This window comes from Salmo salar, chromosome ssa18 (assembly GCF_905237065.1).
Source record: "Salmo salar chromosome ssa18, Ssal_v3.1, whole genome shotgun sequence".
NCBI classification, from domain to species: Eukaryota; Metazoa; Chordata; class Actinopteri; order Salmoniformes; family Salmonidae; genus Salmo; species Salmo salar.
The window spans coordinates 27854898-27926986 of record NC_059459.1 but is presented as its reverse complement, the minus strand read 5'-3'; the positions used below and the strand labels follow the sequence as shown (position 1 = coordinate 27926986).

Genomic DNA, 72089 nt, shown 5'->3' with positions numbered 1-72089 from the left:
GCATTCTTCCTCAGTGGATTCTCTCTTATCCTCAGCTCACTGTTTCTGGCTACTGTCATGCTGATCCAACGATGCTGGGGACCACAAACATTCTCCACCAGCGATGCCGATTCAACGTTCGCCTCCTTGAAGAATGGCCAAATGGATCTACCGACGTACAAGGCAGTACATGATGAACCAAAGCTAGCAGGGACTGTCCCTGCATGTTGAGACATTTTTGTAAGCATTTTTTATTGAGTGAGTGGATGTTACTGTAATACCAAAGTGTGTTGTTCCTTAATGGAAACATCAAAATGCAGTTATTCCTGTCAACGTGAACTTGTGAAAATCCTATAACACCATCACAAATTCTGTGTTGATTACCAGTCAGGAAAAGTTACTCTATTTGTTCAAAAAAGAAAGAAAAGTTTATTAAGAATTGGTGGCTCTGTAGAATAACACTTCACTTAGTACCAGTGTTTGTTTGTTTATTATTTTGAAGATTATGTCTACATTAAACATGCAATGTAACACCAAAGTTATGCAATAATAACATATACATTTGTGTATAACATTAAATAGATTGCACTAAAATTCACTGAAGACAAGCTATTTGTACTGGGCATTTCCATGTAAAAGGACCCATGAGCACCAACATGTGAAGTGCATAGGAGCATGTCAAATGAAAGCTAAGAGTCTATATTTTTGAGAAAGTAAGGCATATTTACGTTTTCAACCATTTTCCATTCTAAAAATCAGCAAAGGCTTTGATTTCTGGTCAGATGGAAAAAGCCTTAAAAGGTCTTAGAAATACTGTGCATCAAAACACAACATTTGAACCAATCATAGACATCTATGTTTCACAAGCTAGGATAGCACAGTACAGTACACAGTACAGTGAAGCACAGTAGAGTACAGTACAGAAGAGTATCGTTCAGTACAGTAGAGTACACTATAGTCTATTCTAGGACACTAAAATAAGGATATTGCATAATTCTACCTTTGTGTACCTATTCAGGATACATCACCATGAAGAGAATGACACTCATATCCATAATTATGCATTTCTGTGTAGTACAGATCATGGACCCATGCTGTAAACACATTACCATAATTACATTACCAGATGTAAATTCACTTCACTTATTGTAGTTCAATAACCACATTTTCCCCCCCCCAAGCTCAAGGTGTCATGTCAGAGATATTTAACAGTTTTGGGAAAACTGAGGGAGATTTTTAAACTTTAAAATCAATGGTTTTTCTTTGGCATACATTCTAACGCAAAAAAATCTGAGTCAAAGCGTAATTCCGTTATCGTGGAATTGCTCTACTGTGACTGAACGCATCACTTTGTAGTGTTGTTCACAAAGTGCGTTATAAACCTACACTGTGAAATATGGACTTGTGTTTCACATACCGGTATACTAATACTAAGATGTCATTCAAGACCAAACAGAGCCATGGATGTTCAAAAGGTGCCCCCCCCCCCAAAAAAAAAAACAAGTGATCAATGATTCCTTCACCTGCTGCTGTGTTTGAAAATATGAGTTGAGATGTATCCATATTTTGAAAGAGGAGAATGTGTTTTATTTTTTTTTGCACATTAATGCCTACAGGGACAAAAATACCATGAATGCCTACATTTCCTATGTGTTTATCTTCACCTTTTCTAATTACATATATTTATCAATTGATAAACATGAATATGATGCCTTGTTGGGTTGCCGTCAAGCAGCACAGTCAATATTTGTACTATCGTAGAGAGTTATAATGACAGTCTTGAGTCTTCCTCTGAAAGTTCAGAACTCTTTTCTAGTTTTAAATTGTTTAAACATGTTATTATGTTGAACATCCATCTATTGGTTCCTTGTCGGATGATGTGGTGTTGAGATAAAGCAAATTGATGTTCATTCGGGGAACTGTCTCATTTGTCATGTGTCCTGTTTCTAATAATAATCCCACTCTAGTACAGACTTGAAGACCATTATTTAGTGATTATTTGACCTGCAACCATCGTCTGTACACCTAGTAGCCCTTCAGGACCTGAGTTATGAGGTCAAACGCAAACAGATTGGATAACGTTCCTGGGGAAATACATCTCTGTGCATTAGGCCTATTTCTATAGGGTCACGTACTCAGGAAGCAGCAAATGATAACCGCAGAATTCCAATATGTGAAACAACACTTACCCAATCAGATTGTTCTTTTTTATGTTGTTCCCCTCTGGAATCAAATTCCAGAAAATGTTTAATGTGTGCCTGGTATTAATGAATGAATAGTGGAAGTGAAAAAACACAGAGAATATAACCACTAATGCACGTGACTGCAAGCGAAAGCGTGATGGTGCAATGCATCTGACTGTTGATGATTCACTGTGTCAATATTTTCAATGTATCTGTCACAAAAAAATAAATACATTATTATTAGTACTGTAGTTTAATTTCTCAGAACCAAGAGATACAGCCATGCAGTCATGAACATTCACTCTGCATTTCCTTCACTCCCTGTCACGCCCTGATCTTAGAGTTCCTTTTTATGTCTCTATTTTGGTTTGGTCAGGGCGTGAGTAGGGGTGGGCATTCTATGTTCCCTATCTATGTTTTGTATTTCTGTGTTTTGGCCTGGTATGGCTCTCAATCAGGGACAGCTGTACATATTTGTCGCTGATTGGGAGCCATACTTAGGTATCCCTTTTTCCACCTGTCTGGTGTGGGAAGTTGTTTTTGCATTGCTGTGAGTAGCCTGCAAAACGGTTCGTTAAATGTGTTGCTTCTTGTTTAGTTTTTTTCTGGTTCACCGTTTATATTAAAGTATGATGAACCCAACCCACACTGCGCCTTGGTCTCATTCCAACAACGAACGTTACACTCTCCTGAAAGAAAGTAGAGTTAATATTCATGACTAGCTTTATCTCTTGATCCAGAGAAATTCAAACTAAAGCTTTAGTACTCTATATATACAAAAGTATGTGGACACCCATTTAAATTTGTGGATTCGGCTATTTCAGCCACACCCGTTGCTAACAGGTGTATAAAATCGAGCACACAGCCATGTAATCTCCATAGACAAACATTGGCAGTAGAAGGGGCCATACTGAAGAGCTCAGTGACTTTCAACATGGCACCGTCATAGGATGCCACCTTTCCAACAAGTCAGTTCGTCAAATTTCTGCCCTGTTAGAGCTGCCCCGGTCAACTATAAGTGCTATTATTGTGAAGGGGAAACGTCTAGGAGCAACAACAGCTCAACCCTGAAGTGGTAGGCCACACAAGCTCACAGAACGGGGCTGCCGAGTGCTGAAGCGCATAGCACGTAAAAATCGTCTTTCCTTGGTTGCAACACTCACTACCGAGTTCCAAACTGCCTCTGGAAGCAACATCCACACAAGAACTGTTCATTGGGAGCTTCATGAAATGGGTTTCCATGACCGAGCAGCCGCACACAAGCCTAAGATCACCATGCGCAATGCCAAGCGTCGGCTGGAGTGGTGTAAAGCTCACCGCATTGGACTCTGGAGCAGTGGAAACGCGTTCTCTGGAGTGATGAATCACTCTTCACCATCTGGCAGTCCGACGGACTAATCTGGGTTTGGCGGATGCAGGAGAATGCTACCTGCCCGAATGCATAGTGTCAACTGTTGAGTTTGGTGGAGGAGGAATAATGGTCTGGGGCTGTTTTTCATGGTTCGGGCTAGGCCCCTTAGTTCCAGTGAAGGGAAATCTTAACGCTACAGTATACAATAACATTCTAGTCAATTCTGTGCTACCACCTTCGTGGCAACAGTTTGGGGAAGGCCCTTTCCTGTTTCAGCATGACAATGCCCCCGTGCGCAAAGCGAAGTCCATACAGAAATGGTTTGTCGAGATCGGTGTGGAAGAAATTGACTGGCCTGCACAGAGCCCTGACCTCAACCTCATCGAACACCTTTGGGATTAATTGGAACGTGGACTGTGAGCCAGGCCTAATCGTCCAACATTAGTGCCCAACCTCACTAATGCTCTTGTGGCTGAATGGAAGCAAGTCCCCGCAGCAATGTTCCAACATCTAGTGGAAAGCATTCCAAGAAGAGCAGAGGCTGTTATAGAAGCAAAGGGGGGACCAACTCCATATTAATGCCCATGATTTTGAAATGAGATGCTCGACAAGCAGGTGTACACATACTTTTGGTCATGTAGTGTATTATTACTTAGATTTTCACATCCTACCTTTTGAAATCCTCCATAAAACTGAACAGTCTGGAACTGCTGAGAAAGACAAGCTTTAACAAGAAATAAAGTTACTGTATAGAAAACAAGATGTGTTATATTCAAAAGCAGTACCTGGATTACAATTCGGGTTGCAAAGGAAGGGTATATTACTGGAAACATTAAAAGTTCACCAGTGAATTACCAGAATTTTAGTAACATTCAATCTTTATTTGGAATTTTATCAGGTGACATCTAGTGGCCTTTTTGGGTACCTAAGATTGTCACAGGTGTCTGTAATTATATCTGTCCATCTGTGTGGCCTTGTCACATATATAATATCTAAAATAAGAGATAAAGCATCAACTTAGTGATACCATTCTTGTTTCATACTGTACTGTATGTGGGTTTCAGGATGAAATATAGTTTTTATATATTGTTAGACACTTTTATGTATTTTACTATGTCAGTATGTCTTTGTTGTAAATGTTTTGGCGCCAAACTGGTGGCAGTTGTGAAAAAAGTGAATAGTTTGAAGAGTTGCAGATTTAATTGAAAATTATGCCATTGTTTCTACCTTTATTTAACTACACAGGTCAGTTAAGAACAAATTATTATTTTCAATGACAGCATAGGACCAGTGGGTTAATGGCCTTGTTCAGAACGACAGATTTTTACCTTGTCAGCTCGGGGATTTGATCTTGCAACCTTTCGGTTACTAGTCCAACACGCTAACCACTAAGCTACCTACTGCCCCATTGATTAGATGCCTTTTTTCATTAATTAGGCTATATTCTCTTGAACTATATGGTCTATCCACTAGAAACTCATAGACAATATGGACATAGATATAACAAATGTATACTATATATTAATAAAATACAAATCAAGTATAAATGACTAAAGTTACCATAGATTACCGGTTAATTACCAACATTTCTGAAGATTCCGGTAACTTAGGTAAATTAACAGTAGCTTTGCAACCATAGTTACCATATAAACAACAAACATAGACATACCCAGCTGGCCATTTATAAAAGTAACTGCCTTTATGGGCATGCCTCTGTCAGAAAGATATGGAAACAGTCCACCAAGAAACAGGTTTTGTCTTGAAATGGTTCCCAGGGAGTGTTGTTTAAAGACATGTTCGCTATGTATTCAACACAATACAACTCCATTATCCTCAGATTACAGGCTCGGTTCTCTTTTGTAGAGATATTTGTCTACTGTACTATACTGTACTACACACACACACACACACACACACACACACTTGGTGAGAAAATATTCCCTTTTTCATATTATTTATTGAGTATCGGTATGGAATTATCATCCTATATGAATATAGCGGTAAAAGGCCAATATTGTCCAATAATATTTGTGAAACTATATATCGGTCGGACTCTAAGTTTGTAGTTCATCTATTGGTTGTTCAAACCACCTAAAAGCAACTTATTCTCAATGATGGTAATAGTTAAAGCATGCTGTAACATCCTCTAGCTCCAAAATTCAAATAATAGTTTTTTTTACTGTTTTCCGTGCTAAGGGTACCGCACTGCGTTTTGTGCCCAAGAAAAAACTGTAATGAAAATACAGTAGATCTGTTGAGAATATAGGTGATTCTGTTGGAACTTGCAATGCCACTCCTCTGACTATTGTTGTTATGATGCCAAGAATCATAATCACCTGTATTCAAAATAAGCCATGGATTATTTCACAAATCAAATCACAGCCGAATACAACTGGTGTAGACTTGTGAAATGCTTGCTTACGAGCCCTTCCCAACAATGCAGTTTAAAAATAATAATACAAATAAAATAGTAACACAAAAGGAATAAAATAAAATACACAAGACGGGATTTTTATACAGGGAATAGTCTACCAGTACCAGATCAATGTGGAGCTATATACAGGGAGTAGTCTACCAGTACCAGATCAATGTGGAGCTATATACAGGGAGTAGTCTACCAGTACCAGAACAATGTGGAGCTATATACAGGGAGTAGTCTACCAGTACCAGATCAATGTGGAGCTATATACAGGGAGTAGTCTACCAGTACCAGATCAATGTGGAGCTATATACAGGGAGTAGTCTACCAGTACCAGATCAATGTGGAGCTATATACAGGGAGCAGTCTACCAGTACCAGATCAATGTGGAGCTATATACAGGGAGTAGTCTTCCAGTACCAGATCAATGTGGAGCTATATACAGGGAGTAGTCTACCAGTACCAGATCAATGTGCATAGGTACGAGATATTTGAGGTAGATACTGTGCATTCGGAAAGTATTCAGTCCCCTCGACCTTTTCCACATTTTGTTAGGTTACAGCCTTATTCTGAAATTGATTAAATCATTCCCCCCCCATTCATCAATCTACTATCTATTTATTTAAAAAAAAGACATTTACATAAGTATTCAGACACTTTACTCAGTCATTTGTTGAAGCACCTTTGGCAGCGATTACAGCATCGTATCTTCTTGGGTACGACACTACAAGCTTGGCACTCCTGTATTTGGGGAGTTTCTCCCATTCTACACTGCAGATCCTCTCAAGCTCTGTCAGGTTGGATGGCCAGTGTTGCTGCACAGCTATTTTCAGGTGTCTCCAGAGATGTTAGATTGGGTTCAAGTCCGGGCTCTGGCTGGGCCACTCAAGGACATCCAGAGACTTGTCCCGAAGCCCCTCCTGTGTTGTCTTGGCTGTGTGCTTAGGGTCGTTGTCCTGTTGGAAGGTGAACCTCCAGTCTGAGGTCCTGAGTGCTCTGGATCTCTCGGTACTTTTCTCCGTTCATCTTTACCTCGATCCTCCCGGTCCCTGCCGCTGATAAACATCCCCACAGCATGATGCTGCCACATCCATGCGTCACCGTAAGGATGGTGCCAGGTTTCCTCCGGACGTGACGCTTGGCATTCAGGACAAAGATTTCAATCTTGGTTTCATTCGACCAGAGAATCTTCTTTCTCATGTTCTGAGAGTCTTTAGGTGCCTTTTGGCAAACTCCAAGTGTGCTGTCATGTGCCTTTTACTGAGGAGTGGCTTCCATCTGGTCACTCAACCATAAAGGCCTGATTTGTGAAGTGCTGCAGAGATGGTTGTCCTTCTGGAAGGTTCTTCTATCTCCACAGAGGAACTCTGGAGCTCTGTCAGAGTGGCCATCGGATTCTTGGTCACCTCCCTAACCAAGGCTTTTCTCCCCGGATTTCTCAGTTCGGCCAGGCGGCCAGCTCTAGGGAGAGTCTTGGTGGTTCCAAACTTCTTCCATTTCAGAATGATGGAGGCCACTGTGTTCTTGGGGACCTTCAATGCTGCAGAAATGTTTTGGTATCCTTCCCCAGATCTGTGCCTCAACGTAATCCTGTCTCGGAGCTCTACGGACAATTCCTTCGACCTAAATGGCTTGGTTGCAAGACATACATTGTCAACTGTGGGACCTTGCATTGACAGGTGTGTACCTTTCCAAATCATGTCCAATCAATCGAATTTACCTCAGTTGGACTCCAATCAAGTTGTAGAAACATCTCAAGGATGATCAATGGAAACAGGATGCACCTGAGCTCAATTTCGAGTCTCATAGCAAAGGGTCTGAATACTTACTGTATGTAATAAGGTATTTCTTTTTTGAAATATTTTTTTATACATTTGTAAAATTCTAAAAACCTGTTTTCGCTTTGTCATTAGGGGGTGTTGTGTGTAGATTGACGAGGAAAATGTTTGATTTAATCCATTTTAGAATAAGACTGTAACGTAACAAAATGTGGAAAAACTGAAGGTGTCTGAATACTTTCTGAATGCACAGTATGTACAAGAAGACAGGGTAAAGTGACTTGCCATCAGGATAGATAATAATAAGAATCAAATAAAGAACAGAGTATCAGCAGCAAAGTATGAGCGTAAAAGTGTGTTTGTGTGCGTGTGTAATGTGTATGTGTGTTTGTGTTGGTATGCGTGTGTGTTGTGTATGTGCATATGTAGTGTATGTGAATTTGTGTGGGTTTTGTATGGGAGTGTCAATGTAGTGTGTGTGGGTGAGTGTGCATACGGTGTGTATGTAAAGTCTAGTGAGTGTGTAGGGTCAGTGCAGATAGTTTGGGTAGCATTAATTTACTATTTAGGAGTCTTGAGGGTAGAATCTTTCTCTGAGCCTGTTGGTCTTATGGAGAAAAAACTATTTTTGTTTTTCCGGAGGTGATGGCATAGGTAATGGCATAACAGAATGCATATGCATCCATCCACACCTAGGAACACCTCATGATTGAACACACATGAACACACGCACACACCCAAACCCACACAAAGATTCAGACAACATGCACACAAACATGCACACACAGTCAAATAATAACCCCTGAGGTTACCAGAAGATAGTGGGAAGGCGCTTTCTCAACAAATATCTCACAGACCTAGCCTGGTTCCAATTTTGCAAATAACGTCCGATATGCAAATTTGGAACCAGGCTAGGTCTGTGAGAGGTTTTGTTGAGAAAGCGACTTCCTGCAATCCTGTGGTAACCTCGTGTTTGAGCCTTCTAACCGTAATGATAAAGTTGAGAAAAAAAAGAACATATTTGCATTTTATTTACCTATTTATCGATAATCGGTGGAATGAATTATCGTCCGATATCGATATATCGGTAAAAGACCAATATCGGCCGATAATACCGGAAACAATATATCGGTTGGGCTCTAGCTATGACATAGCCATTTGTTATTGGACAGCTTTGTATTTCAAAAGCTTTGTATTTTCCCGTCTCAAAAGTCAACATTCTCTGATGACTGGACTTCCAACCATCTTTATGATACCATTGGAAAGTTGAATTCACATTTTAGTACATTTATCAACAAAAACAAGACAGCCACCCTGTATTCGAGAACATGTCTAATCTGATGGAGGGCACAACACAAAAACCTCAGATGATGTAAAATAGGGTCTAAGTTACCACATATGTGAATGTGAAAATATGTATTTTTCAAGAAATTATAAAATATACTGCTCAAAAAAATAAAGGGAACACTTAAACAAAACATCCTAGATCTGAATGAAAGAAATAATCTTATTAAATACTTTTTTCTTTACATAGTTAAATGTGCTGACAACAAAATCACACAAAAAGAATCAATGGAAATCCAATTTATCAACCCATGGAGGTCTGGATTTGGAGTCACACTCAAAATTAAAGTGGAAAACCACACTACAGGCTGATCCAACTTTGATGTAATGTCCTTAAAACAAGTCAAAATGAAGCTCAGTAGTGTGTGTGGCCTCCACGTGCCTGTATGACCTCCCTACAACACCTGGGCATGCTCCTGATGAGGTGGCGGATGGTCTCCTGAGGGATCTCCTCCCAGACCTGGTCTGGGGAACGGGCGGCCAGTCCATAGCATCAATGCCTTCCTCTTGCAGGAACTGCTGACACACTCCAGCCATATGAGGTCTAGCATTGTCTTGCATTAGGAGGAACCCAGGGCCAACCGCACCAGCATATGGTCTCACAAGGGGTCTGAGGATCTCATCTCGGTACCTAATGGCAGTCAGGCTACCTCTGGCGAGCACATGGAGGGCTGTGCGGCCCCCCAAAGAAATGCTACCCCACACCATGACTGACCCACCGCCAAACCGGTCATGCTGGAGGATGTTGCAGGCAGCAGAACGTTCTCCACGGCGTCTCCAGATTCTGTCACGTCTGTCACGTGCTCAGTGTGAACCTGCTTTCATCTGTGAAGAGCACAGGGCGCCAGTGGCGAATTTGCCAATCTTGGTGTTCTCTGGCAAATGCCAAACGTCCTGCACGGTGTTGGGCTGTAAGCACAACCCCCACCTGTGGACGTCGGGCCCTCATACCACCCTCATGGAGTCTGTTTCTGACCGTTTGAGCAGACACATGCACATTTGTGGCCTGCTGGAGGTCATTTTGCAGGGCTCTGGCAGTGCTCCTCCTTGCACAAAGGCGGAGGTAGCGGTCCTGCTGCTGGGTTGTTGCCCTCCTACGACCTCCTCCACGTCTCCTGATGTACTGGCCTGTCTCCTGGTAGCGCCTCCATGTTCTGGACACTACGCTGATAGACACAGCAAACCTTCTTGCCACAGCTCGCACTGATGTGCCATCCTGGATGAGCTGCACTACCTGAGCCACTTGTGTGGGTTGTAGACTCCGTCTCATGCTACCACTAGAGTGAAAGCACCGCCAGCATTCAAAAGTGACCAAAACATCAGCCAGGAAGCATAGGAACTGAGAAGTGGTCTGTGGTCAACACCTGAAGAACCACTCCTTTATTGGGGGTGTCTTGCTAATTGCCTATAATTTCCACCTGTTGTCTATTCCATTTGCACAACAGCATGTGAAATTTATTGTCAATCAGTGTTGCTTCCTAAGTGGACAGTTTGATTTCACAGAAGTGTGATTGACTTGGAGTTACATTGTGTTGTTTAAGTGTTCCCTTTATTTTTTTGAGCAGTGTAGTTTGACAACCCTGTTTGTAAGCTTTTCAATTATATGAATCTCAACTGATTATCTTTTGAGTGATGAAGACATGGATGTCACATGGATGGTGGGGTATGCAAAATGGGTCAACTTTGAGCACTTTTTATCTCTGGAATGTTTTGGCATTCAGGTCCAAAAAGTGACTTTTTTAGCACTTCTACAATGAGCAAATATACAGAATATGGAAGGTTTCATTCAAGTCAAAAGGGGTGGTGTCAAAAAGTGATTGAATACAAATGGATGGCAATATTTAAATTATTGAATCCATTGAAATATTAATTGTATTAACACATTTTAATGTAAGACTATTGCATCGATATTTTACATTCTTATTTGAGAAATAATAAAATATTTACTTAGACTACAGTGTGCACACAGTGTGTATATTTCAAATACTTCAATATTACATTTCAAGACATACTGGAGAGGCAACGATTATATTGCATTCTACTGTATTCTATTGTATTCTATTCTGTTATATTATGTTCTACTGTATTCTATTATATTATACTCTATTCTATTGTGTTCTACTGTATTATATTATATTCTACTGTGTTCTATTACATTCTACTGTATTCTATTCTACTGTGTTCAACTGTATTCTATTATATACTACTCTATTGTGTTCTCCTGAAATCTATTCTATTCTATTCTATTCTATTGTGTTCTACTGTATTCTATTCTACTCTATTGTGTTCTACTGTATTCTATTCTACTCTATTCTATTGTGTTCTACTGTATTATATTATATTTTACTGTATTCTAATGTGTTCTACTGTATTGTACAGTATTATATTGTTTTATGTTGCATTATTTTCACTTATGAATGAGACGCAGTAGAAGTAGGCTACAGGTCTGATGTTATTGGTCAGGGTGGCAAAGAAACTTGTGGAATGTTGCCTGCCCAACATTCTCTCTAAAAGTAGTTTATTATCCTAGTTCAGTGACTGAGTTCATAGGTTTAATTCTTCTTTAGCCTACTCTTACCGTTTGTCTGGCTTTTCAGGTACGTTACACATTCACGGTTTATTTGGGGTAAATTTGAGGAGGACCCAGATGAGACAGGTACTGAGTTTACTGATAAACTTTCTCTTTGTGTTAACAAATGTAGACTATGAACAGGATGACAGCAATCATCAACACAGACAGTAAGAGACCAGGCTGGATTTACAGACAAAATGGCTTTGTTTTCACAGGCAGACAAATTCTGATCTATTTCCACTAATTGTCTTTTGAACAATCACATCAGATCTTTTCTAATCAGACATTTTTCAGAGGTAAACTGATTGGTCAAAAGACCAATTAGTGGAAAAAAAATCTGAATTGGGCTTCCTGTGTAAACACATACATGAAACACACATACACACACACACAAACACTTTGAGACTGGAAGTAAACTATTTTTCCTGAAGAAATTGTAACTCTTATGTAGGCTTATTGTCAAGCTATTAAGAAGAGAACCCGATTTGCTTATGCTACTTGTATCTTATCTGTACCATCCCATGTAAGAGCCAACAGCTGACCATTTACACAAAAACTTTGACCTGTCATTCATTATTTTCTTAATTAATTAAACAATGTAAAATGTAATTCCATAGCTAATGCATTAGAGTCATTTCAGTGGGAATTATTCCTATCTGTTTAGCAGCAGCAGCAGCACGTGTTTCACGACAGAAAGTACAGGCCTTACCATAGTGGGAAACAGTTCTTACTCAAAATTCATCCCTTACATCACCAAGCAGTGGGGAAGTCCAGTTTTTAGACGTTAACCCCCCTCTCCATATTAAAATCTAATATGGATGTCAATGTCATGAATTGTCTAGTTTGGACAATCTGTAGGCTGCTCACTGTGCCTTCTATTTCTGTATGGGATGAATCTATCTTACCTGTTTATTATACTTTGTCTTGTGTTCTCCTTCTGTATATTTCTAATGTTTTAATAATCACACTTTACTAGCCTACACACCAGTAGAGGTGCGTGGGTAAAATCACTGGGGAATCCAATCCAATCCAGTTAAACAAATCCATATAACAACCTATGTTATGATAATTGCGTTGTTTGCTATATAACCCATTTGTTCATACGCCACCGTGAAATACAATAAGCCCGAGACAGCAGAAAGATCACAGTCACACAGTGGGGGAATAAATTCAACTACACATTCCTTTGTTTCACCACAAAACCGGAGAGCATAATCTGTCCTGTGAAATCCTCAATATGTAACAAACAGTTACATGACCTACAGCATTGTCCAGCAAGTAAATGTTTTCTACAGTTTACTAAACAACTACTGATTTAGAACCACGAGTTAGCACAAAGACAACAGGAGCTCCTCTATTCCAGCACCATTCCAACTTAAATATGGAAACATCAACAAATCAACTAGGCTATAAAACAGTGAAAATAAACTTAAAGATATATATTTTTAAATGTGTCCAATCAATGTTGCTAAAGATCATGCGGCTGTCCATGGTACTGATTTCTGTCTGTGTGTGCGTCCAAGTCAACTCACCCTACAATATATGTATTTATGGTTAGATCAGAATTGGCCTGTACAGAAATTGGTCTGTACAGTCATTGGCCTGTACAGAAAATGAAGTCAAAACCACAAGTACTAAATAAACTTAAGTAAAAAAAAAGTGACAATAAAATAACAATAATGAGGCTATATACAGGAGTACCGGTACCGAGTCAATGTATGGGGGTACAGGTTAGTCGAGTGTCATGATGTGCCCTGGGGGGAGGATCATAGCCCCCCCTCTCTCAATTCAATTCAAGGGCATTTATTGGCATGGGAAACATAAGTTAACATTTCCAAAGCAAGTAAAGTAGATAATATACAAAAGTGAAATAAACAATTAAAAAATGAACAGTAAACATTACACTCACAGAAGTTCCAAAAGAATAAAGACATTACAAATGTCATATTATGTATATATACAGTGTTGTAACGATGTATAAATGGTTAAAGTACAAAAGGGAAAATAAATAAGCATAAATATGGGTTGTATTTACAATGGTGTTTGTTCTTCACTGGTTGACCTTTTATTGTGGCAACAGGTCACAAATCTTGCTGCTGTGATGGCACACTGTTGTATTTCACCCAGTAGATATGGGAGTTTATCAAAATCGGGTTTGTTTTCGAATTCTTTGTGGATCTGTGTAATCTGAGGGAAATATGTATCTCTAATATGGTCATACATTGGGCAGGAGGTTAGGAAGTGCAGCTCAGACACCTAAGACAGCGCAACAGGGAGACAAGACGGACAGCTGATCGTCCTCGCAGTGGCAGACCACGTGTAACAACACCTGCACAGGATCGGTACATCGGAACATCACACATGCGGGACAGGTACAGGATGGCAACAACAACTGCCTGAGTTACACCAGGAACGCACAATCCCTCCATCAGCGCTCAGACTGTCCGCAATAGGCTGAGAGAGGCTAGACTGAGGGCTTGTAGGCCTGCTGTAAGGCAGGTCCTCACCAGACATCACCGGCAACAACATCGCCTATGGGCACAAACCCACCGTTGCTGGACCAGACAGGACTGGCAAAAAGTGCTCTTCACTGATGAGTCACGGTTCTGTCTCACCAGGGGTGATGGTCGGATTCACATTTTTTGTTGAAGGAATGAGCGTTACACCGAGTCCTGTACTCTGGAGCGGGATCGATTTGGAGGTGGAGGGTCCGTCATAGTCTGGGGCGGTGTGTCACAGCATCATTGGACTGAGCTTGTTGTCATTGCAGGCAATCTCAATGCTGTGCGTTACAGGGAAGACATCCTCCTCCCTCATGTGGTACCCTTCCTGCAGGCTCATCCTGACATGACCCTCCAGCATGACAATGCCACCAGCCATACTGCTCGTTCTGTGCGTGATTTCCTGCAAGACAAGAATGTCAGTGTTCTGCCATGGCCAGCGACGAGCCTGGATCTCAATCCCATTGAGCACGTCTGGGACCTGTTGGATTGAAGGGTGAGGGCTAGGGCCATTCCCACCAGAAATGTCCGGGAACTTGCAGGTGCCTTGGTGGAAGTGTGGGGTAAAATCTCACAGCAAGAACTGGCAAATCTGGTGCAGTCTATGAGGAGGAGATGCACTGCAGTACTTAATGCAGCTGGTGGCCACACCAGATACTGACTGTTACTTTTGATTTTGATCCCCCCCTTTGTTCAGGGACACATTATTCCATTCCTGTTAGTCACATGTCTGTGGAACTTGTTCAGTTTATGTCTCAGTTGTTGAATCTTGTTATGTTCATACAAATATTTACACATGTTAAGTTTGCCGAAAAATAAATGCAGTTGACAGTGAGAGAACGTTTTTTTTTTGCCGGGTTCTGCAGACTGGTCTAGTGCCCTCACCAATTCATTGCTATATATGTTGAAGAGGGTAGGGCTTAAGCTGCATCCCTGTCTCACCCACTGCCCTGTGGGAAGAAATGTGTGTGTTTTTTGACTATTTTAACCGCACCCTTGATATTTGTGTACATGGATTTTATAATGTTGTATGTTTTTCCTTCAACACCACTTTCCTTCAATTTGTATAGCAGACCCTCATGCCAAATTAGGTCAAATATTTTTTTAATCAACAAAGCATGAGAAGACTTTGCCTTTGTTTTGGTTAGTTTGTTTGTCAATTAGGGTGTGCAGGGTGAATACGTGGTCTGTCGTACGATAATTTGGTAAAAAGCCAATTTGACATTTGCTCAGTACATTATTTTCACTTGAGCAAATGTACAAGTTTGCTGTTAATGATAATGCAGAGGATTCTCCCAAGGTTGCTGTTGACGCATATCCCACAATAGTTATTGGTGTGAAATTTGTCTCCACTTTTGTGGATTGAGGTGATCAGTCCTTGGTTACAAATATTGGGGAAGATGCCAGAGCTAAGGATGATGTTAAAGGGTTTTAGTATAGCCAATTGGAATTTGTTGTCTGTATATTTAATCATTTCATTGAGGATACCATCAACAGCACAGGCCTTTTTGGGTTGGAGGGTTTTTATTTGTCCTGTAGTTCATTCAAGGTAATTGGAGAATCCAGTGTGTTCTGACCACCCGGTGGGTGGCCCATCTGGAAGTTCAAGATCCAGTTGAAGAGGGAGGTGTTTAGTCCCAGGGTCCTTAGCTTAGTGATGGGCTTTGTGGGCACTATGGTGTTAAATGTTGAGGTGTAGTCAATGAATAGCATTCTCACATAGGTATTCCTTTTGTCCAGGTGGGAAAAGGCAGTGTGGAGTGCAATTGAGATTGCGTCATCTGTGAATCTGATCTGTCTGGACGGTATGTGAATTGGAGTGGGTCTAGGGTTTCCGGGATGATGGTGTTGATGTGAGCCATGACCAGCCTGTCAAAGCACTTCATGGCTACTAACTTGAGTGCCACGGGGCGGTAGTCATTTAGGCAGGTTAGAGTGCAGTTTAACTGCAGTATGCTGCAAATGCTGCGTCCAAAATAAACCCCTTTTTTTTTTACTGCAGTTATTTTGCAGTGTAACTGCGGTTAGAGTGCGGTACACTGCAATTACTGCGTCCAAAATACCACAGTCGACTGCAGTTACAACACTTTTACTGCAGTTTCAAAATCATTTTGCAATCTTTTTTGTAAGAGTAGGAAAGAGCCAATTTAGCAAGCTAGCTACTGCACGACGACTACACAAGCAGACCAATCTGGCAATTACATTTAGCTTTGGATGTGATTTGATTGGCGTGAACCTGAGCTCAGCTCAACTCTGATTGGCAAATTATTTTATACTTTTTTTATCAAGGAAGGCAAAATGCTTGCTGGCATCAATCAATCAGATGTTACAGCCGAAGCATGTGTTAAAGTTGCTTCCTGTTCGTATCTGGTATCAGAACAAAATAGTCAGCACATAGTAACTTCTGATTTAGCTGTACTTTAATTAATGCAAACACGTGTGTGGTAAATATGTCGTTCGTATACGGTCTCTCTGTTATACCTCGCAGGGCAAACAGAGAAGAGAACGACATATCCTATTGTTCTCGCTTTTATACTCTGACAGAGATAGTTCCCGCTCAATGCTGGCCTGTCAGAGGGAGGAGGAGCGTGGTTTAAACTTGCTCCTCCTAACGTCGGCGTGCAGGCTGGTCCCAGCGTCGTGACGCACTTCCTGTTGCCGGTTGTAGTTCTTCTTGTCTTCAACAGTTGATTTTACCCGTAGCTTCCCCGGTATATTATAAAGGTTATGCATACAAATAGCCAGTTCAACCCTAACACATGTCATTACATTTTTCCGGTGAGATTCAGCCACTTGCGAATTGAAGGGAAATTATGAAAACACAGAGAGACGAAAGATAAATTATTTTATAATTGTTATTTTATTATTGGTCAAATATTTTAGGGAAACCTGGCTTCCATTGACGTCCACGAATACACGCCACTGCTACACGCTACTCAACGTTGTTGTATTCCATAATTGTCTTTCAGTTCTAGTGCATACTTTTATTTTGAAATCTGTTACAGTGCCTATGGTACCTTTATTTAGAAATATGTGGTGGAACGGAAGTCGTTGCTTAGCGACAACTAAAAGCGTCTGATAAGTGTGAATTTGCAGTTGCTAGCGGCTTAATTTTGTTTATATATTTTAATTAGAAAAAAAAAAATATATATATAGCTAGCTATGCCACCAAAAAGACAAGGGCCTCTGCAAACAGTGCAAAGAGTGACGGATGATATCAAAAGACAGGTGAGCCAGCTAGCGTTAGCTAGCTAACTTGAGTGCAATGCATGGTAGTTTACCTGCTATGCTTGGTTGCAGTCATCCTAGGCTACGATCCATCATAAAGGTGATACATGTGTTTTACTTTCCATAGGTTGACAGTCTGATAAAAGATGCACGGCTATCGGATGGGTTAGGGCGCACAGAGGCATATCAGAGGTAGCTAACGTAGCTACACTCTTCACTTATTCAAATCTGCTAAACGTTAGTTATAGCTAGCTAGCTGCTAACTTATGGATATTATAACTAGCTAACTTAAAACGTTGCCTTTTCTTCCAGCCGATGCGTACATCTACAAAACTTAGTGGAGGAGACAACCAGGAAGCTCAATAAGTTAACCAAGGTAACGTTATGTATATACAGCATTTATTAATCTAGCTAGCTAGCTAGCTACTATACTTAGCTATACATTTTTCATCTGCTCCGCACTAAAGGCCGACGAGCCAGCCCCAGTGGGGAATTACGACCAGAGGAAGATGGAGGAGGAAAGCCGTTTGCGGGGGATTGAGGAGAAGCTTCTGGTCCTAGTCCTGGAGCTCTCTCCGCCTCAGAAAAGCGAGGGAGGGTGAGGAGCATAGCAATATTTCTTAATAAACACATTCAAGACTATAGTCCTTGTGATTGCGTAATATTGTCTACATTCATGATCCATGACTTGTGATGATGTTTTCTTTTTCCCAGGCCTCATAGGTGAGTTGTAGGCCCTTTGTTCAAAACAGACTTGCCTGGCTTCTGCTAGTGTTTGGAGGTTGTTATCTACCGCCTAGCTATGTGTTAAATTAAGACAAGTTCTTGAAACTGCCAGTGTCCAAAGAGAAAGACCATCTGCCCATTTTTTCCCCCAGGTCATCCCAAGCCCAGGAAGATGAAGAGGAGGAAGACAGTGAGGAAGACAGTGAGGAAGAGGAGAGTGAAGAGGAGAGTGTAGAAGATGAGGAAGAAGATGATGATGATGATGAGGAAGATGTAGTTACAAAGACCATGGAACAAATCCCAGAGTCAGGCACTGCCACGTATATGGTCATCAGTGCCTTTAAAGGAGAGCAGGAAGGCGATCTTACCATTCAGGTCAAAATACTGCTCAGACAAATTCACTAGCATACAAAGATCATATCCTGACTGTTTGTCATAATGTAGTTAAATAGTGGTGATATTTTTTGCTTATCTTTTCAGATGGGTGAGGTCCTGACGATTCTCAGTAAAAATGAGGATGGCTGGTGGCTTGCGCAGGACTCAAAGGGCAATAAGGGACTAGTCCCCAAAACCTACTTGAAGGTACCATCAGTTGACCAATTCTTTGATGTTGATTGCTGTAATTCTAATTACAACAAAAACATATCATTTTATGAATGTTGTTTGTATGTTTCAGAGATATTCAGACCATGATGAGGAGGATGATGAGGAAGCATCAGAGGATGAGGAGCTTGAGTCCAAAAGGAAGCAGAGGTGAGGTTCTCTTCATAACCACTAGATGGCAATGTTCACAAATGAAGACTATCACTCCCTGAACAAAATTATTATGAATTTTTCTGACTGCTAGTCAATCAAGTTTGTTGTTGTTTTTCTGTAATTGATAACGCATACATTTCCAGTGCTGATGATGGTATTCTAGTGTTCCCAATGACTGTCACAGTGAATATCTTCTCACATTTACAGCTCAAACTGGGACAGTGTGAGGAGAGCCATCACTGAGGTAAGAGGAGCTCGTGGTGGACCAGTTCAACTAGATTCTAAAACATCATCTACTACTTGTGTGTGTCTATTCCTGTGTGAAATTATTTTCAGGTTGATGCTACTGATGTTCTGTCAGCCATGGGTGCCATCCCTGCTGGGTTCAGGTCATCCACCCTCTCTAAACTACTAGATGAAGGTAAGTCTCTGAGCTTAGATCAGCATTGTCTCAAAGGGGCATGACATTCTGCCGGAACAGAAAGACTCGCCTGATCAACAAAAAATGCCTGTAGATAGTTCTCCCGAATAATATTTAATCACGTATCATCAGCTTGTGTACTGTGGGCCAGATTGGATGTCATTGATAAAGAACACCTGCGTCATCTTTTAGTACCCTGTGTTCTGATGTACCATTATCTTCATCAAATACCCACATTTACACTAACCCTCTTTGCTACACACACACACACACACACCGCTAATATGTCACAGCAGGCATGCATGCACACAAAAACATAGACATTTTCTTCCATGTCGGTCACCCACCCCAGAGGCTGTATGCTTTTCATGCTCTGCATAATTCTTCAATAGTTGTACGGTTTGTACAGTCAAACAAAAGAATAGATAGTGGACAGGGTCACACCCATGTTCCCTCCAAGCTGCGTGCGTCAGCGGTCGTGCACTTCCTCCAGGACTGCCGTGCAGAAGAAATGCCAGGCAGCGCAGAGACGCAAGAGGTTAATCTTCACTGAGTTCACCCCATTAATTTGCACTATATAGATCGTTTTTTCTGCCCCTTTTCAATGCAACAAACCAAAACAAATCCAACTTTGCAAGATTGAGTCTGATTTTGTTGTAGGCAGAGCCAGAGTGCAAAGGAGTAGAATTCTATTGGCGGCCTTTCAATCACCCGCAAGTGAATTCGCTTTTCAGATCAGAGCGCAGTGCACATTTGTTGATATTCTTTGCTAGTCAGCGAGTTATTAGCCCTGTTAGAATTAAGTATAGGTCAGCAATGGGGAGTTACTGCTTCCTACAAGAGAACAAAACCTGTAGGCTACATTTCAAGCTGTTTTTGAAAAGCCAGTCAGGTAAAAAGCTTATGTCTTAATTAAAGGGGCAGTGTTGTATTTTGAGACAGGCTTGAATATGCAAATAAGCCAATAGGCAGAGGGGTAACGTACATTGTCTAATTATCTGTATGGTAATAAGAATTACTTTTATTTTGTAAAGTGGTTTCTTGAATCATACAACACAATACAATGCAATTTACGGTCACCTATTTATCCCATGGTATTACAGACCAAGTAAATAATCATGAATTAATGTCAACTTTTTAAAAGTCTCATGCGATGTAGGCCTGCATTGAACACCACATATAGGCTACTGTAGGCTATATCATAGACATCAAAAGCTATTTCAATGTGAAAATGTTATGGGATTTTGTCCATTGGTTTTGTTGGCAGGCCTACAGTACATTATGCTTAGATATCCATAATAGCCTATTGGCTACTGTCTAAAACTGTAAGGGTATAGCCTCAGTGTTCAATGTAAATGGACGCCGGAAGTTGCACAAAAATCTCACAACGTTGAACTTTCCGCTCATAAGACCTAGAATTTGCTTGTATGTTTTCATATGGGCCTGTGGCCTGTGTGTTTTACAGGGAATACCTACAAAGCAAGTCACTACATCCAGCCAGAGTTGAGCCAATCCAAACTGTCCTTCAAAGACCTCTTCCGGGACCCAGACACTGGAAAAGTAAGCATTTATACTGAGATGACATTAAAGCAGTTATGGCCAACTTGCAAAGGTCACATCACACAAATAGGTCCTCCTTTAGCTTGATGTATGTTGGGGGTGTGGCAGGCATGACATTTTGTCAGCCGGTGATTGTCAAACAAATAACTGTCGGTCTCACAGTAACTGACCATTAATTAACATGAACACATTTAGCATCTCCTGGCTTCCACACAGCCTACAAGCCACTGATGCAGACCTTTGGAACATCTACAAGAAATCCATTTAATATAGCCTACACCACAATAAATCCGTTATTTATTTTAGTTAGACTATTTTCTTCATATCATGTTTCTTTAGACTATTTCAGAAGAACAGAATAGCATACTCTGAGTTGTCCTTATGTTAGGCCCTAATAAGGCTATGTCATATGGCTGTGGGCTACCCAAATTCACTTAGCAAAGAAGATTTGCTCAGAATTCCGTGGCATTATTTTATATTATTTTATAGTATGAACAATACAATTGAACATAGCTGAATAAAATAGAAAGGATATTTTCTCCAAACGATTTCCAAGGAAGTGCGCACATGCGGCTATTCTGTGTTAAGCGCTTAACAGAGAAACAAGTCCTACTATATGCTTCATTTAGAGTTATTAATGCAACTTTAGTTCTTCTACAAACGTTGGGCTATATGTTTTTTATACATTCTAAGGCTGCATGATACGACTCTAATGATGATTTGAAAAAAGCTGATTTGTTTCTTGTGCAGGCTGAACATACTTCATCAGTCTCTCATTCACAGTTTGACAAGCACTTGATAATATTCTCACCATGTCTCGAATTTCCTGGTGGCGTTCCCCTTTTGTGACCGTAATTCCCCCTAAAAAATCCATGCCTTTTGCGGGCAAAGTGTCCGTTGTGCCCTTGGGCTGAATATAATACTTATAATTCCCTTCTCCCAGTGCTCCGAAGCACCTCTCACTCACATGGCTCTCTCAGCTATCTCAATTCTTATTAGCCAATGCCCGTCACGTGACCGGGTCCTTCTCACAGCTAAGAAGTAGGCTGGAAGTGAAGACAGACACATCGGGGACGCAATTGTGCGCGTCCTTCTTATCGAATTTCGAGGCACATATTGAAGATGTTAGAAGAACTGCCCACATTTGTCTACTTTTCATCGGCCAATAACATGTGTAGGCCTAACGAACAGCAAAATCACTAGCCTATGTGAATCTACTATCCCCATAGTACACATGTTGACCTATTGTATTAGTCAACTTGTCCTTCTGTGCAATAAATAAATATTCTAACATACAGTACCAGTCAAAAGTTTGGACACACCTACTCATTCAAGGGTTTTTCTTTATTTTAACTATTTTCTACAATGTAGAATAATAGTGAAGACATCAAAACTTCATCAGTCTCTCATTCACAGTTTGACAAGCACTTGATCATATTCTCACCAGGCCTCGAATTTCCCGGTGGCGTTCCCTTTGTGTGGCTGTAATGCCCCTTAAAAAACCATATGCTGACACTTGTTGGCTGCTTTTCCTTCACTCTACGGTCCAACTCATCCCAAACCATCTCATTTGGGTTGAGGTCAGGTGATTGTGGAGGCCAGGTCATCTGATGCAGCACTCCATCACTCCCCTTCTTGGTCAAAAAGCCCTTACACAGCCTGGAGGTGTGCTGGGTCATTGTGCTGTTGAAAAACAAATGATAGTCCCACTGTGCTGTAGGTGTCCTGGAGGGCAAGTAGTTTGACCCTGGTGATGCGTTGTGCAGACCACACCACCTTCTGGAGAGCCTTGTGGTTGTGGGCGGTGCAGTTGCCATACCAGGCGGGGATACAGCCCGACAGGATGCTCTCAATTGTGCATCTGTAAAAGTTTGTGAGGGTTTTAGGTGACAAGACAAATTTATTCAGCCTCCAGATGTTGAAGAGGCACTGTTGCGCCTTCTTCACCACACTGTCTGTGTGGGTGGACCATTTCAGTTTGTCCGTGATGTGTACGCCGAGGAACTTAAAACTTTCCACCTGCTGTCCCGTCGATGTGGATAGGGGCGTGCTAGCTCTGGTGTTTCCCTGAAGTCCACGATCATTTCCTTTGTTTAATTGATGTTGAGTGAGAGGTTTTTTTCCTAACATCACACTCTGAGTGCCCTCACCTCCTCCCTGTAGACTATCTCGTTGTTGTTGGTAATCAAGCCTACTACTGTTGTGTCGTCTGCAAAGTTGATGACTGAGTTGGAGGCGTGCGTGGCCACTCAGTCATGGGTGAACAGGGAGTACAGGAGGGGGCTGAGCACGGAGCCTTGTGGGGCCCCAGTGTTGAGGATCAGCGAAGAGGAGATGTTGCTTCCTACCTTTACCACCTGGGGGCAGCCCGTCGGGAAGTCCAGGACCCAATTGCACAGGGCGGGGTTGAGACGCAGGGCCTCAAGCTTAATGATGATCTTGGAGGGTACTATGGCGTTGAATGCTGAGCTGTAGTCAATGAACAGCATTCTTACAAAGGTATTCCTCTTGTCCAGATGGTGTAGTGTAGTGTAGTGCAATTTTATCGTCTGTAGACCTATTGTGGCGGTAAGCAAATTGAAGTGGGTCTAGGGTGACCGATAAGGTGGAGGTGATATGATCCTTGACTAGCCTCTCAAAGCACTTCATGATGACAAAAGTGAGTGCTATGGGGCGATAGTCATTTAGTTCAGTTACCTTTGCCCTCTGGGGTACAGGAACAATAGTGGCAATCTTGAGGCATGTGGGGACAGCAGACTGGGATAGGGAGATTTAGTTTGTCTGGAACCAAGACGTCGGTGTCTGTGACATGGCTGGTTTTCCTTTTGTAGTACGTGATTGTCTGTAGACCCTGCCACATACGTCTTGTGTCTGAGCCGTTGAATTGCGTCTCCATTTTGTATCTATACTGACATTTCGCTTGTTTGAATGCCTTGCGGAGGGAATGACTACACTGTTTGTATTCTTCTTATTCTACCGGTCTAATGTCCATTGATTGTGTTTCTTGGCCCACACAGGTCTCGTCTTCTTATTTGTATCCTTAGTAGTGGTTTCTTTGCAGCATTTTGACCATGAAGGTCTGATTCATGCAGTATCCTGAACAGTTGATGTTGAGATGTGTCTGTTACCTGAACCCTGTGAAGCATTTATATGGGCTGCAATTTCTGATGCTTGTAACTCTAATGAACTTATCCTCTGGAGCAGAGGTAACTCTGGGTCTTCCTTTCCTGTGGTGGTCCTCATGAGAGCCAGTTTCTTAATGGCGTTTGATGGTTTTTGCGACTGCACTTGAAGAAACGTTCAAAGTTCTTGAAATGTTCTGGATTGACGGACCTTCATGTCTTATTGTAATGATGGACTGTCATTTCTCTTTGCTTATTTGAGCTGTTCTTACTATAATATGGACTTGGTCTTTTACCAAATAGGGCTATCTTCTGTATACCACCCACCTTGTTACAACACAACTGATTGTTTCAAACGCATTAAGAAGGAAAGAAATTCCACAAATTAACTTTTAACAAGGCACACCTGTTAATTGAAATGCATTCCAGGTGACTACCTCATGAAGCTGGTTGTGAGAATGCCAAGACTGTGCAAAGCTGTCATCAAGGCAAAGCGTGGCTACTTTGCAGAATCTCAAATATAAAATATATTTTGATTTGTTTAACACTTTTTTGGTTAATACATGATTCCATACGTGTTATTTCATAGTTTTGATGTCTTCCCTATTATTCTACAATGTAGAAAATAGTAAAAGTAAAGAAAAACCCTTGAATGAGTAGGTGTGTCCAAACTTTTGACTGGTACTGTCAGGGAATGACGCTGGAAAGGAGAAGCAAGTACGGGGAGTCAACCATTTAATAGGGAACGGACATAGAACGAGCCAGGACAGCGTCAGCACACGGGTAATACAGACAAATTACAATCAATGCAGCAACGGGGAACTGACAAATATAGGGGAGGTAATAAACAGGTGATGAGTGAGTCCAAGTGAGTCCAATATCGCTGAAGCGCTTGACGAGGGATGGCAGGTGTGCGTAATAGATGATGGCAGGAGTGCGTGAAGCAGGGTAGCCTGGCGCCCTCGAGCGCCAGGGGGGAAGAGCGGGAGCAGGCGTAACAGTACCCCCCCAGGGGCGTCCCACCTGGGTGAACCGGCCGAGACATGGGCGCTGGGCAAGCCGGCTGGGGGTAAACTCCCCCGAACCGGCAGGGGCGTGGGAGCCTGGCGAGTCAACTGAGGCATAGGAGCTTGACGATCCGGCTGAGGCAAGGATGCCTGTCGATCCCGCTGCGGCCCGATGATCCAGTGGAGCATGACGTGGGATGGAAACCTACCGAGGCAAGGAAACCTCTCGAGCCAGCTAGGACGTGGAAGGCCGATGAGCTGGCTTAGGCACCCCCGGTTCCATCGGCGGCGGAATCCAAACCCCACGTCACCAACAAAACAAAAAAAACTCCTGGGCCGGCTGGGCGAACAAGACCTGACGATCCGGCTGAGGCCCGACGTGGGATGGGCGCCTTCCGAGCCAACCGGGGCAAGGAAACCTCTCGAGCCAGCTAGGGCGTGGAAGCCCGACGAGCTGGCTAGGCACCCCCGGTTCCATCGGCGGCGACCCAGAGCCGATGCCACCATACCAACCGGGAACGCCAGTACTCCCCGATGCTTCGTGTGTTGGCTGCTGCATTCTGTCTGGGGATGACACTGGAGAGGAGAAGCAAGTACGGGGAGTCAAACATTTAATAGGGAACGGATATAGAACGAGACAGGACAGCGTCAGCACACGGGTAATACAGAGCTGGGGAACTGACAAATATATGCGAGGTAATAAACAGGTGATGAGTGAGTCCAGGTGAGTCAATATCGCTGAAGCTCGTGACAAGGGATGGCAGGTGTGCGTAATAGATGATGGCAGGAGTGCATGATGCAGGGCAGCCTGGCGCCCTCGAGCGCCAGGGGGAAAGAGCGGGAGCAGGTGTAACAGGTACTGTACTTTGAGACAGTTGTGGGATGTCATAAATCCCAATTTAGAAGCAATGAGGCTGATGCAACAAATCAGAGCATTGAGGTTAAAATGTTGATGAACTATTAGGCTATTTCTTCACATTATAAGCACAGCAATGCGCACACGGCATTCGGCTATAAGCACGGCTATAAGCACAAATTCATTCAATTAGTGGAAAAACACTAATCTCAAAAGTGATAGTAACTTGAACCAAACTTGAAACACGTGCCACCTATGTATGCCAGTTAGGCTCTACACTGGTTGTAAAGTGGATTGTGCTTAATTTTAAGAAGTTATTTCGCCACTTTAGTTGTGATACAAACCTTATAAAAACATATAGGCCTATGGGCTAGGCTACATTAGCTGTGCGACATTGATTTGAAAAAGTTGGGGTGAAAAAGGCATGCAGTGTTTCTTGCCCTACTGCACACGCTGGGCATCATTCACAAGTGATAATACATAATTTACAAGTGATAATAAATAATTTACAAGTGATAATACACCATTCACAAGTGATAATACATCATTTAAAAGTGATAATACATCATTCACAAGTGATAATACATCATTCACAAGTGATAATACATCATTCACAAGTGATAATACATCATTCACAAGTGATAATACATCATTCACAAGTAATGGGCTAAAATTGTAGACCCATCAGACTATTCTTGATTTAATGTTGTCTTTACGTATACTAAATAATATATGTGTGACATTAGTTTGTATTTAGAATGAACCATGAGAAAATACATGGGGAAAAAATGAATGTCAACTACGCACTTAAATGCCAGTCAGGTAGGCTATACTCCTTTGTAAAGAGAAGCAATGTGCTTAATATTAGGAAAAGTTGAGAAATAGAGGCCTTCAAAACTCTGTTTTCTTATGCAATTGCATAGCCTATAGAAATGTTGCACAACATGAGCTCATGGGCTCTCATTAAGTGTTTGATTTGATTTTCTAAAACATTTGCATTGATGTCAGAGTGATTTAGAGGGACAATAGAGTGCTGAGTACCAACAGTTAGCAAGTTTGGTAGGTTACTGTTATAAAGAAAAATGCTATTGCAACCTCTTTGCAATAAGGAATTGAGACCAAAAGCTCAAGAGAAGTTTCAAGTGTTTAATACCAAGGATACAGTCAGCTGAGTGCATAAATTTAGAAAGTACACAAAACGTCTTATACTTGTCCCTCCTTTTGGTCACCACCCTCTTGTTGGTGTCACCTCCCCAGCTATACATTTCATGACCCAAATGAGTTTCCCTCCTTTCCCCTGTGGAATGTCCATGGTCCTCTCTTTGTTTAGCCAGATGCCCATCTTCTGTTCTGGGCCTGACCCTGCTCTCTGACCCTAGGCAATTTCCTCTTATCTGATTAGGTCAACTTTTCTAAATGAGCATACACACAGTTTCATGTCCTAAACTCCATTAATACTCACAGTAATCATTCACCAAACAGGATACAAACTAACTACAGTTTAACTTGAAACATGTTACATTTTAATAGAATCCATCACTACTAACGACCATCAGCAGCATCAGAGCTTGGAGAAGCCTAGGTACGCGACTAAACGGTCACGTGGAATTTAACTGCGGTCATGACGCGTGACCGCCGGTGTGGCGGTAATGCGGTCACTGTAACAGCCCTCGTGTCAGTTATTGTGTGTGTGTTGGTGACAATTGTTATTAGTGTGTGCTGTTTCGTTTGACTCAACCATTGTGAGTCAGGGCTTCATTAGGATGGTGTAGGCATGACTATTGTGCATGTATTAGAAGTAAGAAGGAACCCTCTCGTCCCCCATAGGTTCGTCAGAGGACAGCGAGGATGTCCCTCACTCTGACTCTGTGGAGCTGCAAGAGTATCCCCACCCCAGGGGTCGGAGTTCAAGTTCTCAGTCGGCACATCCGCCTCTGCGCTTTCGACGGTACTCAGGTGGGATACCTCTACCCTGCCATGCTCACCCATGATGCCTTTTGACTGGATTGTGTCTTTCTACACTCTTCTCTTGCCCAACATGTGTTCCTTTCAACATACCTAGCTCTTTTTATGTAACGTCAGTGAGGCTGTTGTGAATGTTGTGAGTGAGGGTCAATAATTTCATTGTTGACCGTCTACTCTTTTTAGGTTCTTAGTAACATCCACACCATCCGAGCCACTTGCAATGCAAACAACGTCAAGACCTGGTCCTTTTCTCCCCGGGTACTACATCATTTAGACATCACTGAACACTCAAGTTATTGAAATGGAGCAGAGCGTACCATGCTGTATAGTCTGAATGTATTTCTGTAAAGCTAAAAGTTTAGTTTAAATGCTTGTTTGGGTTCGTTTCGCAGATGACTGGGAATCTACCCAGCCTTTTGGATGGGGACTGTTTTCTGAGGTGCAACTCGGACGCTCCTGAGCTGGGAATATTATTTGAACTTGGCGTCACATACATCCGAAATGTAAGCGTTTCTTATACCATTCCTGAGAAAGACTACTCAAGTCTACGTTGTCTCTCAATGCACTAGCCATGTCTGTAGACAAACCCCTTTAGCTGTTATTTCTCCAACGGTGTACTATGAAGACGGTTAATTATAAGCAGTATCTATTACATGATTTTCAAATTATTCTTATTTGCATTGATTAATATTGAGCTTTTGCCATCCAGTCTACAGGTGAGAGAGGAGACCTGAGCTGTGGCTGGGCCTTCCTGAAGCTCTTTGACACCAACGGAGCACCTGTCCCACACAGGTACTGTACTGCTCCTTTGTTGGCCCAGCGCCACAAAGTCTCGCAGTTCGATGTCGCCATCAACACAGATGCCCTAAGAGATATCAAAATCTGATTTCATTGATCGGGTTACGTACTGTAGTGTACATGAGGGTGTTGTAGAACACGAAGGTAATCTAGTCAGATTGGTGTTGCCCCTGTTTCACCTGTGCTGATGATCAGATACAGAGAACACCAGACTGCTTTTCCTACAGTAGTACAGTACAGTATGTGTTGCAGTAGCTGTTTGTCACTAATGAGGAATTCTCTCGGGCCGATGTCGTTCCGTCTCATTTCTCCCCAACAGGTCTGTTCCGAAGCCAAAAATGACTCGCAGCCCAGTGTCGTCATCAACACATGCAGTATGTCAGAAAAGATTTCATAATCTGGGAGTGAATCTCATGCCTGTGTCTGTCTGTCTGTCTGTCTCTGTCTGTGTCTCTGTCTGTAGGACCTATGAATTGCTTGTGCATGGAGGCACACCGTATGAAAAGGACATAGAGGTGGATCCGTCTTTAACAAGAGGAGGTATGAATGCGCAAAAAGTGCATGTTAATTACATGTTAATAAATAAAGTTGTATTGAATTGAAAGAGGTCATTATTACTAATGTTATGTTGAGAATAAGAGTTTCTGAGGTTCTCATCGTCCCTGTGATCTCTCTCTGGTCCCAGCCACAGGAACAGGCATGTTCCAGCAGATGATGTTGTCAAGGAAACTCCCTAAACTCTTCCTCAAACTGAAATCACCAAACGTTCGCACAAGATCACAGCTGAGGTGAGTGTGGATTTTGGAATCGAAGCTACAGCACTTCTTGTCACATAGCTAGCTACAGGAACATCAAAACTACTAACTCCTCTCCCTGCTTTGTCAGTGCTCTTCCAGACACTCTAGTGGGCAGTCTCTCCAGTATACACCTGCTGGTTCTACACAGACAACTACTGGCAGATATTCTGCTTATGGACAGGGCTACCATGCAGAATGCAGGTAACACATGCACGCACGCACGCACACTCCCACATACTCATGGATAGGGATAATGGGTTGACTGTATATGATATGTTGGATACAGCATCACCACCATTGATCAGGTCACATACTTAGTGTACATGATTGTGTCTTCCACGTAGAACAGAGTCCGGTTTCCCAATAGCGATCAAACATAGGCTTACGAGTGTTTTTAACGATGCGTCGTTCCTATAATGGCCAAAACAGCACGCAGAGAGAACGTTGGAGCACGTGCTGATACTGATAGGATCGAAAGAAAGGCAGAGCTGCTCTCGGATCAGCTTTCTCCATTCATACTGATGATGGATCAGCACCTAGAGATCAGCTCTTCATCTGACTATGTGTTCTCTCATAGTCCGAGAGCATCTGGTCGTCGTGGTGGTGGCACAGGGCTACTCATTTCTCCTAATTGGAGATTTTTTCCCCCTCCCTCACTCACCTGTCCTCATTTGAATTCCATGCTGTCACTGTCACTCCTCCACTCAAGCTTAACATTGTTGTCATCTATCACCCACCAGGTGCTCTTAAAGAGTTCCTCAATGAGCTTGACACCTTGATGAACTAATTACCTGACAATGGTTCACCGCTCTTTGTACTTGGCGACTTCAACCTCCTGACATCTGCCTTCGTTTAATTTCTTTCCAACTTTCTTTCCCCTCCTTGCCTCTTTTGACATCACCCTTTCCCAATCCTTTCCAACTCACAAGGCAGGCAATACTCTTGATCTCATCTTTACCAGAGGCTGTTTGCCTACTAATCTCACTGCAGTTCCCCTTCAGGTCTCTGATCACGACTTTGTTTCCTTTTCTGTCTCCCTCTCCTCCAACCCTAGCCACTCAGCCCCTACCCAGATGGTCATGTGCCGTCGCAATCTTCACTCTCTCTCTCCCACTACTCACTCCTCTTCTATCCTATCATCTCTCCCTTCTGTTAAATCATTCTGTCTCCTGGTTCTGCCTCTTCAACCCTAGTCTCATCCTATGACTCGCACTGTCGCCTTTCCTCCCGGCCCGGCATGGTCCTGCCTGCTCATACCTCTCCATCAGGGTTGACAACTCCACGGTGTCCCCTCCCAAAGTGCAAAGAACCTTGTTGTTTTCTGCAAACATCAAAGCAGTGACTCGTTCATGCTCTACATCAAATCCCTTCAACTTATTCAGAACACCACAGCACGCCTGGTGTTCAACCTTCCAAAGTTCTCCCATGTCACCCCGGTCCTCTGCACACTCCACTGGCTTCCAATCAAGGCTCGCATCCAATACAAGACCATGGTAACTGCCTACAGAGCCTCTCCCTACCTTCAGGTTATGATCAAACCCAGCACCCCAAACCGAGCACTCCGTTCGGCCACCTCTGGTCTCTTGGTCTTCCTACCCCTACGGGAAGGCAGCTCCCTCTTAGGCCCATCTTTTCTTTCCTGGCACCCCAATAGTGGAACCAGCTTCTTCCTGAAGCTAGGACAGCAGAGTCCCTACCCATCTCCCGAAAACATCTAAAACCCTACCTCTTCAAAGAGTATCTTAAATAATCCCACCACACCCCCTTTTCACCCGACCCGAAATATTACCACCTATATGGCTGCAAATATTGAGACGGCTTATTCTAATGCCCACCAATAACAATGCACTAAATCACAGATTGCACATCATTGCGCACATTTTTACACGTCATGAAATATATTGAGGAAAAGATAAGACTGTAGCCTATTGGAAAAATAGAAGTCAATTGATTGAACAAAATTGATTTCAATATGATTAATATATAAACTGTGCCTGCAGAAAGTATTCATACCCCTTGACTTATTCCACATTTTGTTGTTACTGCCTAAATTCAAAATGGATTAAATAGTTTTTTTTCTCACCCATCTACACACTACCCCATAATGACAAAGTGGAAACATATTTTTAAAAACATTTAATATCTGATTTACATGAGTATTCACACCCCTGAGTCAATACTTTGTAGAAGCACCTTTGGCGGCGATTCCAGCTGATTACAGCTGAGTCTGTAATACCTACATGTTTTCCTGACCCAGTCTATAATACCCACATGTTTCAAGCAAACCACCGTAGTCCCTGTGCCCAAGACTACCACCCCGTAGCATTCACATCTGTAGCTATTAAATGCTTTGAAAGGCTGGTCATGGCTCACATCAACACCATCATCCTAGACATCCTGGACCCACTCCAATTCACATACCGCCCCAACAGATCCACAGATTGCGCAATCTCTATTACACTCCACACTGCCCTTTCCCACCTGGACAAAAGGAACACCTATATGAGAATGCTGTTCATTGACTACAGGTCTGTATTCAACACCATAGTGCCCTCTGAGCTCTTCACTTAGCTAAGGACCCTGGGACTGAACACTTCCCTCTGCAGCTGGATCCTGGACTTCCTGACGGCAAACCCCAGGTGGTGAGTGTAGGCAACAACACCTCCGCCACGCTGACCCTCAACACGGGGTCCCTTCAGGGGTGCGTGCTCAGTCTCCTCCTTGTTCACCCACGACTGTGTGGCCACGCACGATTCCAACACCATCATTAAGTTTGCCAACGACACGATGGTAGTAGGCCTGATCACCTACAACGATGAGACCGCCTATAGGGAGGAAGTCGGAGACCTGGCAGTGTGGTGCGAGGACAACAACCTCTCCCTCAACGTGAGCAAGACTAAGGAGCTTATCGTGGACTATAGGAAACTGAGGGCCGAACACACCCCCATTCACATTGACAGGGCTGTAGTGAAGTGGATTGGGAGATTCAAGTTCCTTGGTATCCACATCACTAAGGCCCTATCATGGTCCAAAAACACCAATCGTGAAAAGGGCACAAAAGCGCCTCTTCCCCCTCAATAGGCTGAAAAGGTTTGGCATGAACCCTCAGGGCCTCAAAATGTTCTACAGTTGCACCATTGAGAGCATCTTGACTAGCTGCATCATCGCTTGGTATAGCAACTGCTCTGCATACGAACGCAAGACACTACAGAGGGTAGTGCGTACGGCCCAGTACATCGCTCCCTGCCGTCGAGAGAGGAAGCGAAAGAGAGCCAGCTATATTTCGCGGTATATATTTTTTTCACTTATTTAGCTAGCATCAAATGCTGAAAGCTAGTTTGGCCTACCCAAACACCCGGCTCAAACAGAGAGGGATGCTATATTAGATAGCTGGCTATGGCTATCCAACACTGGAACTCTTCCAAGTAAGGTAAGATTTTGTTTTATTAATTTATTGCCACCGGGACCCACCGGTATAACTGCTAAACTGCTTGCTGCTGACTGTACACTACTGCAGTGGTTCCCAACCTTTTTTGGTTATTGTAACATCAACAGAATTTTGCTCTGCACGGAGTACTCCTGAAGTACCCCCTCATGTGCATTTTACCAGTAAGCCTATGATCTCATGCGTCTTTTCAAGTACCCCCTGTGGATAGGCCAAGTTACCCGAGGAGTCCTAGTACTTCTGGTTGGGAACCCTGCTGTACTGCATAATTGTAGCGGGTTTACTAACACGTTAGTTCTAGTAGCTATGTTGACTATGACCTGACAACGATGTAAGCTGTGTGTAGTGGTTATGATATGAAGGTTTGGCTTGGAAATTGTTTTTTTTGCCTGGTCACAGACAGCTGATGTGTTGTACACTGAAGTCCACAAGCGAATGGAAAAGGTGAGATAGATAGATAGATGCAAGAAGGAATTATATATATATATATACAACAAGCTGTTTGTATGTGGCTGCTATGAAAGTTAACTGTGTTTGCGTGTAATCAGGAGTGTATTCATTGCGCCAATTCTGTTGAAAACGTTTCTTAAACGGAAGCGAACAAAACGGGGATAAACATACCTGAATTTGTCCAATAGAAACTCTCGTTTGTAACTGGACTAATGTGCACCTACGTTGTAAACTTTCATTCATTGGCAACCTCGTGATCGGTATAGGGAAAACTTGAGTATCATGTAGTAGCCTAAGCCTATCGATGTTACATTGAGCTGGGTGAATGGATTATGATTGACAGTCATCCAATATGCCATGTTCATAATTATTTAAAAACAAGAAATCATCCTCCTTCATCTTAAACGGCACCGACTGCCGCTGATACACACACACACTACATATTTCAGTTGTTTGTTATTATGTAGAATAAGGCTGTAACATAACAATGTGGAAGAAGTCAAGGGGTCTGAATGCTTTCCGAATGCACTGTATTCCCTCTATTACCTCAACTACCTCGTACCCCTGCACATTGACTCTGTACCGGTACTCCTTGTATATAGCCTTGTTATTGTTTTTATTGTGTTACTATGTCTTTTTTATTCAGCAAATATTTGTCTTACTTTTTAACTCTGCATTGTTGCCGAATAGAACCGGTGTAAAATCTACACCGGTTCTATTCGGCGCATGTGACCAATACAATTTTATTTGAGTCTTTGTGGGTAATTCTCTAAGAGCTTTCCACACCTGGATTGTACAATATTTGGCAATTATTATTATAATATATATTTTAAGCTCTGTCATGTTGATCCTTGCTAGACAGCCATTTTCAAGTCTTGCCATAGCTTTTCAAGTCAAAACTGTAACTAGGTCACTCAGGTACATTCAATATGGTCTTGGTAAGCAACTCCAGTGTATATTTGGCCTTGTGTTTTAAGTTATTGTCCTGCTGAAAGGTGAATTTGTCTCTTAAGTGTCTGTTGGAAAACAGAATAATACAGCCAACTCCATGGTAGTGGTACTCAGTGACGTGTTGGATTTGCACCAAGCATAACGCTTTGTATTCAGGACAAAAATGTAAATTCTTTGCCACATTGTTTTTGCAGTATTACTTAAGTGTCTGGTTAAAAACAGGATGCATATTTTGGACTATTTTAATTCTGTACAGGCTTCCTTCTTTTCACTCTGTCATTTAGGTTAGTATTGTGGAGTAACTACAATGTTGTTGATCCATCCTCAGTTTTGTCATATCACAACCATTCAACTCTAACTCTTTTAAAATCACTGCGCCTCATGGTGAAATCCCTAAGCAATTTCCTTCCTCTCTGGCAACTGAGTTAGGAAAGACGCCTGTATCTTTGTAGCGACTGGGTGTATTGATACATCATCCAAAGGCCTAATTGATAACTTCACCACGCTCAAAGGTATTTTCACTGTCTGCTTTTTTACTGTCTGCTTTTTTATATTTTTTACACATCTACCAATTGGTGCCCTTCTTTGCAAGGCATTGAAAAACACCCTGTTCGTTGTGGTTGAATCTATGCTTGAAATTCACTACTCGATTAAGGGATGTTACAGATCATTTTATGTATAGGGTAAAGAGATGGGGTAGTCATATTTTTTGTTGTTGCTACCATGCAACTTATTATGTGATTTCTTAAGCACATTTTTACTCCTGAACTAATTTAGGCTTGCCATAAAATAAAGGGGTTGAATACTTATTTATTGACATTTCAGCTTTACATTTTTTATTAATTTAAAAAACGTTATACAAAAACAATTCCGCTTTGACATGATGGGGTATTATGTGTAGATCTGTGACAGAAGATTTAAATTGAATCCATTTTAAATTCAGGCTATAACACAACAAAATGTGGAAAAAGTAAAGGTGTGTGAATACTTTCTGAAGGCACTGTATAGGCCCATGTAGCCTATTTATCTTTTTATGCAAGTCATCTTTTGGTTTTCATTTGAAGCATTTTTTATCCTTCAATTGTTTGTAGCAATTGTAAAGGTCACAGACAGACAGACAATCTCTCACTGTTGCCTTCTGTTATAGACCCCCCTCAGCCCCCAGCTGTCCTCTGGACACCATATGTGAATTGATTGCACCCCATCTATCTTCAGAGTTCGTTCTGTTAGGTGACCTAAACTGGGATATTCTTAACACTCAATCACACCTCAATCTCACACCTCAATCTCACACAAATTATCAAGGAACCCACAAGGTACAACCCTAAATCCGTAAACATGGGCACCCTCATAGATATTATCCTGACGAACTTGCCCTCCAAATACACCTCTGCTGTTTTCAATCCGGATCTCAGCGATCATTGCCTGCATCTGCTATGGATCCGCGGTCAAATGACCACCCCTCATCACTGTCAAATGTTCCCTAAAATATTTCTGCAAGCAGGCCTTTCTAATCGACCTGGCCTCATCCCGTCAGGATATTGACCTCATCCCCGCAGTCGAGGATGCCTGGTCGTTCTTTAAAAGTAATTTCCTCACCATCTTAAATAAGCATGCCCCTTTCAATTTTTTTTTAAACTAAGAACAGATATAGCCCTTGGTTCACTCCAGACCTGACTGCCCTCGACCAGCACAAAAACATCCTGTGGTGGACTGCAATGGCATCGAATAGTCCCTGCGATATGCAACTGTTCAGGGAAGTCAGGAACCAATACACGCAGTCAGTCAGGAAAGCAAAGGCTAGCTTTTTCAAACAGAAATTTGCATCCTGTAGCTCTAACTCCAAAAAGTTTTGGGACACTGTAAAGTCCATGGAGAATAACTGCACTGAGGCTATGTAACACTGTCACCACCGATAAATCCACGATAATCGAGAATTTCAATAAGCATTTCTCTACGGCTGGCCATGCTTTCCTCCTGGCTACCCCAACTTCGGCCAACAGCTTCGCACCCCCCGCAGCTACTTGCCCAAGCCTCCGCAGCTTTTCCTTCATCCAAATCCAGATAGCAGATGTTCTGAAAGAGCTGCAAAACCTGGACAAATCAGCTGGGCTAGACAATCTGGACCCTCTCTTTCTAAAATTATCCGCCGCCATTGTTGCAACCCCTATTACCTGTCTGTTCAACCTCTCTTTCGTATCGTCCGAGATCCCTAAAGATTGGAAAGCTGCCATGGTCATTCCCCTCTTCAAAGGGGGTGACACTCTAGACCCAAACTGTTACAGACTTATATCCATCCTCCCCTGCCTTTCTAAAGTCTTCGAAAGCCAAGTCAATAAACAGATCACAGAACATTACGAATCCCACTGTACCTTCTCTGCTGTGCAATCCGGTTTTCGAGCTGGTCACGGGTGCACCTCAGCCACGCTCAAGGTACTAAACGATTTCATAACCGCCATCGATAAAAGACAGTACTGTGCAGCCGTCTTCATCGACCTGGCCAAGGCTTTTGACTCTGTCAATCACCGTATTCTTATCGGCAGACTCAACAGCTTTGGTTTCTCAAATGACTGCCTCGCCTGGTTCACCAACTACTTCTCAGACAGAGTTCAGTGTGTCAAATCGGAGGGCCTGTTGTCCGGACCTCTGGCAGTCTCTATGGGGGTACCACAGGGTTCAATTCTCGGGCCGACACTTTTCTCTGTATATATCAACGATGTCGCTCTTGCTGCGGGTGACTCCCTGATCCACCTCTACGCAGACGACACCATTCTGTATACATCTGGCCCTTCTTTGGATAATGTGTTAACAAACTTCCAAACAAGCTTCAATGCCATACAACACTCCTTCCGTGGCCTCCAACTGCTCTTAAACGCTAGTAAAACTAAATGCATGCTTTTCAACCATTCGCTGCCCGCACCTGCCCGCCCGACTAGCATCACTACTCTGGACGGTTCCGACTTAGAATATGTTGACAACTACAAATACCTAGGTGTCTGGCTAGACTGTAAACTCTCCTTCCAGACTCATATTAAACATCTCCAATCCAAAATTAAATCTAGAATCGGCTGCCTATTTTGCAACAAAGCCTCCTTCACTCACGCCGCCAAACATACCCTCGTAAAACTGACTATCCTACCGATCCTCGACTTCGGCAATGTCATCTACAAAATAGCCTCCAACACCCTACTCTACAAACTGGATCCAGTCTATCACAGTGCCATCCGTTTTGTCACCAAAGCCCCATACACCACCCACCACTGCGACCTGTATGCTCTCGTCGGCTGGCCCTCGCTACATGTTCGTTGCCAGACCCACTGGTTCCGGGTCATCTATATGTCTTTGCTAGGTAAAGCTCCACTTTATCTCAGCTCACTGGTCACGATAACAACACCCACCCGTTGCACGCGCTCCAGCAGGTATCTCACTGGTCATGCCCAAAGCCAACACCTCCTTTGGCCGCCTTTCCTTCCAGTTCTCTGCTGCCAATGACTGGAACAAATTGTAATAATTGCTGAAGCTGGAGACTTATATTTCCCTCACTAACTTTAAACATCAGCTATCTGAGCAGCTAACCGATCGCTGCAGCTGTACATAGCCCATCTGTAAATAGCCCATCCAATCTACCTACCTCGTCCCCATATTGTTTTTATTTACTTTTCTGTTCTTTTGCACACCAGTATTTCTTCTTGCACATCATTGTCTGCACATCTATCACTCCAGTGTTAATTTGCTAAATTGTAATTACTTCACTACTATGGCCTATTTATTGCCTAACCTCCTCATGCCGTTTGCACACACTGTATATAGACTTTCTTTTTTTCTATTGTGTTATTGACTGTATGCTTGTTTATTCCATGTGTTACTCTGTGTTGTTGTTTGTGTCGCACTGCTTTGCTTTATCTTGGCCAGGTCGCAGTTGTAAATGAGAACTTGTTCTCAACTAGCCTACCTGGTTAAATAAAGGTGAAATAAAAAATAAACATCTTGATTCTACGTTGAGCGTACAAAACATTAAGAACTCTTTCCATGACAGACTGACCAGGTGAATCCAGGTGAAAGATAAGATCCCTTATTGATTTCACCTGTTAAACACACTTTGATTTTATTGTATTTATCCTTTATTTAACTAGGCAAGTCAGTTAAGAACAAATTCTTATTTACAATGACGGCCAAATCCGGACAACGCTGGGCCAATTGTGCATTGACTAGAATACAGTATATACGTATGAAAAGAGTAAAACAGTATGCAAACATGATTAAAGTGACCAGTGTTCCATTATTAAAGTGACCAGTGGTTGGTTGTGATACAGTCCGGGATCAAACCAGGGTCTGTAGTGACGCCTCTAGCACTGCGATGCAGTGCCTTAGACCTCTGTGCCACTTGGGAGCAGTGTATAAAGTGACACTTAGCTGTTCTGCGAGTGGTCTGAGGCAGTTGGTAAATGACAAGCGTTTTCAAGTTCAACTTTAGTAACGATGGTTTTGGGAAACAGATCAGAGATGTAACGATGCTCCTATGAAGGTTCTAACAATGAATTTAGCCTTAAGATGCTTTTGGGGAACCGGGCCCAGGAAGGTAATCTAGTCAGATTGGTGTTGGCCCTGTTTCACCTGTGTTGATGATCAGATACAGAGAACACCAGACTGCTTTTCCTACAGTAGTACAGTACAGTATGTGTTGCAGTAGCTGTTTGTCACTAATGAGGAATTCTCTCGGGCCGTTGTCACTCCCCAACAGATCTGATCTGTAGTCCTCTGCTGGCCACCTTCCCTGAGATCGTGGACCAATCGGACCTGCTGGATGCCCTGAGGGTAAATTCCGTTGCCGGATCGAGGCTAGCTCATCTCACCACCCCCTGAAAACCCAATGCAATTCAGACCCTATCTTCAGGAATCAGTGGGCTCTTTTATAGATTTATTAGCTAGCTACAGTGTATTTACTATAATGTTGCATCATCTCCCTGACTGAATTGTTTTTCTGTTCAGAAGTCTTGGTTGGAGGCTGAGAGCAATATGAAGAGATCTGAAAAGGTAAGCAAATCCTTAGAGCAGAACTTTCTGAACATTCAGACACCGATTAAGCCTAATCCTGGACCGAAGTATTTTTGATTGAGATTCTCCATTTTAAAGTGCTTTTTAGTGTGCACGAAACCGGCCCTTACGTATTTTTCTGGTGGTTGAGGAATTGTGAAGCTATTTTTTGTGGCACTGCTGAACTGGCTTGTTCTGTGGGTATGTGTTTTGTGTGATGGTGGATTTATGTGTGTGTGTGTGGGTTTTTCAGAGGGACCTACCGCTGCTGAAGAGGAAGTTTGTGAGGGTATACATGGACAACATGTATCCTCTCCTCTACTCGGCTGACCTGCCCCCTCCTCGCTGGGCTGATGAGATGGTGGAGAACCAGCGGGCACGAGTCATCTTCAACAGTTCCCTGGAACCATTCCACACACACACCCCCGACAGCCCCCCTCGCCACCAAGCCTTTGACATCTCACAGCTCACCTATGACCTCCTCTGCATGGCCCAATAGCAACTGCATAAATCCGTCTGTTTCCAGAGTTATTTATTCTAAATTATAAACTGGGTGGTTCCAGCCCTGAATGCTGATTGGCTGACAGCTGTGGTATATCAGAGAGTATACCATGGTTATGACAGAACCGTTGGTAACCAGTTTATAATAGCAATAAGGCACCTCGGGGGGTTGTGGTATATGGCCAATATACCACGGCTAAGGGCTGTATACAGGCAATCCACGTTGCGCCGTGCTTAAGAAAAGCATATTGGCCATATGCCACATCCCCTCTGGCATATTGCTTAGTTATATGTCACTATTTAGTTTTTGTATTTTTCTATATTTATAAAAAACTATAATAGATGACATTGCTCGTCACCCTTTATTTTTTACTCAGATGTTTAAAATACAGTCCCAGAAAGGAACAGAGCTTTGTGTAGAGTGCATTATTGCAACATCTACTAAGAAGTAATGGCGTTTATACACACACACACACACACACCTTCACTCTTATGAAACTATAATATCTAATGTACTGTATGGACCTGGTGTAAGAGCCTGGTAATAGAAGTGATATAATGAGATTAGGCACGACAGGCTGTGATATTCACTCACATTGATATGGTTAGGTAAATTGTTGGCTCCAAGAAAAGTACAAACATTTCCCATTGTGCAGTTGCTCTGGAATGTGTGGTGATACCTGATGCAAGACATTTCACATAAGGCATTATGAACAGTTATATTATGTGTGGGTGGGATAATAAGGTGTGGATTTGTTTTCTTTCCTTGGGAAATTTAGGCCCACAGTCTAACCCTTTGCCTGGCCTAGCTGAGTAAGAGGTAATTACGACAAATGAGATGCAAACCTCTCCCTCTTAGTCACAATGGTGTACAAAGCAAAAGGAAAAACACTGCCTTTCTCCCCAATGGCCTCTTGGATGTAGGCAATGTGAAATTAACTTGCAAAACAGTTGAAGGACATACAGTGCCTTCGGAAAGTATTCAGACCACTTGACTTTTTCCACATTTTGTTACGTTACAGCCTTATTCTAAAATTTTGTAAATTGTTTATGTCCCTCATCAATCTACACACAATACCCCATAATGACAAAGCAAAAATAGGTTTTTAGAAAAAAAATGTAAATCACATTTACGTAAGTATTCAGATCCTTTACTCAGTACTTTGTTGAAGCACCTTTGGAAGCGATTACAGCCTCAAGTCTTCTTGGGTTTGACGCTACAAGCTTGGCACACCTGTATTTGGGGGGTTTCTCTCATTCTTCTCTGCAGATCCTCTCAAGCTCTGTCAGGTTAGATGGGGAGCGTCGCTGCACAGCTATTTTCACATCTCTCCAGAGATGTTCGATCGGGTTCATGTCTGGGCTTTGGCTGGGCCACTCCAGGACATTCAGAGACTTGTCCCGAAGCCACTCATGCGTTGTCTTGGCTGTGTGCTTAGGGTTGTCCTGTTGGAAGGTGAACCTTCACCCCAGTCTGAGGTCCTGAGTGCTCTGGAGCAGGCTTTCATCAATGATCTCTCTGTGCTTTGTTCCGTTCATCTTTGTGTCCCATCCCCTGCCGCTGAAAAACATCTCCACAGCATGTGCTGCCACCACCATGCTTCACCGTAGGGATGCTGCCAGGTTTACTCCAGACGTGACACTTGGCATTCAGGCCAAAGAGTTCAATCTTGGTTTCATCAGACCAGAGAATCTTGTTTCTCATGGTCTGAGAGTTTTTAGGTGCCTTTTGGCAAACTCCAAGTGGGCAATCATGCCTTTTACTGAGGAGTGGCTTCGGTCTGGCCAACTCTACCATAAAGGCCTGATTGGTGGAGTGCTGCAGCGATGTTTGTCCTTCTAGAAGGTTTTCCCATCTCCACAGAGGAACTCTAGAGCTCTGTCACAGTGACTACCGGGTTCTTGGTCACTGCCCTGACCAAAGCCTTTCTCCCCCGATTGCTGAGTTTGGCCGGGCGGCCAGCTCTAGGAAGAGTCTTGGTGGTTCCAAACAATTTCCATTTAAGAATGATGAAGGCCACTGTGTTGTTGTTGACCTTCAATGCTGCAGAAATGTTTTGGTACCCTTCCCCAGATCTGTTCCTCAACACAATCCTGTCTCTGAGCTTCACGCACAATTCATTTGACCTCATGGCTTGGTTTTTGCTCTGACATACACTGTCAACTGTGGGACCTCATATAGACAGATGTGCTTTTCCAAAATCATGTCCAATAAATTGAATTTCACACAGGTGGACTCCAATCAAGTTGTAGAAACATCTCAAGGATGATCAGTGGAAACAGGATGCACCTGATCTCAATTTTGCATCTCTTTGCAAAGTGTCTAATGATAATGGAATTTATATGTTTAAGGTTTTGACTAAATGATTCCACCCTGAAAATGTATAACTGAGTGATTTATAAGACTAATTCTATAAATGTGTGTGCATAGGACAAGCTAAGACTTTACTATTTAGTAATGTAAGTGAGACGTTCAAGGAACAGAGCAACTGTTAACAGACAGCTTGTGACAGACAACTTGTGACCACTGTGAAACTAATAACAGGAAGGAGGTCTCCCCACCCAGGGAGGGGAGAAACCTTTAGGCTTACAGTAGATTATGTAACATGGGGCAGGATATGATAAGCAATGTATGAGATGGAGAAGACTTGTAAATATGCATTGACAGTGCTAAAGAAGAGGGGCATTTATAAGGGGTATGACATATGGTTTAACCAAAAGGGTGAGGTATAAAAGGCTGTGTACATTGTATGATATTCAGAGCCCTCGTGAATAAACATGGTTGACTATTGTAAGCTGTGACCAAGAAGGAGCGTGATGGAGTGCTGCATCAGATGACCTGGGCTACACAATCACTCAACCTCAACGCAATTGAGATGGTTTGGGATGAGTTGGACTGCAGAGTGAAGGAAAAGCAGCTAACAAGTGCTCAGAATATGGGAACTCCTTCAAGACTGTTGGAAAAGCATTCCAGGTGAAGCTGGTTGAGAGAATGCCAAGAGTGTGCAAAGCTGTCATCAAGGCAAAGGGTGGCTACTTTGAAGAATCTGAAATATAAAAAAGATTTTGATTTGTTTAACACTTTTTTGGTTTCTACATGATTCCATATATGTTATCTCATAGTTTTGATGCCTCCACTATTATTTTACAATGTAGAAAATAGTAAAAGTAAAGAAAAACCCTTGAATGATTAGGTTTGTCCAAAATTCTGACTGGTACAGTATATTATCCAGATACTGACTGTTAGTACTTGGTGGTATATAGCAGCTTCCCACAAGAATGGGCTTTAGGTGTCACGGGTACTTAGGGCAGGAGGAAGGAGAAGAGTCAAATGCAGGAGATATCGTCCAGTAGCTCGAAGTTTATTCACACCCAAACACTAGGTGATCAAAAGGCACTGGGAGTACACAATACCCAAAAGGGAAACAGGTAATCCACAAAGGGAAAATCACGCACGGGGCGCAGCCCGGCGAGAAAATAAATCCTCCAATATAAAAACGATAGAGAAGACACGGCCACAGCGTAAACCCGCTGACAAACAAACAATCCCTCACAACCCCAAAGGAACAAACTAAATACCCCCTCACTAATGACAGAAATGACAACAGGTGCGGACCTAGACAGACAAAACACAATGAACACAGAAACACAGATCAGCGGCAGCTAGTAGACCGGCGACGACGACCGCCGAGCGCCGCCCGGCCGAGGAGGGGCACCATTTTCTGTGACATTAGTGAGGCAGGTGATCCTGTAGCCATATTACTTCAATAGTATTTAACATGAGATCCTCTCAAAGCTTTACAGGAATGTGGTTCTTAATATAGACCGCAACACCACCCTCATTTCTGTCTTTTCTGTAAATGGTATGACCATGTATTGCAACCACTGTGTCATCAAATGTATTATCTAAGTGAGTTTCAGAGGTAGTCAGAACATGAATGTCATCTGCTAGGGTACACCGTCTCAGTGCTAACAGTAGAACTGGTTCATAGGCACATGATTACTACATACAGTTGCTGTGGGATCAGCAGAGGGTTTCATGGCAGTTAGAGGGACATAAATTAAATGACATTGTGTCTTCCAACGCCCCTGGGATAATGTACATTTGCTGAAGCATTATGACAACTCAGCGACACAATGGTTGGGATTAACTGAGCTGGGCTTGGGTCATTGATAAGTCATTGTCTCAACGCAGCCTTATAGTGCTGTGAAAGGATCCAGGAACCCAAATGATTTGGGTGGATCCCATCCTCCTTATAAAACAAGCTTTGTTTCCAGGAGGTATCAAAATTGTCAATAAATGTTACACCCACAGATCTGCAATGGTCGTGTAGCCAGTTATGGAGGGCTAAAAGTCTGAAATGTTCAATGCCACGATTTAGGGAGGGGAGTGGGCCAGATATTGTAGGGGGTTTATTGGTGTCAAGCAGAGACCCAATCAGTTCTTTTAAATCCATCTTTAGCTGTTCTGAGCTGCCCTTCCTGATGAACTATGATAGACTAAATTTCCTGATGCTGGTTTAAAATGTTTTGGAGCAGTTTATTGATGTCCTGTACGCATGCTCCTGGATAGCACAACGTTTAATTGTGCAAGACATTTTATAGATTAAACAATAAGTCGCATATTCCCACTGGGCACAGATGTCAATTCAACGTCTATTCCAAATTGGTTCAATGTAAATTCATTGAAATGGCGTGGAAACAACGTTGATTCAACCAGTATGTGCCCAGTGGGTTGTTTTTATGTGTGCATTGTATTCTCCTCTGACAATAGAGCTCACCAGCTTGTAGTCCTAAAAAACGGAAATGAGTTACCTCTGGTTCGTTCAGGCATTCATATGGGGAACATGAATGGGGAAAGAATAGGGTTTTGGAATAAACGCAGAAAATAAGGTCCGAGGTTAATGCAGGCATAGGAGATCTTATATGTTTTGTTCTATGAGATAATATCAGCCAGTTAACATGACCTTTATGAATTATGAGGCCTTTACTGTATGTACGTTATGTGTTTTTTAAATTACATAAATGCTTAAAGATTCACAAAAAGTGATGTTAGCTGAAGAACAAACATATAACATCTCCTAAGCCTGTGTTTACTAGCTAGTGCTAGTTGGCTGTACCTGCGCCAAAACTCCTGTATTTTTCATTCTTATATCTTGTTCTCTATTAGCTCTCAAAAACTCTAGGCGGCATTCTGTCTTCTCCCTACAGTTTTCAGCCATTAGCTTTGCCCACGACGACCTCATGTGAACTACAATCCCTACACTGGGGTTTAACCTTTAGAAACTTCAATGATCATCGCTTGCAATACGGCTTTCGAAACATATGGCCCTTATCTTTCATCAGCAAGAAAGAATCCTTCAAATAAAAAAGACACACTTACTGTAGCAGTTACAGATCCATATAGCTACGGAGCCTCCATCTGACAAAACTACTTTGTAGCAGTTACAGATCCATACAGCTATGGGAGCTTCCATCCGACAAAACTACACTGTAGCAGTTACAGATCCATACAGCTATAGAGCTTCCATCTGACAAAACTACACTGTAGCAGTTACAGATCCATACAGCTATGGAGCCTCCATCCAACAAAACTACTTTGTAGCAGTTACAGATCCATACAGCTATGGGAGCTTCCATCCGACAAAAGTACACTGTAGCAGTTACAGATCCATACAGCTATGGAGCCTCCATCCGACAAAACTACTTTGTAGCAGTTACAGATCCATACAGCTATGGAGGCTTCCATCCGACAAAAGTACACTGTAGCAGTTACAGATCCATACAGCTATGGAGCCTCCATCCGACAAAACTACTTTGTAGCAGTTACAGATCCATACAGCTATGGGAGCTTCCATCCGACAAAAGTACACTGTAGCAGTTACAGATCCATACCGCTATAGAACCTCCATCCAACTAAACTACACTGTAGCAGTTACAGATCCATACAGCTATGGAGCCTCCATCCAATGAAACTACACTGTAGCAGTTACAGATCCATTCAGGTATGGCTGCCTCCATCCTACTAAACTACACTGTAGCAGTTACAGATCCATACAGGTATGGCTGCCTCCATCCTACTAAACTACACTGTAGCAGTTACAGATCCATACAGGTATGGCTGCCTCCATCCTACTAAACTACACTGTAGCAGTTACAGATCCATACAGCTATGGAGCCTCCATCCAATGAAACTACACTGTAGCAGTTACAGATCCATACAGGTATGGCTGCCTCCATCCTACTAAACTACACTTCCGCTACACTCCCGAGTTATGTGTTCAGAGCATGCCAGACAGCTAACCTGCACAGGTGGTCCGATCTTGTCTTCCGTCTGCTTTCCGTGTAACATGGAGTTATGGCCGTGTAACAAACCGTGTAATGTGGAGTTATGGCCGTGTAACAAACCGTGTAACATGGAGTTATGGCCGTGTAACAAACCGTGTAACATGGAGTTATGGCCGTGTAACAAACCGTGTAACGTGGAGTTATGGCCGTGTAACAAACCGTGTAACGTGGAGTTATGGCCGTGTAACAAACCGTGTAACGTGGAGTTATGGCCGTGTAACAAACCGTGTAACGTGGAGTTATGGCCGTGTAACAAACCGTGTAACATGGAGTTATGGCCGTGTAACAAACCGTGTAACATGGAGTTATGGCCGTGTAACAAACCGTGTAACATGGAGTTATGGCCGTGTAACAAACCGTGTAACATGGAGTTATGGCCGTGTAACAAACCGTGTAACGTGGAGTTATGGCCGTGTAACAAACCGTGTAACGTGGAGTTATGGCCGTGTAACAAACCGTGTAACGTGGAGTTATGGCCGTGTAACAAACCGTGTAACGTGGAGTTATGGCCGTGTAACAAACCGTGTAACGTGGAGTTATGGCCGTGTAACAAACCGTGTAACGTGGAGTTATGGCCGTGTAACAAACCGTGTAACGTGGAGTTATGGCCGTGTAACAAACCGTGTAACGTGGAGTTATGGCCGTGTAACAAACCGTGTAACGTGGAGTTATGGCCGTGTAACAAACCGTGTAACGTGGAGTTATGGCCGTGTAACAAACCGTGTAACGTGGAGTTATGGCCGTGTAACAAACCGTGTAACGTGGAGTTATGGCCGTGTAACAAACCGTGTAACGTGGAGTTATGGCCGTGTAACAAACCGTGTAACGTGGAGTTATGGCCGTGTAACAAACCGTGTAACGTGGAGTTATGGCCGTGTAACAAACCGTGTAACGTGGAGTTATGGCCGTGTAACAAACCGTGTAACGTGGAGTTATGGCCGTGTAACAAACCGTGTAACGTGGAGTTATGGCCGTGTAACAAACCGTGTAACATGGAGTTATGCCCGTGTAACAAACCGTGTAACATGGAGTTATGGCCGTGTAACAAACCGTGTAACATGGAGTTATGGCCGTGTAACAAACCGTGTAACATGGAGTTATGGCCGTGTAACAAACCGTGTGGGAACTCTAACCCTATATCAGTTTAACCTATTGTTTTTGTATTTATTATTTCTCGCTGATATGAAAGATAAGGTCCTTATGCTCCTAAAACCGTACCACAAGCGACGCGTGTTAATGTTCAGATTGAGCGTTGCAGCTCTTAACAAAACTTCATTGTTCAGAAGATGCCTTAGTCCAATGGCTCTTATGTGTAATGTAATGGAACTGAGAGTCAGGATCAAGGGCTTGTTCTCCATCTTCTGTTTAAATAGTGAGCCAACATGTTTTCAGCACTTTTATTTTCATGACTGATTAAAACTTGTTTTCTCATGTTCTCTTTTGTGCCTCTGTGAGCAGTGTGTTTGGAACATGAAAATGCTCTAAAATCACATTATGGAATCGCAATACACATCGTATCGGCATCTAAGTATCGTGATAATATTGTATTGTGAGGTCCTTGGTAATTCCCAGCCCTAATAGGCAATATGTAACCTTATTTAGTGCTACCTGCTATTGTGGGTTTAAAATTCATTGGTATTCACGTGTTTGTTTTTGAGGTAGAATTACTGTCATGTTATTGATGTTAAATCGCAAACCTTATTTGCACCTACTCTATTCCATGAGCAAATGGGTGTGCCTGGGTCTTAAGCCAACATACGCAGATTTTACAGCGAATGCAGTCTCCGTGAACGCAGGAATTTCAATCACACTTTAGCAATGAATTTCCGCAATATGGAATGAATCGAGACCCTAAGTTATTTTTGCATCTCGTTGCTTTCACCTATTTACAAGCTGAATAGAAATAGCAGACTGAAAGAAAAAAATAAGAAGCATCCATCCAAGTTAATCACTTGTTCAATCTGTTTCTCTGCCTGGGAGACCGGTGGAATGTCTTATCAGTGAGAATCCATCGCCCCAGTTCAAAGGCTGTGGTACTCCAGTGGGTTTATGGGAAAGCTCTTTGATCTCTAGTCCTCCTCGCCACCCAGTCTTTAGGTCTGTATGACTTAGGTCTGTATGACAAAGGCCTTTAAACATGCTTGGATGAACATTGCTCTAGGTATAGGGTCACAGGTTTGTACTGGGCATTCACAGAGAAGACATGTTGTCCTGCCGCCATAACAAAGACCTCGCTGAGCAGGGTTCAGGGAGTAGCTTACTCTCTGCTCAAACACACCAGAGGAGTGATCTCTGGGCCAAGAACAGGCCCTCTCTTTTGTGTAAGGAAAATATGGTAAACATAACAAGAAAACATACTCAAATAGATAGCATGAGAGGGACTGCTCATGGGCCATTTGTTTGGGGAGAAAGACAAACTGTCACAGCAGAGTCATGGTAAGGGAAAAAATAAATATCTCAAAGAAATCACTTCGGTTTTGCTCGGTCTTTCTTCTCTCTCTTAACTGGTGTCCGTCTCTCCCGTGGTGTGTCATTGTGCTCCTTTTATTTAGCCTCCACGGCTGGTTGGCACTCTCCTCTAATTACCTCCACTTAGCTGTCCGTGTCGCGGTGCCCAGCTCCCGTATTCCCAGCAGAGGGAGCCAACGTCGCCTCACGTACCTCCCCTCTATTACCATCCCCTGGGGTAGACCTCCTGGCATACCACGATAGATAGATAGATAGATAGATAGATAGATAGATAGATAGATAGATAGATAGATAGATAGATAGATAGATAGATAGATAGATAGATAGATAGATAGATAGATAGATAGATAGATAGATAGATAGATAGATAGATAGATAGATAGATAGATAGATAGATAGGGGGATTGTCCAGCTCTTTAGTGTCACATTTGTTTCTCTCCAATGTACTCAAAACAAGAGTGACAAGCCTAAACAATAGGTTTTATATGCTGTACCGTCTCTTAAGCCTCTGCCTAGTGCAACCGATGTGAAATGGTTAGCTAGTTAGCGGGGTGCGCGCTAATAGCGTTTCAATTGGTGACGTCACTCGCTCTGAGACCTTGAAGTAGTTGTTCCCCTTGCTCTGCAAGGGCTGCGGCTTTTGTGGAGCAATGGGTAACAATGCTTCGTGGGTGTCAGTTGTTGATGTGTGCAGAGGGTCCCTGGTTCAAGCCCAGGTAGGGACGAGGAGAGGGACGGAAGCTATACTGTTACATTGGTGCCGTGACCCGGATCACTGGTTGCTGCGGAAAAAGAGGAGGTCTAAAGGGGGGTGAGTGTAACTGATGTGAAATGGCTAGCTAGTTAGCAGGGTGCACGCTAATAGTGTTTCAATCGGTGATGTCACTCACTCTGAGACCTTGAAGTAGTTGTTCCCCTTGCTCTGCAAGGGCCGTGGCTTTTGAGGAGCGATGGGTAACGATGCTTTGTGGGTGTCAGTTGTTGATGTGTGCAAAGGGTCCCTGGTTCAAGCCCAGGTAGGGGCGAGGAGAGGGATGGAAGCTATACTGTTACACTAGCAACCGTCACCCAATTATAGATAGATCGAGCCCTACAGATTAGCCACTGTCATGGATAATAGCCTCTCTTGGCTAGTGGTCAGGACAGAACATTTATTGTCCAATATGAACAATACCCTCTTAGAAAAAAAAAGGTGCTATCTAGAACCTAAAATGGTTCTTCGGCTGTCCCCATAGGAGAACCCTTTGAAGAACCTTTTTTGGTTCCATGTAAAACCCTTCCCACAGAGGGTTCTACATGAAACCCAAAATAGTTCTACCTGGAACCAGAAAGTGTTCTACCTGGAACCAAAAAAAGTGTTATCCTATGGGGATAGCCGAATAACCATTTTGGAACCCTTTTTTTCTAGTAGTGTAGACATGACATGTACATATATGACTCAGGATATTGCAACCAAATAAAAAAAAATGACAATGGGGAAGATGAAACAAGTCCTCCCTGTGATTATCAAATAATACTTCTTCTCATTTCCATGCATGTGTGTGTAGGCTTGGGTTGTCCCAGCAATAGCACTCATGCTGCAGTTTCTGGGATTGCCCACCCCCCCTCCCCCTCTCTCTTTTTACAACGGGAAAAGTTTTTTTTTTTTGTGGTTTGTTCTCCACCAACTGTCAGGTTGACAGATGACACACTGATTTGGAAATGTGGAACACTCCTGCCTACCACACACAATGGGCCTCCTGTCTACATACACAAGATTACCAAATCCACTGAAGTCAATGGCACACCTTATCCATTTTCATCCAGATTTTGGCAAGTGATTGATGACAACGGTTACTTTTAAGATGTGATGTGGGCCACATTGGGCCTCCTGCCTACATAAAGATGAAGGATTGTAATTTGATCCAGTTTGCTACAGAATAATCCTGCAGCAGCAGGAAATGTGAATTATTATGTGGATTATAATTAATGGACGTATTTGTTGATCCATTTCTTGTTAGGGCAAATGAAGTCGGAAGTTAAAATATTTAGAAGCCTTTTTTAAACTCAAATACACGACAAGTTTGCATTTCCTCCTTTTCTAAACAACAAAAGAGTGATCCAATTCAGATCCTACATCTCCCACGGGGGGCCAGCACAGAAAAAAAAAAAAATGTATGAGTTGTATGAAATGTATGCATTCACTACTGTAAGTCGCTCTGGATAAGAGCGTCTGCTAAATGACTAAAATGTAAATGTAATGTACACAAGCTGACACAACCAACTGGTATTTCAATGTAATGAAGAAATAAAACATCAAGAGAATGAGAGGAGGAGGAGGAACAGGTGTGGGAAGCAGGGCTTTAAAAAGCAGAACTGTTTAGGTCACAGGTCTCACTTTTGGGAGAACTGTGTTGGGCACACACCCACATCAACAAAACGCCAACACACAGGTAGACCTAGACACTTTGGGAATATGGCTTCTAGCACCTCCAGTAACCCACTGCCCAGTGGCACCAGTGTGTTCACCACTGTTCCAGACCTCTTCTTCATTCCTGAGTTTGTGAGTACAGACAAATCAAATAAGTGTTCTGCTCTCAGCTGGGACTGGACTACTGGCATTGCTCTTTACTCTAGAAATATTCTTTACTCTAATGCCCTTCACATTTATCAGAGGGAGATAAGACATTTGATTGTTCAAGGTAATATTTGGGTATGCATGCATGATGTAATTCAGAGGGCACTGAAAGGAGTATTACTTTAGTGTCAGACACTGTGTGTAGACTCATACCAAGCACTTCTTTGATTGCTGCAGCCTTCTTGGTCAGGTTTATTTCTGCTGATAATTATTGCCATAGTATTGGAAAATATGTTGATTTCTGGTTTGTGAATATCAGCTAAATCCTTATCTGAAACCAAACTATGGTTATCGCATGATCCGCGCTGTATCCAAACACCATTCATCCTCTCTTTACTGGCATGTTTGTTGAAGGAGGGGGCAGAATGTGTGTGTGAGTTTGGAAATGATCATGTACGACGGAGTGTCAGATTCTCTATGGAGAAATTGTGGCAATGGTATCTAGTAACTAATCAAAAGGCGTATGATTATGAACAAGTGTTCATTTGGATGTTTTTGACGGAGGTAAAGATAACATAGAGCTCGTAACTGTTAGCCTACTGACTGTTGCATGCACTAGCTGTCACAGCCATTACTTGGTGAAATGTTCTATGCAAATGGTTGAACCCCTGACTAAATGAGCTTTAGTAAGTTAAAGCTATCAGACCTTGCCTAGAGGTGCATGTTTACTTACCCTGTTACTGTGGCCTGCTCTCTGTGGTCTTACCACAACACATGGAGTGACACTATTGGGGTGACATTAAGAAGTGGATGGCTGATTGAACCATCAAATCCCATGACTAACAACTTGTCAACTAAATGCATTGATGTTTACACATTATGACCGTACGTGTTCTGTGTTCTCTCTCTCTCTCTCTGTCTCTCTCTCTCTCTCTCTCTCTCTCTCTCTCTCTCTCTCCTGTGTGTGTGTGTGTGTGTGTGTGTGTGTGTGTGTGTGTGTGTGTGTGTGTGTGTGTGTGTGTGTGTGTGTGTGTGTGTGTGTGTGTGTGTGTGTGTGTGTGCATGTGCGCGTGTGTGTGTGGCAGATATTCGGAGGTCTGGTGTGGACTCTGGTGGCCTCCACAAAGGTGCTGATTGCGAATCCTCAGGGCTGGGTGATGTTTGTCTCTGTGTTCTGCTTCATCATCACTACCCTGTGGTTCCTCATCTTCATCAGTGGAGCCAATAAGAGCAGCATCTGGCCCACACTGGTGAGTCTGAGAGACATTCATACAGCCATCTTTGATAAAAGTGATTTACTCGAAAAGGATTATGGAACAGATTTTCTTCCCATCCTAAATGTCTAATCAGAAAGAATGATGATGATGGTGATGATGACGATGGTGATGATGATGAGAGTATAATGAACATTCTGTCTATTGAAAGGCTGTAGTGTTATAACAGGTAGTATAACAGGATGATGACTAACTCTCTCATGTTGCTTCTCTCTCGCTCTCACTCTCACTCTCTCACACTCTATTTCTCTCTCTCTCTCTCTCTCTCTCTCTCTCTCTCTCTCTCTCTCTCGCTCTCTCTCTCGCTCTCGCTCTCTCTCTCACTCTTCAGGATGTTGTGTATCATTCCCTTGCATCCTTCTTCTACCTCAGTGCAGCAGTGGTACAGGCCTATGTCACCATTAGTCTGAAATCATTTACCAGTACTTTCTTCAAAGAATACCAATTGGACATTGCTGCAGTGGTATGTTCCTTCACTCCTGTGACTCAAACAAAGTGTTCTTCAACTGAAGCTTACTGCATGTCCCTAGTAGTCCATCCCACTCCTCACCTTTCTGTATCTTGTATTTTTCCTGTAGGTGATGTGTTATGTGGTGACTCTGCTCTACGCCCTCCATGCCATCTTCTCTACGATGAGATGGAAGAATTCCTCATGAAGACCTGCATCCACAAGACAACAGACAATGGGGCAACAGACATTAGAGAAGGCTTTGTATTGACATCAATTGTAATCTATACATATTCAAATATTTTTCTATATTATTTTCTTCTTGCAAATACCATAAACAAATTTGGAGTGAAATGCATATACAATATAAATAAAAAGATAAATAAATATATTTTATATTTAACAAAGTGCCTGATTCAGATATAATACTATGTCTAGGTGTAGCAAAAACTATTACAACGATGTTAAATAAAAATGCTGATGTGAAGCAATGCATTTTGTTATGGTAGGGTAGACCTATTAGATGAACATAGGAACTGAAGAGGTTGCGGTGGCTACTCTTGTGAAAAATGTATAATCTATCACCCCAACATACTGTAGAGGCAAACAAAGGACTGATTTCCCCAGCAATGCATTTTGCACACACAGTTTCTTTTGTAATTTTCTTGAACAAAAAGGTCAACAGGTCATCTTATTTGTGTAGGGTAGGGTGTGTCCAGGTGGCGAAAGGTAGACTGCCTACCACAATGCCGCAGCAGGTTTTGCAAGTCATCTTTCATATAAGGGAACACCTGTCGCTCCGTTAGTTCACTGTAGTAGTTGATAGCGAATAGTAGGCATAGCACGTTGATTGCAGAGTATGCAGCCTAGCCTATGGCATTCATTTGTTATGCTACAGAAATTACAAGGAATTTAGAATAGTATGGAAGGCTTTAGGCCATCGGCGGACAGGGAACAGAAACACAACGGCCCATTTTTTTCCCTTGAGGCCCCCATTATTAACCAGATACTGATCATTTTAAACACACCCAGGTTAGGCAAAAAATAGACCAGGCCTCCTGGCATTAGCTAGAAATACCAGATGGCCAGTCTGCCCTAGCTTTGAGGGCTCCCGAGTGGCGCAGCTGTCTAAGGCACTGTATCTCAGTGCAAGAGGCGTCACTACAGTCCCTGGTTCAAATCCAGGCTGAATCACATCCAGATCAGGAATCCCATGATCGGGAATCCCATAGGGCGTTGCACAATTGTCCCAGTGACGTTTGGGCGAGGTAGGCCGTCATTGTAAATAACAAGTTGTTCTTAACTGACTTGCCTAGTGAAATAAAGGTTTAAAATAAAATGCAGGCTGCTGAACAACATGGTAAAACACTCATTACAACCTATGGCTTATTTGTTTCTTTGGAGAAGCACCACACCAACAGTTTGTCAATTAAGCGTGGGCTGATTATATGTTGTGGTGGATTTCCTCACAGTGAAACTTTATTCCACTCTTTATTTATTCCATTCCACATGTAGGCATGATCTCTTTCATTTGTTTTGTCTATTGTTACAAATATGATGCATGGTCATTAGTGCCTGATGATGATGCCTCACAGACATAATTTCATAAGAGGCAGATGCTACTTATCTAAGTGTTACATCACAGAAGGAATGCAATCATTCTTTGTTGACAACAAAATACATAATTTCTGTCTCTTTTTTGTACTATGTGTTTTTTGTAATATGCTCTGCAGTACAAGTAACTTTTGTACAGTAGACTTTAAATACTTAAAATATAAATATATAAAACCAATGAATTATTATTATTACTTGGTCTTTCAGAGCTTCATTCAAAATCTGGATTTGACACCTGCAAGAAACCCAGTAAACATGTAACGTCACATCTCTCTCTTCATCTCAAAGTTGTCTCCCAGAGAATGCTTGAATGCTCTAGAGTACGTGTGAAACTCATTCCACGGAGGGCTGAGTGCCTGCAGGTTTTCGCTGCTTGCTTGTACTTGATTGATGAATGAAGGTCAGTGATTAGTTAGAAACTCTCCTCAACTGGTTATCTAGTTCCTAATTGGACACAAATTGAAAGGAGGAACCAAAGACAAGCAGACACTTGGCCCTTCACGGAATGAGTTTGACACGCCTTCTCTAGAGTCTAAGCCAGGAAGAAGGAATTGTAACGTCACAATCATTTTCTTCATCTCAAGGCAGTCTCTCCTAGAAAGCTTCAATGGAATCCTCCATTGTCCTTTCTATTAGAACTATACTGAACAAAAATATAAACACAACATGCAACAATTTCAAAGATTTTACTGAATTACAGTTAATTTAATGAAATCAGTCATGAAATGGATTCCTTAGGCCCTAATCTATGGATTACACAAGACTGGGAATACAGGCATGCATCTATTGGTCAAAGCTACCTTAAAAAAATATATAGGGGTGTGGATCAGAAAAGCAGTCAGTATCTGGTGTGACCACCATTTGCCTTATGCAACACGCTGTCGTACATGTCGATCCAGAGCATCCCAAACATGCTCAATGGGTGACATGTCTGATGAGTATGCAGGCCATGGAAGACCAGTAACATTTTCAGCTTCCACGAATTGTGTACAGATTCCTTGCAACATGGGACTGTGCATTATCATGCTAAAACATGAGGTGATGGAGGCAGATGAATGGCACGACAATGGGGCTCAGGATCTTGTCACAGTATCTCTGTGCATTGAAATTGACATCAATGAAATGCAATTGTGTTTGTTGGCCGTAGCTTATGCCTGGCCATACCATACCCACACCACCACCATGGGGCACTCTGTTTACAACGTTGACATCAGCAACCAGCTCACTCACACGACGCCATACATGTGGTCTGCGGTTGTGAGACCTGTTGGATGTACTGCCAAATGATCTAAAACGACATTGGAGGTGGCTTAGGGTAGAGAACTTAACATTCAATTCTCTGGCAAACACTCTGGTGGATATTCCTGCAGTCAGCATTCCAATTTCACGATCCCTCAAAACGTGAGACATCTGTGGCATTGTGTTGTGTAACAAAACTGCACAGTTTAGTGTCCTTTTATTGTCCCCATGCACAAGGTGCAACTGTGTAATGATAATGTTATTTAATCATCTTCTTGATATGCCACACCTGTCAGGTGGATGGATTATCTTGGCAAAGGAGAAATGCTCACTAACAGGGATTAAACAAATTGGTGCACAAAATTTGAGCAAAATAAGCTTTGTGTGCTTATTGAAAATCTGTAGGATCTTTCATTTCAGGTCATGAAACATGGGACCAACACTTCACATGTTGCGTTTACATTTTTGTTCAGTGTACTAATATGTGAAAAGACTGAAGAGGGACAAAATAAGTTTTCTCCATATTGCTTTCACCTCTCCAGCCATAACAAAGCAGTAGTCCCCAAGGAGAGTGACTGAGGACCATTGGGATATAGCCCTGCACTTGATGCCATTCCAAGTCAATGAAGGCTTCAGCAGACCTTTGTAGTAGGTATGGACTGGATTGTTGTGCTTAGTTGTTATTGAGCAGACTAGTGTGGTTGTGTGTGTGTGTGTGTGTGTGTGTGTGTGTGTGTGTGTGTGTGTGTGTGTGTGTGTGTGTGTGTGTGTGTGTGTGTGTGTGTGTGCTTGCGTGAGAGTGTTTAAGGGGCTAAATGAATGGCTGAGTGTGTGTTTTATAAGTTTGTCAGTATGCTTGTCTATTAATGTGATTTTGTGTGAGATAGTGTGTGCCTAATGGTCTCTTTGTATCTCTCCAGGACTTTGCGTACCATTGACTGGCAGCCTTCTCCTACCTTAGTGTATCAAAACCCCTGGCGAAGGTCACCACTCATTTTAAAGAGGATACAGCCATCTAGCAAAACTACCAGATAGACATTGCTGCTGTGGTAAGTGCTACACAGATACCAGTGCTTAGAAAGAGCTGAATTAATATTCATTTGAAGAAATTACAGACAAATTCAATTTACTGATACTTTATTGAGAGCATTATAACAGCAATGACTTAGTTACATAGCTACAGTATCTGTGCATTGTTGGGAAGGTAAGTAAGCATTTGACTGTTAGTCTACACCTCTTGTTTACAAAGCATATGGTGAATACAATATATTTTATTTGTGTGTTTCTGTATATTCTGTGAGGCTCAGAAAACATGTGTCTTGGACTTCTCTCAGGTGTTTTCCTACACGGCCACATTGTTATCTTTCCTCCATTTCATCCTGTCGTCCATTCGGTGGAATGCCTTTTGATGACGAGTTATCTCCATTGATGACACTGAATGTGTTAGCAATGCGTAAGCAATCAAGAGGTGTAAGTTACAATCAACTTCGTTGTTCTCACACACCCAAAATCATAGATTTGAACCAGAGGCACAAAACCAGACATTTTAATAAATGGTTTGCATGGATATGTTAAGGAATTTCTCATTCAGTTTTTATTACTGATATGCAATCTTGTCACATACTGTAATCAATGGATGATCTCTGTACGCCTGTAATTATTTTAGTAAAATAACACTCCTGATTGATCATGATCAACACCTACTATCTGGGAACCCCATCTTCCCATCACTTTTTATACGATTTGTATACGATCTATATATCTATATATACCACATATATACACTACCGGTGAAAAGTTTTAGAAAACCTACTCATTCCAGGGTTTTTCTTTAGTTTTACTATTTTCTACAATGTAGAATAATAGTGAAGACATCAAAACTATGAAATAACACATATGCAATCATGTAGTAACCAAAGAATTGTTAAACAAATCAAATTATACTTTATATTTGAGATTCTTCAAAGTAGCCACACATTGCCTTGATGATAGCTTTGGTCTGATGAGTCCAAATTTGAGATTTTTGGTTACAGCCGCCGTGTCTTTGTGAGAAGCATAGTAGAACAGATTATCTCTGCATGTGTGGTTCCCACCGTGAAACATTGAGGAGGAGGTGTGATGGTGTGGGGGTGCTTTGCTGGTAAACCTGTCTGTGATTTATTTAGAATTCAAGGCACACTTAACCAGTATGGCTACCACAGCATTCTGCAGCGATATGCCATTCCATCTGGTTTGCGCTTAGTGGGACTATCATTTATTTTCAGCAGGACAATGACCCAACACACCTCCAGGCTGTGTAAGGGCTATTTGACCAAGAAGGAGAGAGATGGAGTGCTGCATCAGATGACCTGGCCTCCACAATCACCTGACCTCAACCCAATTAAGATGGTTTGGGATGGGTTGGATCACAGAGTGAAGGGAAAGCAGCCAACAAGTGCTCAGCATATACTTTTCTGTTTACTACATGATTCCATATGTTTTATTTCATAGTTTTGATGTTGTCACTATTATTCTACAATGTTGAAAATAGTAAAAAAGAAATAAACACCCTTGAGTGAGTAAGTGTGTCCAAACTTTTGATATACACTGGTACTGTATATATATACAGTTGAAGTCGGAAGTTTACATACACTTAGGTTGGAGTCATTAAAACTCGTTTTTCAACCACTCCACACATTTCTTGTTAGGACATCTACTTTGTGCATGACACAAGTCATTTTTCCAACAATTGTTTACAGACAGATTATTTCACTTTTAATTCACTGTATCACAATTCCAGTGGGTCAGAAGTTTACATGCACAAAGTTGACTGTGCCTTTAAACAGCTTGGAAAATTCCCTAAAATGATATCATGGCTTTAGAAACTTCTGATAGGCTAACTGACATCATTAGAGTCAATTGGAGGTGTACCTGTGGATGTATTTCAAGGCCTACCTTCAAAATCAGTGATACTTTGCTTGACATCATGGGAAAATCAAAAGAAATCAGCCAAGACCTCAGAAAAAATATTGTAGACCTCCAATCATCTGGTTCATCCTTGGGAGCAATTTCCAAACACCTGAAGGTACCACGTTCATCTGTACAAACAATAGTATTCAAGTATAAACACCATGGGACCACGCAGCTGTTATACCACTCAGGATGGAGACGTGTTCTGTCTCTTAAAGATCAACATACTTTGGTGCGAAAAGTGCAAATCAATCCCACAACAACAGCAAAGGACCTTGTGAAGATGCTGGAGGAAACAGGTACAAAAGTATCTATATCCACAGTAAAAACGAGTCCTATATCGACATAACCTGAAAGGCCGCTCAGCAAGGAAGAAGCCACTGCACCAGAACTGCCAAAAAAAAGCCAGACTACAGTTTAGAACTGCACATGGGGACAAAGATCGTACTTTTCGGAGAAATGTCCTCTGGTCTGATGAAACAAAAATAGAACTGTTTGGCCATAATGACCATCGTTATGTTTGGAGGAAAAAGGGGGAGGCTTGCAAGCCGAAAAACACCATCCCAACCGTGAAGAACGGGGGTGGCAGAATCATGTTGTGGGGATGCTTTGCTGCAGGAGGGACTGGTGCACTTCACAAAATAGATGGCATCATGAGGCAGGAAATTATGGAGATATATTGAAGCAACATCTCAAGACATCAGTCAGGAAGATAGAGCTTGGTCGCAAATGGGTCTTCCAAATGGACAATGACCCCAAGCATACTTCCAAAGTTGTGGCAAAATGGCTTAAGGACAACAAAGTCAAGGTATTGGACTGGCCATCACAAAGCCCTGACCTCAATCCTATCGAAAATTTGTGGGCAGAACTGAAAAAGTGTGTGCGAGCAAGGAGGCCTACAAACCAGTTTCACCAGCTCTGTCAGGAGGAATGTGCCAAAATTCCCCCAACTTATTGTAGGAAGCTTGTGGAAGGCTTCTCAAAACATTTTACCCAAGTTAAACAATTTAAAGGCAATGCTACCAAATATAAATTGAGTGTATGTAAACTTCTGACACGCTGGGAATGTGGTGAATGTAATAAAAGCTGAAATAAATCATTCTCTCTACTATTATTCTGACATTTCACATTCTTAAAATAAGTGGTGATCCTAACTGACCTAAGACAGGGCATTTTTATTAGGATTAAATGTCAGGAATTGTGAAAAACTGAGTTTAAATGTATTTGGCTAAGGTGTATGTAAACTTCCGACTTCAACTGTATATATTATCTACCAAATTTCACAGTGGGTGCGAGACCTGGAGAGGCCTACAAGCCACAGTGTCTCGCACCCACTCTGACATTTGATGGCGGATCGGTGATGATCTTAGGGTTCTTCAGCAAGGCTGGAATCGGGCAGATTTGTCTTTGTGAAGGACACATGAATCTAGCCACGTACAAAGTTGTCCTGGAAGAAAACTTGCTTCCTTCTGCTCTGACAATGTTCCCCAACTCTGAGGATTGGTTTTTCCCGCAGGACAATGCTCTATGCCACACAGCCAGGTCAATCAAGGTATGGATGGAGGACCGCCAGATCAAGACCCTGTCATGGCCAGCCCAATCTCCAGACCTGAACCCCATTGAAAACCTCTGGAATGTGATCAAGAGGAAGATGGATGGTCACAAGCCATCCAACAAAGCCGAGCTGCTTGAATATTTGCGCCAGGAGTGGCATAAAATCACCCAACATCAATGTGAAAGACTGGTGGAGAGCATGCCAAGACGCATGAAGCCGTGACTGAAAATCAGGGTTATTCCACCATATATTAATTTCTGAACTCTTCCTAAGTTAAAACATTAGTATTGTGTTGTTTAAAAATGAATATGAACTTTTTCTTTGTTGCATTAATCGAGGTCTGACAACACTGCATAGTTTTAGTTTTTTTGACCAGTTGTCATTTTCTGCAAATAAATGCTCTAAATGACAATATTTTTATTTGGAATTTGGGAGAAACGTTGTCAGTAGATTATAGAATAAAACAACAATGTTAATTTTACCCAAACACATACCAATAAATAGTAAAACCAGAGAAACTGATCATTTTGCAGTGGTCTCTTAATTTTTTCCAGAGTTGTATTTGTTTACAGGCCATGGAGACTTTTTTTATGTTCTAGTTTCTGTTGACTTGTGTTTTGAAAAGCAGATATTGTCTCCAACTAATGTTGGGGACAGTCATTATATGGAATGCGTGTGTGTGTGTGTGTGTGTGTGTGTGTGTGTGTGTGTGTGTGTGTGTGTGTGTGTGTGTGTGTGTGTGTGTGTGTGTGTGTGTGTGTGAAGGCAGGTAGGGGAAGGGGTATCAGGAAGGGGAGAGAGTTCTTATCTACCAGGAACCAAAGAAGCGAAGGACCTTTGACAATCACTCTTGGATTACACCTTATACGTTTCAAGTTTTAATGTCACGTGCACAAGTACAGTGAAATGCCTTTCTTGCAGTAATCAATGCAGTAATCAATAACAATGTAATACTAAAAATAACAGAAGGTAGAACAGAAAATAAAAATGAAGGTAACAGACAAGATCCAATACATACCTTTCTTGGTCACATGACCCAGTGCACTGTTTATAATAATAATAATATAAATAATAACATCCACAGTTTTTTTTTTGGGGGGGGGGGATGTGCAGAAAGTCTTGTTGATCTAACTGCACTATCCAATTTACAGTAGCTATTATAGTGAAATAGTAAAATAATACCATGCTATTGGTTGAGGAGAGTGCACAGTTCTGAACTTGAAAATGTATCAATAAACCAACTAGGCACATTAGGGCAGGCTTGATACAACATTTGAACAGAAATGCAATAGTTCATCGGATCAGTCTGGGATCAAACTTTGCACATACACTGCTGCCATCTTGTGGACAAAATCAAAATTGCGCCTAAACTGGAATAATTGATTGGGGCCTTTCTCTTACATTTCAAAGATGATGTATCTTTGTATTATCTTTTACCAGATCTAATGTGTTATAATCTCCTACATAAATTTCACATTTCCACAAACTTCAAAGTGTTTCCCTTCAAATGGTGTTAAGAATATGCATATCCTTGCTTCAGGTCCTGAGCAACAGGCAGGTAGATTTGGGTATATCATTTTAGGTGAAAATTGATTATTTTATTTAACCTTTATTTAACTAGGCAAGTCAGTTAAGAACAAATTATTATTTTTAATGACGGCCTAGGAACAGTGGGTTAACTGCCTTGTTCAGGGGCAGAACAACAGATTTTTACCTTGCCAGCTCGGGGATTCAATATCGCAACCTTCATGTTACTAGTCCAACACTCTACCACTGGGCTACCTGCCACCCCAACCTTTCACCTTACAATGATTTGTTTAAAGGTGAGAATGTATAGAAAACATGATATGAGAACCAAAACCGCTGGCCCAAGAAAGATTATTCCCTTGGGAGAGCAGTTTCCAGTCTTAAGAACATCAGATTTGTTACAATACTATAAATCGAATGATTCTTAATGAAAGGTCAAAAACAAAGAACTTGAGCTACGAGATATGATAACATATAGAATATATGTACAATATTTTTGTTTTTTTACACGTCACTCATGACTGAAAAAATATCAAAGTGTTTATCCATAATAAAGACAAACAATATAAGAAGCCTGAATATCAGGTGCTAATAGCACCCCCAAGTGGTGGAGAGGTCACACAACACATTACACCTGTCCTGCACCAACCAAAATATTCAGCTGAAAGTCTTTAAAGAACTACTTAGTTTGAATCCTACCATTAGTTCAACCACCAAGTTCAAGACCATATGAAGAGAACACTATTGAAATAAATACCTGTCTGGCTTAAGACAGACAGCACTGTTGGAAGGATCCCTTCTTTGGAGAGCTGTTCATGTGTGAATGAATGCTTCTTCAGACAACAAACTAGAGACTCCCTGCCAAGGGGTTTCCAAGTTGAGGTAAACAGCACACATAATTATTAATAACTCATAAGTTGACTAAACGGGCTATTAAAATATGATAACTATACACAATAAAGAGTCTGAAAATAGTCAAGGAGAGATAACATGGCAAGTCAGAGTACGGAAAAGTACGGCAGAAATGTATACTTTGAGTTTGCAAAGTAATTCTCTGTTAAAAGCTCTTGAGTTTGATGCTATTTTCTTGCTGCATTGTTTCGTTTTCTTGCTGCAAAGTTTCGTTTTCATGATGTTTGCGGAAGGTGGTGACTATGTTAGTAGTTGCATACTGGAATGCAGGTGGAAATGAACTGAAAAGCTAAAACAGCAAGAGCCTCTGGAGCGAGCAGTGGACAGCTGCTGAGGAAATGATCACTATCACTATAACTGGCATCAAAGCATGACATGTCCTGACAGCTCCTTGAAAAGCAATAGAACACATCACAAGCCATTTTGGAGAGTTGACTTGATTAATTAAAAGAAGGTCAACGTATAGGAAGTTATCAATTGTATAGAATAGTTGAAAACAGTTACTTTTCAGATGTGATATGGGACCTTGTTTGGCCTCCCGCCTACATACAGATGTAGGATCTTAATTTGATCCAGTTTGCTAAAGAAGGAAAATAATCCTTCAGCAACAGGAAATTTGAATTATTATGTGGATTATAATTAATGGACATTATTGTAGGTGTTAATCCATTTTTTGTTAGGGCAAATCATGTAGGAAATGTAAAACTTTAGAAGCCTTTTTTTAAACTCAAATACACGACAAGTTTGCATTTCCTCCTTTTCTTAACAACAAAAGAGTGATCCAATTCAGATCCTACATCTGTACACAAGCTGACACAACCAACTGGTATTTCAATGTAATGAAGAAATAAAACATCAAGAGAATGAGAGGAGGAGGAGGAACAGGGAGCAGGGCTTTAAAAAGCAGAACTGTTTAGGTCACAGGTCTCACTTTTGGGAGAACTGTGTTGGGCACACACCCACATCAACAAAACGCCAACACACAGGTAGACCTAGACACTTTGGGAATATGGCTTCTAGCACCTCCAGTAACCCACTGCCCAGTGGCACCAGTGTGTTCACCACTGTTCCAGACCTCTTCTTCATTCCTGAGTTTGTGAGTACAGACAAATCAAATAAGTCTTCTGCTCTCAGCTGGGACTGGACTACTGGCATTGCTCTTTACTCTAGAAATATTCTTTACTCTAATGCCCTTCACATTTATCAGAGGGAGATAAGACATTTGATTGTTCAAGGTAATATTTGGGTATGCATGCATGATGTAATTCAGAGGGCACTGAAAGGAGTATTACTTTAGTGTCAGACACTGTGTGTAGACTCATACCAAGCACTTCTTTGATTGCTGCAGCCTTCTTGGTTAGGTATCCCTTGTGAAAGAGACTATGTGTGACAATGAACTTTTCCTGGTTAAATAAATGTTTGTTTATTTCTGCTTGTAATTATTGCCATAGTATTGGAAAATATTCTGGTTTGTGAATATCAGCTAAATCCTTATCTGAAACCAAACTATGGTTATCGCATGATCCGCGCTGTATCCAAACACCATTCATCCTCTCTTTACTGGCATGTTTGTTGAAGGAGGGGGCAGAATGTGTGTGTGAGTTTGGAAATGATCGACGGAGTGTCAGATTCTCTATGGAGAAATTGTGGCAGTGGTATCTAGTAACTAATCAAAAGGCGTATGATTATGAACAAGTGTTCATTTGGATGTTTTTGACGGAGGTAAAGATAACATAGAGCTCGTAACTGTTAGCCTACTGACTGTTGCATGCACTAGCTGTCACAGCCATTACTTGGTGAAATGTTCTATGCAAATGGTTGAACCCCTGACTAAATGAGCTTTAGTAAGTTAAAGCTATCAGACCTTGCCTAGAGGTGCATGTTTACTTACCCTGTTACTGTGGCCTGCTCTCTGTGGTCTTACCACAACACATGGAGTGACACTATTGGGGTGACATTAAGAAGTGGATGGCTGATTGAACCATCAAATCCCATGACTAACAACTTGTCAACTAAATGCATTGATGTTTACACATTATGACCGTACGTGTTCTGTGTTCTCTCTCTCTCTCTCTGTCTCTCTCTCTCTCTCTCTCTCTCTCTCTCTTTCTCTCTCCTGTGTGTGTGTGTGTGTGTGTGTGTGTGTGTGTGTGTGTGTGTGTGTGTGTGTGTGTGTGTGTGTGTGTGTGTGTGTGTGCGTGTGTGCGCGTGTGTGTGGCAGATATTCGGAGGTCTGGTGTGGACTCTGGTGGCCTCCACAAAGGTGCTGATTGCGAATCCTCAGGGCTGGGTGATGTTTGTCTCTGTGTTCTGCTTCATCATCACTACCCTGTGGTTCCTCATCTTCATCAGTGGAGCCAATAAGAGCAGCATCTGGCCCACACTGGTGAGTCTGAGAGACATTCATACAGCCATCTTTGATAAAAGTGATTTACTCGAAAAGGATGATGGAACAGATTTTCTTCCCATCCTAAATGTCTAATCAGAAAGAATGATGATGATGGTGATGATGATGAGAGTATAATGAACATTCTGTCTATTGAAAGGCTGTAGTGTTATAACAGGTAGTATAACAGTATGATGACTAACTCTCTCATGTTGCTTCTCTCTCTCTCTCTCGCTCTCTCGCTCTCTCTCACTCTTCAGGATGTTGTGTATCATTCCCTTGCAGCCTTCTTCTACCTCAGTGCAGCAGTGGTACAGGCCTATGTCACCATTAGTCTGAAATCATTTACCAGTACTTTCTTCAAAGAATACCAATTGGACATTGCTGCAGTGGTATGTTCCTTCACTCCTGTGACTCAAACAAAGTGTTCTTCAACTGAAGCTTACTGCATGTCCCTATTGGTCCATCCCACTCCTCACCTTTCTGTATCTTGTATTTTTCCTGTAGGTGATGTGTTATGTGGTGACTCTGCTCTACGCCCTCCATGCCATCTTCTCTACGATGAGATGGAAGAATTCCTCATGAAGACCTGCATCCACAAGACAACAGACAATGGGGCAACAGACATTAGAGAAGGCTTTGATATGACATCAATTGTAATCTATCTTTATTTTTTCATGATTTTTTTTCTTGCAAATACCATAAACCAATTTGGAGTGAAATGCATATACAATATAAATAAAAAGATAAATAAATATATTTTATATTTAACCAAGTGCCTGTTTCAGTTGCTGAGATCGAATTCGATAGAAAAAATGTATTATATAATATCACATTTTATTGGTCAGATGTTAATGTGAGTGTAGCGAAATGCTTGGGGTTCTAGTTCCGACCGTGCAGTAATATCTAACAGGTAATCTAACAATTCCACAACAACTACCTAATACACATAAATCTAAGTAAAGGGATGGAATAAGAATATGTACATATAAATATATGGATGAGCGATGGCCGAGCGGCTTAGGCAAGATATAATACATGGTATAAGATACAGTATATACATATGAGTAATGTAAGATATGTAAACATTATTAAAGTGGCATTGTTTAAAGTGAATAGTGAGTCTGTATGTAGGCAGCAGCATCTCCGAGTTAGTGATTGCTGTTTAGCAGTCTGATGGCCTTGAGATAGAAGCTGTTTTTCAGTCTCTCTTTCCCAGATTTGATGTACCTGTACTGACCTCGCCTTCTGGATGGTAGCGGGGTGAACAGGCAGTGGCTCGAGTGGTTGTTGTCCTTGATGATCTATTTGGCCTTCCTGTGACATCAGGTGCTGTAGGTGTCCTGGAGGGCAGGTAGTTTGAAGCCGGTTGAGGGCTGTGCAGTGGTCGTACCAGGCGGTGATACAGTCTGACAGGATGCTCTCAATTGTGCATCTGTAAAAGTTTGTCATGGTTTTAGGTGACAAGTCAAATTTCTTCAGCCTCCAGAGGTTGATGAGGCGCTGTTGCGCCTTCTTCTCCACACTGTCTGTGTGGGTGGACCATTTCAGTTTGTCTGGGATGTGTACGCTGAGGAACTTAAAACCTTCCACCTTCTCCACTACTGTCTGTGTGGGTGGACCATTTCAGTTTGTCTGGGATGTGTACGCTGAGGAAGTTAAAACTTTCCACCTTCTTCACTACTGTCACTTCGATGTGGATAGGGGGGTGCATAATACTATGTCCATGTGTAGAAAAAACGATTACAACGATGTTAAATAAAAATGCTGATGTGAAGCAATGCATTTTGTTATGGTAGGGTAGACTTATTAGATGAACATAGGAACTGAAGAGGTTGCGGTGGCTACTCTTGTGAAAAATGTATAATCTTTCACCCCAACATAGTGTAGAGGCAAACAAAGGACTGATTTCCCCAGCAATGCATTTTGCACACACAGTTTCTTTTGTAATTTTCTTGAACAAAAAGGTCAACAGGTCATCTTATTTGTGTAGGGTAGGGTGTGTCCAGGTGGCGAAAGGTAGACTGCCTACCACAATGCCGCAGCAGGTTTTGCAAGTCATCTTTCATATAAGGGAACACCTGTCGCTCCGTTAGTTCACTGTAGTAGTTGATAGCGAATAGTAGGCATAGCACGTTGATTGCAGAGTATGCAGCCTAGCCTATGGCATTCATTTGTTATGCTACAGAAATTACAAGGAATTTAGAATAGTATGGAAGGCTTTAGGCCATCGGCGGACAGGGAACAGAAACACAACTGCCCATTTTTTTCCCTTGAGGCCCCCATTATTAACCAGATACTGATCATTTTAAACACACCCAGGTTAGGCAAAAAATAGACCAGGCCTCCTGGCATTAGCTAGAAATACCAGATGGCCAGTCTGCCCTAGCTTTGAGGTCTCCTGAGTGGCGCAGCGGTCTAAGGTTCTGCATCTCAGTGCAAGAGGCATCACAACCGTCTGGTTCAAATCCAGACTGAATCACATTTGGCCATGATCGGGAATCCCATAGGGCAATTTGCGCAGCGTCATCCGAGGTAGGCCGTCATTGTAAATAAAAATTTGTTCTCAAGTGACATGCATAGTTAAATAAAGGTTTAAAATAAAATGCAGGCTGCTGAACAACATGTTAAAACACTCATTACAACCTATGGCTTATTTGTTTCTTTGGAGAAGCACCACACCAACAGTTTGTCAATTAAGCGTGGGCTGATAATATGTTGTTGTGGATGTCCTCACAGTGAAACTTTAGTCCATTCCACATGTAGGCATGATCTCTTTCATTTTTTTTGTCTATTGTTACAAATATGATGCATGGTCATTAGTGCCTGATGATGATGCCTCACAGACATAATTTCATAAGAGGCAGATGCCTCTAAGTGTTACATCACAGAAGGAATGCAATCATTCTTTGGTGACAAAGACATCACAGAAGGAATGCAATCATTCTTTGTTGACAACAAATACATAATTTCTGTCTCTTTTTTGTACTATGTGTTTTTTGTAATATGCTCTGCAGTACAAATTGCTTTTGTACAGTAGACTTTAAATACTTTAAATATAAATATATAAATATATAAAACCCAGTAAACATGTAACGTCACATCTCTCTCTTCGCCCTTCATGGAATGAGTTCGACACCCCTTCTCTAGTGTCTAAGCCAGGAGGGGGGAATTGTTGTAAGATGGTCATACCAAGGATCATTTAGCAATTCGATTTTTAATTGTAGGACCCCTTCATTGAATTTAGCCTTACTGCTATTAACCAATTGAAACTTAGAAGCTTTAGTCATTGAAGATCTAGATTTGACACCTGCAAGAAACTCACTAAACAGGTAAGGTCAGAATCATTTTCTTCATCTCAAGGCAGTTTCTCAAAGAATGCTTCAATTGGAATCCTCTATTGTCCTTTCTGTTAGAACTACACTGAATAGAAATGTAAATGCAATATGCAACAATTTCAAAGATTTTACTGAATTACAGTTAATTTAAGGAAATCAGTCAATTGAAATGAATGAATTAGGCCCTAATCTATGGATTTCACAAGACTGGGAATACAGATATGCATCTGTTGGTCACAGATACCTTAAAAAAATGTAGTGGTGTGGATCAGAAAACCAGTCAGTATCTGGTAAGACCACCATTTGCCTCATGTAGCGTGACACATTTCCTTCGCATAGAGTTGATCAGGTTGTTGATTGTGGCCTGTGGAATGTTGTCCCACTCCTCATCAATGGATGTGTAAAGTTGCCAGATATTGACGGGAACTAGAACACGCTGTCGTACACGTCGATCCAGAGCATCCCAAACAAGCTCAATGGGTGACATGTCTGGTGAGTATGCAGGCCATGGAAGAACTGGAACATTTTCAGCTTCCAAGAATTGTGTACAGATCCTTGCAACATGGGGCCGTGCATTATCATATTGAAACATGAGGTGATTGCAGCAGATGAATGGTACAATAATGGGCCTCGGGATCTCGTCACTGTATCTCTGTGCATTCAAACTGCCATCAATAAAATGTAATTGTGTTCGTTTTCCGTAGCTTATGCCTGGCCATACCATAACCCCACCGCCACCATGGGGCACTCCGTTTGCAACGTTGACATCGGCAAACAGCTCACTCACACGACGCCATACATGTGGTCTGCGGTTGTGAGGTCGGTTGAACTTACTGCCAAATGATCTAAAACGACATTGGAGGCAGCTTAGGGTCGAGAACTTTACATTCAATTCTCTGGCAAAAGCTCTGGTGGACATTCTTGCAGTCAGCATGCCAATTTCACGCTCCCTCAAAACTTGACATCTGTGGCATTGTGTTGTCTGACAAAACTGACTTCTTCTGTCGCGACGTCCCTCTAAGGCCCTTTCTTCTAGCTTGCTTGCCCCGGCCCGCTAGCTGCCTGAATCGCTGTGTCTCCGGCCTGCCTGAGCCACTCACTGAACCCCTATGATCACTCGGCTACGCATGCCTTTCTCTAATGTCAATATGCCTTGTCCATTGCTGTTTTGGTTAGTAATTATTGCATTATTTCACTGTAGAGCCTCTAGCCCTGCTCAATACGCCTTAATTAACCCTTTAGTTCCACCTCCCACACATGCGGGTACCTGAACTGGTTTAAATTATGTTTCTAGAGACAATATCTCTCTCATCGTCACTCAATGCATAGGTTTACCTCAACTGTATTCACATCCTACCATACCCTTGTCTGTACATTATGCCTTGAATCTATTCTACCGTGCCCAGAAACCTGCTCCTTTTACTCTCTGTTCTGAACGCACTAGACGACCAGTTCTTATAGCCTTTAGCCGTACCCTTATCCTACTCCTCTTCTGTTCCTCTGGTGATGTAGAGGTTAATCCAGGCCTTGCAGTGCCTAGCTCCACTCCCACTCCTCAGGCGCTCTCATTTGTTGACTTCTGTAACCGTAAAAGCCTTGGTTTCATGTATGTTAACATTAGAAGCCTCCTCCCTAAGTTTATTCACTGCCTTAGCACACTCTGTCAACCCGGATGTCCTAGCCGTGTCTGAATCCTGGCTTAGGAAGTCCACCAAAACCCCTAACATTTCCATCCCTAACTATAACATTTTCCGACAAGATAGAACTGCCAAAGGGGGCGGAGTTGCAATCTACTGCAGAGATAGCCTGCAGCGTTCTGTCATACTATCCAGGTCTGTGCCCAAACAATTTGAGCTTCTACTTTTAAAATCCACCTTTCTAGAAACTAGTCTCATCGTTGCTGCTTTCTACAGACCACCTTCTCTCCCAGCTGTGCCCTGGACACCATATGTGAATTGATTGCCCCCCATCTATCTTCAGAGCTTGTGCTGTTAGGTGACCTAAACTGGGACATGCTTAACACCCCGGCCATCCTACAGTCTAAGCTTGATGCCCTCAATCTCACACAAATGATCAATGAACCTACTAGGTACAACCCCAAATCCGTAAACACGGGCACCCTCATAGATATCATCCTAACCAACCTGCCCTCCAAATACACCTCTGCTGTCTTCAACCAGGATCTCAGCGATCACTGCCTCATTGCCTGCGTCCGTAATGGGTCTGCGGTCAAACGACCACCCCTCATCACTGTCAAACGCTCCCTAAAACACTTCAGCGAGCAGGCCTTTCTAATCGACCTGGAAGGATAATGACTTCATTCCATCAGTAGAAGATGCCTGGTTATTCTTTAAAAGTGCTTTCCTCACCATCTTAAATAAGCATGCCCCATTCAAAAAATGTTGAACTAGGAACAGATATAGCCCTTGGTTCACTCCAGACCTGTCTGCCCTTGACCAGCACAAAAACATCCTGTAGCGCACTGCATTAGCATCGAATAGCCCCCGCAATATGTAACTTTTCAGGGAAGTTAGGAACCAATATACACAGGTAGTTAGGAAAGCAAAGACTAGCTTTTTCAAACAGAAATTTGCATCCTGTAGCACAAACTCCAAAAAGTTCTGGGACACTGTAAAGTCCATGGAGAATAAGAGCTCCTTCTCCCAGCTGCCCACTGCACTGAGGCTAGGAAACACTGTCACCTCCGATAAATCTGCGACAGTTGAGAATTTCAAAAAACATTTTTCTACGGCTGGCCATGCTTTCCACCTGGCTACCCCTACCCCGGTCAACAGCCCTGTGCCCCCCACAGCAACTTGAACAAAGCCTCCTTCACCCAAATCCAGATAGCTGATGTTCTGAAAGAACTGCAAAATCTGGACCCCTACAAATCAGCCGGGCTTGACAATCTGGACCCTCTCTTTCTAAAATTATCTGCCGAAATTGTTGCAACCCATATTACTAGCCTGTTCAACCTCTCTTTCGTATCGTCTGAGATCCCCAAAGATTGGAAAGCTGCCGCAGTCATCCCCCTCTTCAAAGGGAGACACTCTAGACCCAAACTGCTACAGACCTATATCCATCCTACCATGCCTTTCTAAGGTCTTCGAAAGCCAAGTTAACAAACAGATCACCGACCATTTCGAATCCCACTGTACCTTCTCATCTATGCAATCTGGTTTCCAAGATGGTCATGGGTGCACCTCAGCCACGCTCAAGGTCCTAAACGATATCATAACCGCCATCGATGAGAGACAATACTGTGCAGCCGTATTCATCAACCTGGCCAAGGTTTTCGACTCTGTCAATCACCACATTCTTATCGGCAGACTCAACAGCCTTGGTTTCTCAAATGACTGCCTCGCCTGGTTCACCAACTACTTCTCAGATATAGTTCAGTGTGTCAAATCGGAGGGCCTGTTGTCCGGACCTCTGGCAGTCTCTATGGGGGTGCCACAGGGTTCAATTCTCGGGACGACTCTTTTCTCTGTATACATCAATGATGTCGCGCTTGCTGCTGGTGATTCTCTGATCCACCTCTATGCAGATGACACTATTCTGTATACTTCTAGACCTTCTTTGGACACTGTGTTAACTAACCTCCAGACGAGCTTCAATGCCATAGAACTCACCTTCCGTGGCCTCAAACTGCTCTTAAATGCAAGTAAAACTAAATGTATGCTCTTCAACCGATAGCTGCCCGCACCTGCCTGCCCGTCCAGCATCACT

The 72089-nt window shown here is 42.2% G+C and overlaps 4 protein-coding genes across 9 annotated transcripts in view; all 4 read left to right on the top strand.

Annotated features, from left to right (window-relative positions):
- The window catches only part of LOC106577181 (monocarboxylate transporter 12-B), a 15532-nt gene extending 12728 nt beyond the window's left edge, over positions 1-2804 (top strand). Inside the window, exon 7 of the mRNA XM_014155001.2 lies at positions 1-2804. This exon is cut by the window's left edge and continues 35 nt beyond it. Within this exon, the coding sequence (XP_014010476.1) occupies positions 1-210 (210 nt within the window). The 3' untranslated portion in view covers positions 211-2804.
- Positions 2805-17154: 14350 nt separating this feature from the next.
- Positions 17155-40092, top strand: nphp1 (nephronophthisis 1). 6 transcript variants are annotated; one of them, XM_014154976.2, is made up of 21 exons: positions 17155-17355; positions 17483-17547; positions 17668-17731; positions 17823-17953; positions 18070-18078; positions 18234-18456; positions 18562-18663; positions 18758-18834; positions 19045-19081; positions 19174-19258; positions 20724-20818; positions 27631-27759; positions 27952-28026; positions 28161-28271; positions 28478-28560; positions 29030-29106; positions 29252-29354; positions 29452-29564; positions 38951-39024; positions 39199-39243; positions 39497-40092. In XM_014154976.2, exons 1-21 carry the CDS (start codon positions 17290-17292, stop codon positions 39740-39742), a joined length of 2010 nt encoding a protein of 669 aa, XP_014010451.1. In that variant the 5' UTR covers positions 17155-17289; the 3' UTR covers positions 39743-40092. The 6 variants fall into 6 exon arrangements, with proteins under 6 accessions (XP_014010451.1, XP_014010452.1, XP_045556940.1 ...); XM_014154977.2 differs by lacking the exon at positions 18070-18078; XM_045700984.1 differs by lacking the exon at positions 17483-17547 and having other exon boundaries at positions 17199-17355.
- Positions 40093-50896: 10804 nt separating this feature from the next.
- LOC106577171 (myelin and lymphocyte protein) lies at positions 50897-65793 on the top strand. Its single transcript, XM_045700983.1, has 5 exons — positions 50897-51103; positions 52204-52368; positions 52724-52855; positions 52971-53099; positions 65659-65793. Exons 1-4 carry the CDS (start codon positions 51017-51019, stop codon positions 53046-53048), a joined length of 462 nt encoding a protein of 153 aa, XP_045556939.1. The 5' UTR covers positions 50897-51016; the 3' UTR covers positions 53049-53099; positions 65659-65793.
- On the top strand, positions 63498-65793 carry LOC106577163 (myelin and lymphocyte protein). Its single transcript, XM_014154975.2, has 4 exons — positions 63498-63732; positions 64858-65022; positions 65283-65414; positions 65530-65793. Exons 1-4 carry the CDS (start codon positions 63646-63648, stop codon positions 65605-65607), a joined length of 462 nt encoding a protein of 153 aa, XP_014010450.2. The 5' UTR covers positions 63498-63645; the 3' UTR covers positions 65608-65793.
- Positions 65794-72089: the final 6296 nt, after the last annotated feature.

What these genes read in the sequence shown, in the direction of transcription:
- nphp1 (XM_014154976.2), top strand. Translation starts at nt 17,290, where the DNA reads ATGCCACCAAAAAGACAAGGGCCTCTGCAAACAGTGCAAAGAGTGACG. An exon ending in CGGATGATATCAAAAGACAG is followed by an intron (nt 17,356 to 17,482) that starts GTGAGCCAGCTA and finishes TACTTTCCATAG; the next exon opens with GTTGACAGTCTGATAAAAGA. An exon ending in CGCACAAGATCACAGCTGAG is followed by an intron (nt 29,355 to 29,451) that starts GTGAGTGTGGAT and finishes CTGCTTTGTCAG; the next exon opens with TGCTCTTCCAGACACTCTAG.
- LOC106577171 (XM_045700983.1), top strand. Translation starts at nt 51,017, where the DNA reads ATGGCTTCTAGCACCTCCAGTAACCCACTGCCCAGTGGCACCAGTGTG. An exon ending in GCAGCATCTGGCCCACACTG is followed by an intron (nt 52,369 to 52,723) that starts GTGAGTCTGAGA and finishes CTCACTCTTCAG; the next exon opens with GATGTTGTGTATCATTCCCT. An exon ending in AATTGGACATTGCTGCAGTG is followed by an intron (nt 52,856 to 52,970) that starts GTATGTTCCTTC and finishes TTTTTCCTGTAG; the next exon opens with GTGATGTGTTATGTGGTGAC.
- LOC106577163 (XM_014154975.2), top strand. Translation starts at nt 63,646, where the DNA reads ATGGCTTCTAGCACCTCCAGTAACCCACTGCCCAGTGGCACCAGTGTG. An exon ending in TCTTCTTCATTCCTGAGTTT is followed by an intron (nt 63,733 to 64,857) that starts GTGAGTACAGAC and finishes TGTGTGTGGCAG; the next exon opens with ATATTCGGAGGTCTGGTGTG. An exon ending in GCAGCATCTGGCCCACACTG is followed by an intron (nt 65,023 to 65,282) that starts GTGAGTCTGAGA and finishes CTCACTCTTCAG; the next exon opens with GATGTTGTGTATCATTCCCT.